This window comes from Anser brachyrhynchus, assembly GCF_964034855.1.
Source record: "Anser brachyrhynchus genome assembly, chromosome: 1".
Classification (NCBI taxonomy): domain Eukaryota; kingdom Metazoa; phylum Chordata; class Aves; order Anseriformes; family Anatidae; genus Anser; species Anser brachyrhynchus.
The window spans coordinates 119577293-119649381 of NC_137694.1; the positions used below are offsets into that span (position 1 = coordinate 119577293).

Below are 72089 nucleotides of genomic sequence, written 5' to 3' on the forward strand. Positions count from 1 at the left end.
CTCCATCCCCATAACTTCAGCTGCGTGTGAGGGATCTCTACACTTCTCCCACCTTAATTCTGTTTTCTCACACTATACCATCATAGACCCTTCGTACATCTCCTGGGGACCCTCCATATGCACACAAAGGAAGAGAAAGATCAACCTTGGCAGAAAATTGAGCTGAACATTTTTTTTTTCTGCTGATGAAGCAACAAAACGTCACGGAACAATTTGTTTTTGCCTGAAGTAATGATTGCAGTGTCGCAGGGAAACAGCTAGTGCCAGAAAGTTAATCATCAGAGCCTTTGCACACTTGCTTCCCACACTCCAAAAATTCTGTTCTGTGATGTTAGTGCAAGTTCCTCATGTTGCCATTGCAACCATGAAACCAAATACCCTGAAGTGACTGCTCTGCCCCCACTTAGATTTTACTATAATTATTCCTGTGATTCATCTTAACTGTAGTCAAGGTATCACCAGGTAAATTAAATCTGCATTGGTGGATCACCACTGAACTGCTCAAATTAAAATATTTTTCAGTATTTTATTTTGTTATCACACCAAAGTATTAATTACCAAGCCCTTCTAGAGATGCTGAAATGGAAAGCAACGCAGCCACTACTGCATAGACATAAAGAGATTGCATGTAAGGATTATATAGTTAAATGATACAGAAATCTAGGCTTCCACTTAGGAAAGGTCTATTTGGAAAGGACTTGAAACACAGGGAAAGATAAAAATCTTGTGTGTTGAAAGCTCAAATCCTAATTATTCTTACTTAGTGATATCTTATAGCATGACTCCATGTAGCTGAGGAAATAAATCCCCTACCTCCTTACAAGTCCAAGAATAGCTAGTTCTGCACACAGCAATTGATGAGAACCTTGCCCAGATTAATGTGGGTTCTTTCTAGAGCACTCTCCTTTGAGGACCTCATCTTCCCAGTATTTGCTGTTCTTATCTGAACTTTTTTTTAACTCCTTTGCTCTTCTGCATTTCTCTCTAAAATACTGATTTTGATCAGAGGCCAGAAAGAGGGTGGAGCTTTCCATGATTCAAACCATGACAGTCGACATTGCCAGGATAAAAGACATCAAGCTAGAGGGCTGCCACTTCTCTAAATCCAGCCTTTTGCCACCACTGCCTGGAGATTTCATAAATGCTCCCAGCCATCAGCTAATTACAGATGCTTAAACTGGCTCCCATTTCGCTCCTCTTTCAGAAGGCCTTTCTCTGTATGCTTGCTTTGCCACAGTTTGGTTTTCCTGTTAGAAGACATCAATAACCAGAAAGTGAAGGAAGAAGTTAGCAGCCCCATAGACACATATCACCGTGTCCTGGAGCTAGCCACATGCTGCTTCTCTACGTGGCAATGTGGGGAGCACAGGGCATGCTTGCTGGGCTGCCAGTCAGAGCCCAAGCAGCTGGGAAGCACACTCATGGGATTAGTGCTCAAGCACACCCTCCACCCTCCCATTCCCCTCAGGTTTCAGGTTTATTTCAGAGCCAGTCTACCCCAAATAATACAAATTTGGAAAAAGCCTCCAGCTACATTCCTGCTATGCAGCTTCAGAAGACATCCGCAGCAAGGCAAATACACAAATTAATAATAAAGGCGTATCTTATATCCCTTAAGATGAGAGGTTTGGCTTTCTTTAGCAAAACTTCAGTGTTTTTCTTTTTTTTTCTTTTTTTTTTTTCTTTTTTAAGTTAACATGCCAAGAAGAAGAGCTGGGTTGAGCTGCAACACCTATTTTGCAGTGGGATGCAGCAACTGATCCAGAGTCAGTCCTGAGCGCTGGTCCCACAGCCCCACACTCCCACCTCCTGCAGGACTTCTCATCAGCAGGGTGGTGATGCAGCAGGGGTCAGCAGCTCTCCCTTATGTGACTTGGATGACATCCATGTGCTTGTCGCATCTTCTTCCCAGAGAAAGGCACATGCTTGTTGTATCTGTTGGGAGAGGTCGTCTCTGCTGTGAATCTCAGCCAGGCGTGCAAACACCACAGGGAAGGGGAGTGTGATGTTTCCAGCCCAGGTCTGAGCCCTGTTGGAGGCAGATCTTCATTCTGAGGAGGTCTGAAAGAAGGAGAGCTCCCATCTCTGAGATGGTCTCAGGACATTTGAATAAGAACAGCACGTACCTCTTTCAGTAGGTAAAAGTAGGTCAGATGCTATAGTCAGAAAAATAAACATTTGGGTGTAGCAATCTTCCTCAGGTGTACACTATCACTTTCAGTGACATGATGAGACAAAATCTGGAGATTTAGCAGTCCTTCCAGTCCAGGAAACCTGTAGCTTCAGTCATGGATAATCATATTCACTGCTGTACAAACTTCTCACTTGCTTGAGGCTAAGATAGATTTGGAAATCAAGAAATATAATTCTGTTTCTGATAAGATTTGCCGTTCTATTGTGGTTTCCTCATCTGTGATATACAAAGCAGTTATTAAACATGAAATAGCTGATCTTGACAAGGTCATTTTGAGATAGATGAATATCACTCATACTTTTATGCTGGGAGCTGGTGCACGGGGAAGCTATGTGGACTGACTGCTGTCATATATTAGTTCTCTAACAGAATGAAGAGATCTGTCTTCTTCATTACAGTTATCTATCAGTAAGCTGTTCTTTAATATTCCGTCTATAGGTTTGTCTGGTTTCAGTGCACAGCTTCGGTGTGGCTCTCACTGAGCTAGCTTTAAATTAAATAGCTTAGAAGAGAGGTAGTTGTACTGGCTTTGAAGTTAGGTTTCTCCTCTTTCCCAAATACCCAGCACTGGGATCATGGGTTTTCCAGCATTTGCTGATTTTTCAGTTTCCCAAGTATATTATTTAGATTTTCATTGTGAGCTGCAGACTATATAACTCAGAGCTTCCCTTTTACCCTAAGCATCTTCAAGGGAGAAATAAATGGTTCTTTCTCAGAAATAAACAATATTTTATATGCATCCCAATATACTCAAAAGGGGAATCAAAGCAACTAGGAACTGTCCCACTGCACCAGAGTTTCAGTTTGGAAGTGAGGTCCTACTGCACGATAGATGCCTTCACAGCATCTAAATTTCGCTTCTGTAATTCACCATTTCCAACAGCATCAGTGAAGACATAGGTGAGACTGGTACACCTCTAGCACTTCATCCTCCCAAGTTACGCTTTTACTTAGCATTTCATGACCTGGATCTCAAAAACTATGGGAATGAAAAATGTCAAGGCTGTGTAAGCTCACTATGCCACTTCCTTTTATTCAGAACTTCCATCAAATTAATTTCCCCCCTGCAGACCTCTTACCAGCTTTCCTGGGCCTCCCACAGACCTTTTACTGCCTCCTTCCCCTCTGTGAGCCAGGTCACCAAGCCTGGTGAAGCAACAGTGATCAGCAGCAAGCGGTGCATGTTGTCAGCAGGACAGTGCTGGGGATGAGCCACCAGGCTAATACCCTGTCATTAATTCCTGTTGAATTCTTGCACATTTGGTTTCTCTGAGTCCTTAAATTTTCAGCACAGGGTTTGGAGCAGGGAGGAGAGGGGCGGCATGGTCCATGGGACTTGTGCACAGTGTAGAGGTCCCAAAGGCTGCAAAGGTTGGGGTTGTGACAGTGCATGGATGCATAGGAGGAAAGCAGGGTGTTTGTTTTCAACTTGCATAGACGCCTACAAATGGAGTCCACAGTGGCACCTGCACCTTTTCAGTGCCAGCCAGGTAGGACTCTCCCCTGGGCTGTTCCTTTTTCTGAGCAAGTGAAGATGCTGCAGCAGGGATGGAGGTGAAGCTGCACCCACAAGTGACCCAGTCTCTTGCTGCCAGCATCTCACTCCTCCTGGTCTCACAGACACAGCATGGGGTCCAGCAGGCAATCAGGGCTCTGTGGGGAGAGCTTAGCAGAAGGCTGAGTCTGTCTGTGCAGGACCTTCTATACAGCCAGTTCCTGAGGCCCTAAGGGAAGGATCCTAGCTGGAGAATGAGTTTGCTCCAGTGGGCAACAAGCCAGGGCTTTAGGGTTTTGACAGAGCAAAAGTGCCTCGCTGACCTGAGACAAATTGGTCTGACTGTGCTGCAAAAGCCAGGCTCAGGATGTGCATAGGTAACCCGCACCTTGCCAGAGCACTTGGGACTTAGGGCAGGGAAGCATCCATCCCTGAGACCTGGCAGTGGCACGGAGCGTAGTGGCCTGCCAGCTCTCCCTGTCAGCATGCCTGGCTGTGGGGGCATAATGTATCAGGATATGTATGTCACCGCCAGCATCCATGGGGAATCCCAAGCCTAAAAACCCCGCAAAACTATTTTGCATCCCCACCTACGGCAATATTGTAGGCTATAAATTTTGCATGTGGTCACTGTACTCTTCCAGAGTGTGTAGGCGGCTGTCAGCTTCCTAATCCTGGATTTATTGGCAGCAATGAGAGGAGAGAGAAGGCTCTTGTCAGGAACCAAGAGGACAAGAATCTTCTTGGCACTTTGGAGGACTCTCCCGTTGGTAGTTACATGCAGCGGGGTCCCCACAGGCTCCCAGGAATGTCACCCTTCCCAAACCACCACAAGCAACCCCCTAAGTTTCCAATAAAACCCACTGCCCTCAGTTTTCCTTCCTTTGCCATATGCACATATTGAGTGGCAATCCAGCAGCAACACCCTCACCGCCGCTGCTGAGGAGCTCAGGCGGAGCCACCAGCCCAAGCTGTACCTCCTTGCCCCCAGTTTCAGGTACCCGGGGATTTCACTGGAGCAAGACGGGAGCCCTGGGATGAGCCTGCGCCTCTGCTGACTTCAGAGACAAACCTCCACACCCCGAGCTCCTCCTGAGGCATGGGAAGAGGTTTTGGCATCCACCTCCTTCTGCTGTGACAGGAGTCTAAAGCACCGTGGGAAGCCAGCAGGTAACGGTGGTGCTCACACATTTGTTCCACCCCCTGGCTCTTCAGATCACACAGTGTATGGCTTATGATTAAATAAATGAGGATTTCCTCCCCGTCTTCCATGCATTTTAGCATTTCTTTGAGAAACAAGAGCATTGTTCATCTGTAACTATGAAATGAAGCAGTGCACTGATCTGCAGGGTTCTTCTACGAAAGCTGGTGAAGAAAACATTTCAGAAAAAAAAGAAAAAAGAAAAAAGAAAGGAAAGACAGAATTGCTTCCTTACATTATTTACATGCACTCTGCTACCTAAAGGCAGTTGAGCTCAACTCAAGTGTCTCACTTTGTGCAAATGTGTGAGCATCTGGCAGAAGCTTATAACTTACACGGCATGGGTGCAAGTGAGCAGAACTCTTGCATCCAGCAAAGACCAACAAGTATTATGCCATATAAATAAGTGACAGCTTTGGAAATGAATTCGTTTTAAGAGAGCCTGTCAGCTTGAAACCTAGCCACTTTGCAAAAAAAAAAAAAAAAAAAAGGCATTTCAAAACATTTTCAGGTTGATGTCTTCCCTGAATTTTCCCCCATCACTTTTAGCATCTCATTTCTGTACCATTTATTTAAACTTGCTCTCTGTGAAGAACCCACCAAAAAGGAAAAAAAAAAATGCAGAGGAAAACCAATCATCTGTGCAAATGTACACGATAAGACAAAGCAAGGAATGTGTCATGACTGAGGAAAGATACTAACAAAAGAAATCAACACGATTATAGCTGGTCAAATAATTATTTCAAGAACTGGAGAGGGAAGGCAGGAGAGGGTGTTAGATAATGTTGTCCTTATAAAGCATCACAACTACAATAAAATAGAGCCTCATTTGTTTACCAGGACTAGCAACTCAGATCTTGCAAGTTGCGCACAGACCCCTGAACTGATGCAGTTGTTGTTGCCCTAATTTTTATTTTATGCTATTTTAATTTTTTTATTACTGACTAACAGCACAGTTTAGAGCAACCTTCGGCATGCTATGCCTTGGTGCAGGGAATTGAGCTACCACAGCACTGTCTACAGCAGTGCTGATTCCAGGCAAAGGGGTCTCAACAGGCTCTTTTGCATTCCCACTCTGGCTTCATCCATTGCTAACGAATGAGTCTGTTTAAGCATACATAACTCACAGTTATCTCTTTCAGATCATCTGCAAAATGTTAATGTAAAGTGTTCCCATTTAAAGATCCCTTTGCGTTGCAAGAGCCATGTGAAGCAGTCTCTACAGACAGGAGCAGCACCCAAATTAAGCTAGTGTGGAAGAAAGAGGAACAAGAAACCTTTGTAAAAGGCCCCGTGAAATCCTCCCCGTGCAAGAGAGCCCATCCGCCGTGTAGGCAGGCGGCATGATTAGCGATGGGCGACACCGTCCACCCTGGTGCCAGGGAGCTTCTCGGATCCACTCTACCATCCAGGCAAGACGTGACTCACGCCGCTCGCTTGCAACGAAGGAGGACCATCTGCTAGTCATGAGCAGATGACAAATTCACTGCATTGCGTCTTGTCGCTACTTCCAAATTTGTAAGTAAACACATTTTGTAACCTCTCTCGGAATACTTCAGAGCTTCGATAATGGAAAAGTTTAAATTTATGTAACGGGATGGCGGCGAGAGGGGGGGGGGAGAAGAAGTGTTTTTATTCTGAATGGAGACCGAAAGCACCCGCTCCAGCCCGAGCTGCTCGGCTCCGAGCTCCCCCGGGCTGCCGCCGCTCCGCGGTGCAGCCCCGACCTCTGCCGGCCCGGGCAGCGGCGGAGGTGCGGGTCGGTTTTCAGCGGCTGGGTTTCGCCGCCTCCCAGCTTGAAGGCTGAGAGGAGTACCGCAAAGAGTGAGTGAGCAGGGAACGTGCTGTGTGTTCACACTTCCGTTTGGTTCAGCGAGGGCATCGTCCGCACAAAGCATCCCCGTTTTGAAGGACAAGAGCCTATGGTGGATGAAAAATTGCACGAATGTCACCTATGGAAGCTGTACACTAAACCCAGACATAAGAAGGCGCCAAATCACAGGACCATCCTCGCCTTACTGCTCCTACACTTCACACTCCCCATGGAAGGTAACTCTGTTGCTTGCAGAGAGGCACTGTCCTTTTCCAGTCCACCTCAGGGCGAATAACTGCTTTGCTCTAAGTCTCTGCCATCTGGATCAGCCCTACATGATGATGAAGGGCTAACTATGCTGCCTCTGAAAATTGAAATCAGGGGGAATTGGGTGATGATGAGCCTTGTATCTGTGCTATCCACATGTTAGCCAGCCCAAGGAAACCCTCTGTTGCTATTCTGCTTCTTCTACCCCAGCTTTTGTACTCCACAGAGTCTCTGCCTGAATGATTTGTTGACATGGGCAGCTTTCAGCACCTCTGCTTCTTTTGGAATGCTGGACATCCCAACCTGTCCTTAGCCCCCTTGGTGTTCACTCACACCTGAGAGACAGAAGAAAGTCAGAGACCAGCAATAAACCTCTGTAGACCGGCTTGTGAAATCACACAAAGCAGTGCACAGCCCTGAGGAAAGCACTGGACTCTTGCTGGCCAGGCATACACAAAGCCATCATCATCACTTGGTGGTCTATTGGCTTCTGTGCCCCTCACTCCCCCAAATACCATCTTTATAACATGGCCTTTCATCTCCCTTCAGATAAAATTTCTGTACAAATTTCCGGCATTTCAAATTGCAGCTACTCCCACCTCCTTTCCTTTCTGGCCTCAACAAACACTGTCTCATCCAAGTAGTACTCAGCCCGAGCACTGCCACGAGCATCCTTTGCTCTCAGGTGGCCATGGCTCTGCTGTCACCACCTCTGTCCCCTTCCCCAGTGCTGCCTTCTCAGCCACCTGCAGCAGAAGTCCCTTCCCCTCCTCTGTTCTCAAAGCCCCCCGTACACCCTATTCACTAACCAGATATAATTTCCTGCCTTCAGCTAGCCCTAGCCCTTAACATAATCCTTGAATGCCTACTTGATAGATTTTCCAACAAGGACCTTTGCTCATTCCCTCCCACAGCTCCTCAGGCGTGAGATGGGCACACCGCTAACACCTGCATGACTGCTCCCTTGTCTTCTGTCAAAATCATCATTACAAGCCTCTGGGATGCTCTTGGAAAATCTTTACTGCGGACTGCCCATGTGCTGAGCTCATTTCTGATCTGCCAGACACTGCTGTTCCATCATTTCCTCGTACTTTCCCTTCTCTTTGCCTACTCTGTCATCTTCCTTGGCCTCTGCTTCAGTGCTGAGCTCTGTAGGACAGGGCCCATCCTTTTTACTTAGCCATTCAATACTCAGTCTGGAGGTGTCCTGGTTCTTGATTAAGATTCCTATGAACTATGGTGATATGAATAGTAAATCATTAGGATCGACTCCCTGGTGTTGTACTATCACTCCAGGCATTCGCTACAGCTCCCGGTAGTAATTTGTCTTTAACTATGCTTCAGCACCTCGGCAATGAAGGTAGAAAATGTGTGATGCTAGTTAGCTGTAATCATGGCTGCCACTGAATACACTGGTAGATAACCAACAGAAATAAGTCCCATAGTTCCTTATCTCAGAATGAAGATGTTGGTTTCTCTAGCGTTACATTTTTAACCCATTTTACTCAAATTTAATGCAGTCATTTAACTTTCATTTTCTTCCAGCTGCTAACCCCTCACCTAGTTCAAATGATTCATCCCTACTGCATTCACTGCCCAGGAATGTTGGCTTTCAACAAACTACAGCAAATAATGTAAAATAAACACAAGTGTGCTTTCATCTCACAACAATCTGGGTTAAGTACATATTTCACACACTGCACCACAGGATATGTTAAATTAAAATCAGAACCACCAGATTTAAAAATCCAATGCCAATTCAAACCATTGCTGAGTTATTTCTGTATTCACTTACATGTAATATTGGGCATGAGTAACAGCCATTGCTTTTTTAACCCTAAAATGTGCCATTTGACAACTTTTTTTCTCCATTAGTTGAGGAAAACCAAGATTTTTTGTTTGAAACTACTCCTAGTAAATATCCTTGTTATTTTTGTCAAGTATCCTGATCTCCTTGAACAAAACTGAGAGCCTACAGATAGTCTTGTCTCCATATTTCTCTTATTTTAGTGTTCTACATTTTCAAATTTACTTCCAATCATACACTGAAAAAGTAGCCTGGAATGGCTTACTTGAAATGATAAATAGGTTTTTAAATGTCTGCTGCTTCATTCTGCCAAACAGTCTGTATCTTGGACATATTCATTTTCTAGTCAAAAGATGTAGAGGAACTACACTTGAACAAAATACTGTAAAAAGAGGTTGTAGAGACTGGGAACTGACAGAAAAATATCCATGTACTGGGCACAACTCTGATTTGATGCACTCTTACTCTAGATTTCCATAGTGTAATATTTTATGAATCTAGCGTCTCATTCCAACAACACTAGGATAGGAATCATGCTTTGGTTGTTGATTTATTTTGAAGATATGCAGAATAGACATTATATTTCCTTGAGACTTTATTAAATACAAGGCTTGAGATTGTCCCAGATTTAGAAAGTCTCTCTTTCTGTGCCATGTTGCTGTGTTTAGACATACAGAGGAGTCTAAAAGCCAGAAATGAAATGCTGGGGTTAGGAAGAGGAGAATCATTGTACTTCACCTCTTTTCTTTCCCTTGTCTTAATGAGGCTATTGCTTTGCCTCTGCAATATTTGTTTGAAGAGATGAACAGGAAGTTTTGGGGAGTTTTGCTAACTCTTTGACAACAAGACTCAGCTTCCTCCGCACTGCTTGGAAGGATCTGCACTTATGGGAATGACTGAAGTGTCCTGAGGACAGAAAAAGAAACAATCTCGTTTTAAGAGGTTAATGGTTCCTGGATCCTGAAGGACCTACCCCTTGCCAAAACTTCTGCTTGCTTTTCTCCTCTCAGCTTTCATGCTGCTGTAAAGCTAGACAACATCTTTCCCTCAGCAAGGAAAAATATTGACCTTTACTGGTGTTGACAAATACAGCAGAAGACAAATCCAGATACAAATATTTTCATCCATTGCCACAGAAACTCTCTGAGAGCTATATAGCCTTGTCAGGTCAGCTGAAATGTGAACACAGTCCGTTGGCTGGAAATGGATGGAAAGCCATCCATTTCTCCCTAATAAAGCAGCCCCATGTGCTCTTTTGCCCCTCTCAGGAGAAGAAACATCTCCATTCCCTCAAGCCTGCTTAGTTTCTCTTTTAGGTCAGCTTTTGTGTAAGAACGAAAGCAATGAAGCTTAGTAGCCATTGGAGGAGGTGGTGAAAAGCAGAGCAGAGGAGTTGGTTTTAAAAGATGTGCAGGTCAGGAATGTTATCCTTGCTGAGGCTTTGAGAGACAGCTGAATATCTGTATTACCAGAATTAGAACTGCTTTCTTTTAGCTCCACTTACAGCTCTACAACTTAAATTGTACTGCAATTTAAGTTTAGAGCTCAGTTCAAAAGCCAGTAGCTCCACAACTGGCATTGGTAAGGAAAAGAGGATAAATAAGCTAGCATTTTTTCCTCCTTTGAAATTAAAAACAATAAATGCCAGGATTTTCAAAATTCCAGGAAAATTCAGCCCGAGGGATTTTCTCTGTTGGCTTCAATAATCTTTGGATTCCATCCTTGGAGAGAACACTTTTAGAGCAAAATATAATAACAAGCAAGAAGAGCACTGAATCTCATAGCCGCTGTACAGCAGAATTAGATCTTGCTGCACTCCTGTGGAGGTCTATACACTCAATTAGGATAATATTTCAGCTTCTTTTAACTACTGAAATCCTTATTCTCTAATATCCAGTTGTGCCTATATTAGGGGAGTGCTATGACATGCTTGGGCTCAGAGATGGGGCCCAGAAGTAGGGACATCCTGGTGACAGGAGAAGGCCAAGGAGACCCTCGTTTCAATTTTTGGTCCAAACACTTCTCTTTACCACCACTGAAAGGTAAATCATAGAATCATAGAATAGTTTAGGCTGGAAGAGACCTTAAAGATCATCTGGTTCCTCCTCTCCTGCCATGGGCAGGGACACCTCCCACTAGATCTGGCTGCCCAAAGCCCCAGACGTGGTCTTTTCATGGGCCTGCCTGCTACAGAGCTGCATGGAAATCTTCCATGGTAACTTATTTCCCACCAGAAATAAATAAATAAATAGATAAAAATAAAAATGTTAGTTTGTAAAAAACAAAGGGTTTTATCAAAGATAGATAATTTTGAAAAGCAAATTTTTAGAGGAATTCTTCCAAGAAAGTCTCATCTGAATTTTCTGGAAGCAAATGTTTCAGTTTTCCATTTTGAAAGACTTTTTACTATGGTGGACTCCTACTTCAATAATGCATTAAAAAATCATGATTTCAAGGTGGAGTAAGAAAGAGGTATTGCGTTTTTATCAAAATGAAACACTGAGAGCAGTTCAGTGAATGCTGTTTTTTTACAGGTGGTTTGGGGGAATTTATTTTGGGCTCAGAAAATTTGGAAGAAAAATGGAGTGTCTTTGTTCCATTCTGAGAAAGAACAATTTTTCAAACCCATTGCTTTCCCTCTAGACCAAAAACTCTCACCCATCCCTAATTCTCAGAAGCCTGCATCTTTTCCTATGGTCAGCTGTAGCTGAGCTTTGGGTGTTTGAGGGGAGAATAACCAAAGGAAAGCACTGTGCTGTCAGGGCAATAGAAACTTTGGCTAGTGGCTAGGAGTGGGTGAGCCTGAGAATTACTCGTGCTTGCCTGCAAGTTGGCAGCATGTCTGGAGAGCATCCAGGATCTCCAAGTGCCCAGAGTTACAGGCCAGCCCAGGAAACAGCCTGCTTTAACAGCTCTGGGACACCCGGGAGGCCTTTTTTGGTTAAGTGCAAACCTTTACTCACACGCACACGCCCCACCTTAAGCAGCAATCCAGTCATTCTCAAAGAATGTCTTAAAAATAATTAAACGGCTTTACATCATGTTCCAGGAGATTAAAATTTTCTGCCTTGCATTTCTTAAAGCTACCAGCTTATAAGATAGCATGTCAAAGGAACAAAAGGTCATACGTGGCACTACTTGCTGCCTCCATCTGGGGGGAGTAGCCAAGCATTTTATTACCTCTTTTCTTGGCTAAGGAGAGGAAAGAAAAGTGAAATAGTCTTAGCTTAGGCTATGTAGTGTCCCCTAGCCTCTCTCATGCAAGTGTGGGGTCATGCATTTGGCATCACTTTAACTCCTGTTAAGTCATGTCATCCAAACATGTGCTGAACATGAGGAGTATGTCCTCCTCAGGTGGAATTTGGAGATTCCCTTCATTTCTCCAGTATTTGTGAAAACAAACAAACAAAACCAGATTAGAAGTGAGGAGTGGCTCTAAATAATGTCAGTGTGGTACCACCTGCTGTGCTTGGAGGGCTGTTTTGTTTTTCAAACAAACTGACTAGATTGTTCACATTCATGAGAATTAAATATTGGTCTTTCAAGACTATCTATCCAGGAAAAATAAAACAATGGTTTCATCAGCAATAGGCAGAAACAGCTGCTAGAAACGGTTCTCGGAGTAATGCACTGGGAATAAATGTCTCAACATCACATTGAGAGAGAAAGGATAACAGAAGATGAAGCAGGTCAGCTGGCACCTGCAACAACCTGGCCAGCCTGCCTGGCCCCTGGGCTCACCAGGCAGAGGCTTCTCAGGGACCTCTGCACCAGCCATGGTCAGGGCACTAAGTCCTGGATCCCAGTTTGGCACCTCTGATGGTAGCACAGGACACTGATGCAGCACTTCTCAGCACTTCTCTCTCCCTCCCTGTTAAGTTCAAGTTTGATTTTTAATGCTTTTCAAATCAACTTAAATGTGATTCTTAGGGGAATCTCAAATTTCTTGTCATATTAGGATAACAAAAAATGTATGTGCCGTTGTGGGCCACTACATCACACGACTCCCTCTTGTTCCAGTCCCTGGCATCCCAAATCACAGTATGGATGCAGCTCTAATAACCTCTCCTGGGCAAGCTGCTAGCCTCCTTGGGTAGAGAAAGGACATGAAGAAGAACTAATATCCCAAGACAAAAGAAAAAGCTTTTCCAAATTTTTCTCTTTCTTCTCAAGTGTTTGATGAAAATGTATCAAAGAGCAAAAAGGGTCTAAAAGAGCAAATGACAGTGTATGGGCTTTGTGTCAGGCTCTGAATATGAAAGATGAGAAAGGAAAGAAAGAGACAAAAGAAAGGGAAGAAATAATAAGAAAATGAATAAAGGGAGGAAATGGCCAAGATATGAAAAGAAAGTGAGAAGCAAAATGGCTGAGAAAAGCGGGAGAAGAAATTTTGAAGGAAACGCGTGAGGCTGCAAAATAGTAGATGTACATGTCTCTAGTGGAAAACGGTCATTATGGGGCACGTACAAGCAAATATGACATTAAAAATTACACAATAGCAGATAAGTAAAGGCTGTGGGTAGGTCTGGATAGTTCTCCTCCAAATAAGGCAGCCGAAAATCAGCGTTCCCTTATTGCAGCTATTGTGAAGCTAAAGTTCACTTGTACTGAAATGTTTCCTTACTTTGTATCATAGCCTGATAAGTGATTTGTTCCACTGGGAGAAAACCTTTTATCACCACGGCCCATGTGTGTTTTGTTGGCACAGTATCTGAAGTCCAATTATTCAATATACTTTTTCAGCTGGTGGGTATTTGTTTGAATTTTTAACAAAGGCAGGGTAAAACTATGTTTTTGAGAAATTCTGCTTTGCACTTTCTCCCTGTCTGGCTCTTGGCTCTTCTTTTGCTACTTTCTGTCTACAGCCAAATCCACTCCCTGAAGCACCGAGACACTGCAACGCTTAAATCCAAAAATCCTCTGAGTGTTTGCAACACCCCGAGCACCCACACACCCCGCTTCTTCCAGTGCCCTTTCCCACTGCGGTGTGCAGATGTGCTCTGGGCAGGCAAAGCACAGTCACATCTGCTCTCATCAAGGTACTGCTGCCGTAGCAAAGACAAGTGCAGCAGCCCCAGCAGTGCTCTCCCAGCACTGGTTCTCCCAGCAATGTTGCAACAAGTGCTTGGGATAGCTTTGACAACACTCCCTCACCCAGTAAATTCGTTCTCTCCTTGATTTCACACGCTGAACAGTAGCCAAAGCCATAACCTGTGAACCTGTGATCTTCCTACCTTGCAAGCACCTTCCAGACGTACAGCTTAACAACCAGGTGTCCTGTTACAACTAAAACCACCTGGAAATTTCACAGAACTTCTCCAAAATGTGCTATGTAAACGTCAGGCTTTTTTCAAGGTCAAGACGGCTTCCTTTTTTTTTTTTCCTCTCAACACTATTTACACGGTAACTATTGTTTTGCTGGACTTTTTTCTCTTTGATTCTTGAACAATTTAGGCTTTACATTAAAAAAAAAAATTATCCCTTTCTTTGCTGTGCATACATATGTGCTCTGTCTAAACATGAGCATCGCAGCTGCCTAGCATGAAGCAAAGTTCTGCTGTTTTATGGTAATAGTACATTCCTCCTCGCATTTTGACCAATGGTCTTTATAACTGAAAAGTACACAGAATTTAGGCAAAGGTTAGGCAATATGTAAACATTGCACATTTTCATAAGAGATGCTGGTAACAGCGGCAATAAATCACAGACTTGGTAAAAGCTGACGGTGGACTAAGCACCCCGCATTCAACATAAATAAGGAAACAATTTTCTTTGTTTGTACCCTCCCAGCATCCCTCCCATTTAGCGATGGCTAAAACAATCAAAACCATTCCCCAAGCCACTGACCACGTCTTGAGATGCGCCCATTGGGATTCCCTTGGAGATGAGTCGCAGACCAAGACATTGGAATGCTGCTTGGCTGCAGAGCTACTGAAGATCAAAGTGAAAGTACGGAGAAAGCAGTCATAAGGCAGAAAAAGTGTGTGGCCCTGGGTAGAAACCAGGACCCCAAAATTCTTTTGGGCAGAGAGCTTATTGAAAAGTCCAACCTTCATTTCCCAACACGGAAATGAACTTGTTGTTTGTTCCCACTGGTCCAGGAAGAAAAGCAACACAGGATAAATAAACAGGACAGCCCCAAATAAATATTTGTCTCTGAATATCAGTGTCAAACCAGCATCCTCCTGGAAACAAACTGGCAAGATGTCTCTTCTTCTGGGATGTGGGAAATACTACGTGCAGCCACTAGGCAACACATGGACTTAGGAACACAGAGCTGGGTAGCTGGGACATTGCAGCACAGACCTGCCTCTCCTTCATTTGCAAAAATCCTCAGGTCTAAATAAGAAAACGCCACTGCGAGAGAGAGTAACATAAGGTCAGGCTCACTTTGCAAGGTAACATCCTTTCCCTGGGCCAGCTCTGCTGCCCAAGTGAGCTGGCTGGAAACCGAAGGGAATTTTGCCATTTGAAACTGTTTACATTTCAAACAAAAAAGACTTTCATATTTCCTACTAGGCGGAAATTTCGTAACTATGGCAGTAATGGAAAATAATTAGCGCAGTATTCTGAGACTTCATTTAAAATGTTATATCTTAATGCACAGGCTTTCATTTTTTGATCGATTACAGGCCCGGCAACAGCAGCAGTAGTCAGCTACATGACCATGGAGAGCCCACCAGCAACCCCTCTGAAACAGCTCGCTTACAGTTACATATTTCAGTGCAGGTGTGTTACAGTCATCTCTGTAGGGCGAGAACCATCAACAACACACCCGGCGGGTAGCCAGGAGGCAGGGCAGGGTGTCAGCGTTGCTCTGCGGACAGGTCTGTCCTTCCGAGCTGCTTTCGACTAGGGGGCACTGTGAAAGCGTCGTGCTGCTCCGTGTACAAGTTGTCACCGAAAGTTGCACGGACATGGAGAAAACACAGGAACACGCATTAGCTACAGCTCCTGCTTTCATTCCAGCACACCTTTGTATCTGCTGGCTGCCCCCTGGCATAGAAATCCTTCTTTTTAGCTATTTTTAAGGCGTGGAATGGGAAAAAAAAAAAAAAATCTTGAATGCCTATTGCTATCCCCCTCCTACCTATATCCTATAAAGATTTTAAAATCTCAGATTAAAAACCACCTTAAAAATAGTTTTCTAACAACATTGCTTAACACAAACATTGAAATCCAAGGTCCCGATAACATGCCGACTGTAAGCTTTGAAATAACCTTTGGAAGTAGAACAAGAGGGTTATTTTCTGCCGTCAGATGACATGTTATTCAGCAACGATATTTGCCTTCTCTCCGAGGTGGCATGCCGTGATTAAGAAGTGTGTTATCTTTTGTTCACAATCACTTGTAAAGATCTTAAATACCCGTGACATAGCTCTAGCCACCCCTCCAGTTCTCTGCCAGGTTGTCATTTAGCTTTATGCTCAGTTCAACATTCTTTATCCAAATTTGAATGGGGGGGGACAGCCTAGTACTTGTTCCAGACACATCCAGTGAGTGCCGAGGTAGGATTTTATAAGCATCTCTAAAATCCCATGCTAAGTTCTGTTATGATCCCTTCACCCAGAAGTTTTACGAAACAGTCAAGTTGCAAGGCCAGGAGTTACCACTGTGATCATCTACTCCAGCCTCCTGCAAAACATCTGCGGTATTTCATCCACTAAATCCCCTAATGCCCCTAAGGGAATTACTGTTCCCTCTTGTGTGAATGAGCTCTCCTGAGCCAAGTAGCTTCCGTTTAAAGTAAAAATATTCCTTCAGAAAAAAATAAAAATAAAAAAATCAGCCTTACTTACATCACCTTTCAATATCAAATACCTTCTCTTTACTTAAGAGCTAATAAACTATGGTCAAGCCATCTGTGGACTCCATCAGTAAGCTAAATAAATGGAGCTTCAGCTCTGTTTTTGTGAAGCTTATTTTCCCACATGTCCAAGTTTTTTTGTGCATCCTCCTTGAACTCTCCCTGGTTGGTCATGTTCACCTTGAAGACAATGCCAGAGCAGACACCGTGCTCCAGCAAAGGTCTTTGGGTCTGGCTCAGTCCGGGTATCTGAAATACAGGTGTCTATTGCTGAGGCTATCCCAAGGGCCAAACCTCTCTGGAAATGTGTAGCAGAACATTCCTGTGCTACCCATAAGGAGCTGCTTTAGGGACTGGGAGTTGTGCATCTCTTCTTTGAACCTCCATGAGGAATCCAAGCTTTAGGGATGGAAAGAAGGGGGAGAGCCTGCTTTTGAGGACATTTCTTTCTCACCAGACCTGACAAAGTTATCTGCTTAGGAGATAGGGTTTTCTACGTACATTGTCACAGCATTAAGGAGCTGCAGTTCAGGGTCAGGGCCTCTCCGTGCTTGACATTACGGATCCAAAACCTAAAGTTCTTCCCTGTCCTGTGAACAACATTTTTTTATTATTATTATTATATATTTTTTTTCCTACAGAGGCGAAGTGCTTATAGGGCTTTTGCATGCTGTTTGTTTCACTGTGATTCAAAGTAAAAATTACAGTAATGATCAACTTTGTTCTGTACTTTTTTGATCACCTTATTTCCTTTCTTCCTGCTGTCCAGGATTGTTTCCAGTGGTTCAAGGTGCTCTTAGGCCAAGACATCAAAAAGCAGTTGTCAAGTCTAGCTGACTTGTATGTAGTAAAAACTGATAGCAAACACTTCTCTTTCTTTTCCTGAATCTTTTCATTCCTGACCTATATTAAAAAGAAAAATACAAATATTGATATAAGTAAAATGGAGTGGTCCAGGAGCTTTCCACAGGTATTAAAAATAATGATTTAGCAGTTCATTAGAATTTACTTTCCTGTCTAATTCTCAGTCAGCTCCACTAGCCATGCCTGACTGGTAAAGGTATTCAGTAGAGAAACTGGGGCTAAACTCAATAGGAAGCAGTTGTTGAAAACTATCATGATAGAGCAGCTTTGTGAAAGCAGAGACTGTATTCGATGCTTTCACTGTGGAAAAACAGTGCTGGGATGTGGATGAGGAAAAATTAATTGATACATGCTGTTACTCTTCACTCTATTCTCTGAATAATAACTGAGATGAATTCAAGCCATGTCACTCAACTCTGAATTTGTTTGGAAAGGATTCAAGGAGTAAAGGAAACAGCATCCTATCTGAGGTTCAGCCTGCATCTCAAAATCTGTTCCATTAAAGGGATGAGGAAAATGTAACAGAACTTAACTGATATTGAACATGGTGGATTTTGTTTCATCTCCTCTCTAGAAAGCAAAATATGGTCTATACTTATTTTAAAAAGACTGTGATAAAAATGATGAAGCAAGAGATAGAGGCCATAGCAGGAAGACTCTGGATCCTGATGGCCTCTCTTTTCTAGCTGCTGTCATGACACACGTCTTTCCCCTGTGGAGACTCAGCTGGCCTTAGATGTGGCTGGTTTTTGTGATTTAGCAAAAGGATGGTGCTGTGTCTAAAGTACCAGCCCAGTATTCAACAGGCACCTGTTCCATTTCAGGCTCTGACACAAACTTTCTCTGTGACACTGAACAAATCACCTGCACAAAGAGAAAGCAGAAAGGTGGTAAGACAAATTGACTGTGGTCAGTGCTCAAAAAGTGTGGAATATAGCATTCTAACTTTAGCAACTGCGCTTTTAAAAACTATGTAATTTTTAAATGAAACATCAAAATTTCCCCTCTTATCTTGAAATGAAAGTTTTCCCCAGATAATGGCTTGGATTATTTTGTTCCTGGTAAATAAATAAATAAATGAATACTTTAATAGCAAAAATAGCTATTTAGAAATAAAACAATATGTGTATGCCATTACAGCACTTCAGAAATGAAGCCCATCTGCAATCTGTTCTCTGAATCTTAGTCCACTGACCTAGTGTGAGCACACAGACGCTCAGTGAAGAAGAAGAGGAGGCAGAGGAAAAATGGATGAGAGCCTCAGCAGATAAAACCCAAGAGCAGTGCTCAATAAAATGTGTGGAGAACAGTAAGTGCAAATGTCAAACATGGGTTAGGAAAAGACAACAAATTAATTTTCCTCGGTCGGGAGGGGATTGCTGGTTACCCATTCATGTGAGAGTTCAGAAAGTGTGTTCTCCCCAGAAAGTGCTCCATGCACCAGAGGTAGGAAGGCCACCTTTGCCAGCCCAAATCTTAGGACCATTTACTCACGTTGCATAGATATGTAGAAGTATTTTCCACCTTCCCAGGCATCATGTGGACCAAAGTCTGTGGCTCCTTTCACAAGATTCATAAATGTTTTTGTCATTCTTCCTCTTTTTCACTGGAGGGAAAGATGCTGTGAAATTGAAAGGACCAAGTGAGAAAGTAATGGAATGAAAGGAAAAGGAAGAGGCTTTGAGTGCTGAAGTGTGGAAGGAAAAATAACCCACCTTCTAAACCCCTAATACTTCCAGCAAGAGGAAAGATATACCCAAATGTGAAAAGCACAGGTAAAACAACAACAATTTCTAAGGTCAAAACCTCTTCCTCTGTGCTGTACGATGTATACATTTTTTGAGTATACATTGGTGTGTGTGTGTCTATGTATACATATACAGAGAGAAACAACGAGAGAGGAAGATCATTTCTGCTCAGAAAAGTTAAATTACGAGAGAGCTTTGGGACAGCAGAAAGCAAGTAATATGGTTCTTGTAATTGCATAATTGGTAGTGATTATTACAAAACATCTTTTGTAAAATTTGCTCCTATTTTTGTGATGAATTAAGTAAGTCAGAGGAGAAGTAACAGCTCCATATTTCTTCTATAAGACAACATTGGTACCTCAAAGGACAGGATGGACATAGAGAACTTCTGTTTCATTAAGTGTAAGTGTGGAATACCAGCACCATTCCTAGTGCCCTGAAGAATACAAAACATATGTAGCTCTCACTAAAAAGAAATTTCATATGAAGGTCCAACCCAGAGTTTCCATGAACCAGCAGAAGGACTTTGTAGTCAGTCAAGAATACAGTATTTCTGTTTTTCAGAAATGTCTTCCTGATGTAGAAATACCAGTTGTATTGGGTTTACATGGCAAGGGTTTGGTAATGAGTGGCTGCAGGGGTGGCTTCTGTGGGCAGAGCCCAGCAGCTGCCCCATGTCAGACCAGAGCCAGCTCCAGATGGCTCCAAAAGGGACCTGCTGCTGGCCAGAGCCAGGGAGCGACGCTGGGTGGGCCTCTGGGAGAGCAAAGTTAAGGAAGGGAAAAAAAGCCATGAAACAGCAGCTGGGGAAGAAGCGTGAGAACATGTGAGGGAACCAGCCCTGCAGCCCCCCAGGTGAGTGCAGCAGGAGGGCAGGAGGTGCTCCAGGCAGGCAGCAGCAGTTCCCCTGCGGCCTGTGCAGGGAGAGGCCCCTGGTGGAGCAGGCTGTCCCCCTGCAGCCCATGGGTCCCACACGGAGCAGATCTCCACGCTGCAGCCCGTGGAGGAGCCCACGTGGAGCAGGTGGATGTGGCCTGGAGGAGGCTGCGGCCCATGGAGAGCCCCCGCAGGAGCAGGCCCCGGGCCGGAGCTGCAGCCCGTGGAGAGGAGCCCACGCAGGAGCAGGGGGTCTGGGGGGAGCTGCCGCCCGCCCGTGGGGGACCCGTGCTGGAGCAGTTTGCTCCTGGGGGATGGACGGACCCCGTGGTACGGAGCCGTGTGGGAGCAGTGCTGGAAGAGCTGCTGCCTGTGGGCAGCCCCCGCAGGCTCAGCTCGGGAAGGACGGCATCCCGTGGGAGGGACCCCGCGTGGAGCAGGGGCAGGGAGTGACCGTGAGGGAGCGGCGGAGACGAAGTGTCAGGGACTGACCCCAGCCACCATTCCCCCATTCCCCTGTGCTGCTCAGGGGGAGAAGGTGGAAGAGGGTGAATGGGGGAAGGTGTTTTGGTTTGCTTTTAGTTTCTCAATGCTCTAGTCTGTTAGTGATAGGCAATAAATTGTATTAATCTCCCTATGGTGGGTCTGTTTTGCCAATGATGATAATTGTTATCTTCCTGTCCTTATGTCAGCCCTTGAGCTGATTTGATCATATTTCCTCCCCCTTTTCCTTTGAGGAGGGGGAGTGAGAGAGAGGTTGTGGTGGAGTTCAGCTGCCCAACTGCGTAAAACACTTCACCAGTTCATGATCAAAAATGACCCAGACTCTCAGGATTGAAAATCTCACTGAAAGTCACCTTAGAAACAGCTCTCTGGCTTTTGCTTTTGAAAATACTGTGTCCAAAGAAAAATTAAAGGCAACTCACCCTGTGGAAAGAGTACTGAAGAACCTCAGACTCCTTGAATGTCACTGGATTTAGAAAGCAGATCTTCTAGCCACACAGTGTCCCCAACTTCCTGCTTACAAACTGTTTCAGCATTGACTCAGTAGGAATAACACCATCCACTGAATCACCCACCCATCTGCAACACCTGCTTCTTCCTTGGCTATTACGCCTTCCTTGGGATGACTCAGTTGAGCTGCTCTCAGCTTGTGAGATAGGAGACCATACCTTGAGACACATGGGCTGAGAGGTATTCAAGACCCCCTACTAATTTCCATCTTTCTGCAACCTGGGACACAATAATCCTGTGTCCACTCCCTGTGACTCCACACAGTTGGGGGTTGTTTTGTAACTTTTCCAACCCTGCCTATCTGGAACACTTTCCTGCCGAGACACTGACTCACTTCCTCTTTAGGAAGCTCACCCAAAATCCTTTTCACTTTAGCTTATAAACTATTATTAACTCCATCTGTAAAGCAAAACTTTACTCATCAGTAGAGCTAGCTGGGAATTTTCCAGTGATACACATTTTTTATTGGAAGATGTTGATTTGTCAAAACATAAATCTTTTTTAGAAACACACCAATTTTGTTTAAGCTTTCATCAGAAAAATTGTTTGCATCCAGAGTGGAATTTCTTGTTGCAAAGAAAGAAAGAGAACAGCTCATCTTAGCCAAGGCACTAGCATTCAGGTCACTGACATAGGAGAAGTGGACTTTTTGGCAGAACAGGGACCCAAATTTAGTTTTCCTAACCTACACACTGCCATAACAATCATGATCTCTTAAGACAAAGCAAGTTTGTGGCCTCCCATTGACATTGTTTTATTAAGTAAACAGTCTGTGGTACAAGGACTTGATCCTAGAAACTTCTCTGCTTCACTTCAGTGCTTAACCCCTAGGCAACCAGTAATTCTGAAAATTCACCATCTTTTTCTCATTTTCATAAAATCATGGAGTCATCGGTTTGGGTTGGAAGGGACCTTCATCACCCTGCCATAGGCAGGGCTATCTTTCACTGGATCAAGTTCACTAGAACAGGTTCACTTTTTCTGAGAAACTTCAAAACACGTTAGGTTCTTCCCACTGAAGAGCAGGATGTTTTAAAACCTTAAAAGTAGTCACAGATTAGGAGAATTAACAAAGATTCCGGATCAGTTTTATTCATTATATTTACCAATGCTACTGTACAAAGCCACAGGTCACTCCCTCCACCTTACAAAGACACCGGTTTTAACAAATTTCCTGTGTTTTCCTTGGGACTGGAGGGAAATTTCTCGGTGATACACCTCCAACAAAAAATACACCACTTCAGTCAAAATGGTTCCTCTGAAATGCCTCATATTTATTAAATCTCTATGAGTGAGGCAATGGGTTTCCACAGCTGAAGGGCCCTCCCAATTTGTTAGATACAATCACACATTGAGATTTTGCTACAGATAAAACCTGTATCATTACCCATCTGTTTATGTTTGTTCTTTTTTTCATGGACTAAAGAAGACTCAATTGACAAGTGTGGATCTTTTTTCTTTATTTTCCATCCGTGGCTCAGAATTAATGTATTTCTGAAGGGGCTTGAGATACTTACTTAAGATCAAATTCTGATATTTAAATATGTATTCAGAAGTTTACTCTGCTTCTATATTTCTGTCTCTTTGAAAATGTGACTTAGTGCAGTAAGTGGAATGCCATTATCAGCCTAACTATATCTCTATTTTTTATTCCTATATTATTGGTCATTAGGAATCACGAGACTAATGGAATTATTTCTACTCATTTTGGTTTTATAATCTGTTATTCATCAAGTGTTCAGCTTCTATTCCTTACCTTTTGCTGGGCGTCTTAAGAGACTATAGGTTGCCTCCTATTTAATGTCCAAGAAGTTCTTGCACTGCTTACTACCATGGTCCTACAAGGGCAAGCAAGCTGCTGTTCAGTATGGCTACAAGCACCCATTTGACCAAAAACACCAAGCAGGATGGTTTATATCTGCCTGGAGAGCAAAGACTTCGGTTCCTATAAAGGCTGAAAATACTGTAGCATACATGGAGTAGTGTACACTTTCTTCCAATATACTACACTTTTGTAGTATACACTTTCCTCCAGTACCGTTTACTTAACGGTGAGACTCCATAGTGAGAAAGGGCTTCTTTCTTCTAAGATAACTTCATCATTGAGCAGATCTCATTTCTAGGGGAATGGCTTGTCGTCTATTTCTAGAAAATACATTCTTTCAGGGAGTCTTGGCTATGTCTGCTTTCCACATGTATTCTGTGTTCCCATGTTTACTGCTGGAACAAAAGGACAAGGAAGAGAAATGTCTGTGCAAATGAAAATTTCAACCCAAGAGTGAAGAGTCTCAAAGGGTTTTGACTGCAAAGGAACAGGAAAGAAAAAATCCAAGCCAATCTGCCTTTTCCACCCCCTCTATTTGTCAGTTGCTCCCCCTCCTTTAGACTGTCAGATTTCACTCCCATCTACTGTATGGGCACATAAATCTTGCCAGAAATGCTTCACTCACTTAACACCTACCTGCTGGAGCTTAGATTCAGAGAGAGAGGAAAAAAAAAACACAACCTCAAACCCTGGCAATTCTTATAAATCACAGTGTTGCTAATCTCTTTTCAAGAGAGTCAAATGTAAAGTCATGTTCCTTCTTGTGAAAACATTACTAGCCTGTGGGTGTCAACACAGCCTTCTTTTCCAAGAAATCTGTTGCATCCCACAGTGACTCTAGAGAAATTGCACTCTGATGACAGTGAAGAGAGGCTGCTAGAAAAACATCACACGCCAGTTCCATACAACAGCAACCTCAACAAGCACTTGTTTTTGTAAGATCAGTTCTCTCCAGTTTCATGAAAAGCAGAACCAAATTTCACAGATAGATTTTAGTGGTTTTGTTTTTACATTGTCATTGTTTTGAGCTCTCCCCTCCACCCCAAAGTCACATTTTTCAGCTTCCTTATTCATTCCATGCCAAGAGGCACTACCCCATTTCTTTACAGCTCTCACAAAGAGTAAACAGCAACTTCAGCCACCTGGTTGCTACCTTTCATGACCTTCTGCACCTTGTCTTCTCACAGTGGGACTGCCTCCTCCTCCGGGGTCTCCTCAGCATCAAGTAGAAGATCTGTCTGTGGCAGCTGTCCTGTTTTGATAAAGGTCTTGTCCACCGATGAAGAGACCATCCAGGGTCCTTCAAGCCATTGCAGAAGCACAGCTACTCATGAGATCCTGGGGAAATCCCATGCAGAACAACTTCCCAGATTAGTGTCTGGAAGGTGTCCATAGACCTCTTGGATGGAAAGAGCCTTTGCTGGGAAGCATTTTTACAGCGAAGTGGAGGAAATAAGAGATGCTTAATGAAGAAAGGGTAGAATCTCAGGCAGTCAAAATCCAGTGTATTACCAAAGGACAGCACCCATGAAGTACCGTAGCAGCACTTAAAGTCACATGGAATATGAGACTCTTCTATGTTAAAAGTAAGTTCCTCATTATTGGAAGAAGATCCTTTGAACTCATGTGCATGATGAGAAGAACCATAAACTGGTCTGAGATCCTTCCAGTTCCTGCACTAATTGATCTCAATTGTTGGGTTTTATAATTTGAGTGTTTTGTCTTTTTGCATTCATTTAACTGGGTAGAGAATTAAGTTCATATATCCATTTGCATGTGTTTGAGTAGTGTCTAGAGCTTAGACCACAACTTTGCCTTTGCTGTATTTCTGTCCAAAAGAATGACTCTGTGTGTGACAAGTTCATATGAAGTCATGGGGCTGTCTGAGAATGCTTCACTCTAGACGACACTTATCCTTTCTGATCCTCCTGCCCCCCTCTCAGCAGTTACCCTGCTGCCAAAGATAAATCAAGACAGCACCTTTTCAGACTGCCCTGAATAAGCAATAGCACATACCACACTCTGTGTCTATCAGCCTATAAATGCACACCTTAGGCATGAACAGGCAAAGCTTCATGCCTCACAGCCTTTAACGGGTGAGTTCGCTGGCTGACAGATGTACGTGTCACCCTGTGATACTTCATTACAGGAGGGTTTGTTAAAAAATAAACAACTTTTGAGCTACCAAAAAAAAAAAAAAGAGAGAAAAAAACCGAACTTTTCAAATGCAACTATTCACATGGAAGTAAATGCCTATTCAAGAAGATAAGAGGTAGCAATGAGCTGGTTGCACTTAACACGTTGTTCTTTACTTTCACCTCCAAAACAGCAGGAGGAAGAGGCCACCTCCTACGCCTCAAGTTCACCTTCTCACTTCATTAAGCAGTGGGGAGGTCTAGGGAACTGCTGCTTGAGTGTTGACTTTGGCAAAATCTCTACCTTTTCTCCCTCCTTGTTTTTGATTCTCTCCCTCACAGATTGCATTTTGAAATCTCAAAACTCAGGTAAAATCAGCACAAAAGCTGGCTGAGTGAAGTGGCTCCAGGCAGCGACCATGCCAGGGACTTCTTGCAGCACCAGCCTGCCCTACTCCCTCAGCTCATCTCAACCATCCTCTGTTTGTGGCATATCTGTCTTGCAGTCCTCTCCCAAATTCCTTCTGCTTTGATGCTCCAAAAGTCTGGCAACATCTGAAAATAAGGCAGGAAAAAAGGAACAGAAACAAAAGTCACTGGAAAACAAATGAACCAAAAGACAGAAAAAAAAAAAAAGGAAAGAAAAAAAAAAAGAATCATATATGTGTTTCAAATTGACTATTTGAGAATTTGGAAGAAAAAAAATATATATTTTTTTTTCCTATGAATTGCTTTCTGTTAAAAATTTGTAACAAATTCTGATCCCAATAACAGCACTGGCAAGCTGGCATCTATTTTGTTCTGGTTCATTAATCCGTTCTGAGATGTGACAAGCCATATCGTGATTTCTTGGCAAGGCAACATCCAAAAGGCAGTTCTCTGGGTAAATCATAGCTTTAATGACATCACATGGTACTGTGATAATTTACACCACACAAGGGCCTATTCCACTGTCTGAAATCTTTTGCCCATCACATTACAGTTTGTATCCAAGTCAGCTTTACTTTTATTGTTAGCATCCTCATCATTTATTATTTATACTGCAGCAGAAACTTGAAGTCACAGTCAGGATGCAGTCTGCAGAGTGTTAGATGCTGTAACAACACATGCAACACTATTCCGAAGAGCTTTCATTCTTACTCTGCTGCTGCTTGACATATTCCTACGCCAAGTCCATCCAAATAGATTTTCACCAAGTGCTTAAATGGCTGAGCTTTGGCCAAGAAGGCACCATGGAATTACTCATAGTGGCAGGCTAGATGAAATGTAAGCATCACCAATTCATCCAATTATTTTTCAATAGAAGCTGGGGCCAGAAGGGACTTTGTATGTCATTACTCTTGATATTCCAGACATTCTTGTTTTGAGTTTGGTTCTGTGGAAGGAAATAATAGTTTGTTTCATTGACAGCAGAGGACAAGTAAAAATTAGCACATTTTATGGGACATAAAATAGTCCATTAGAAAATGATGTTTAGAGAGAGACATTCTTCATACTACAACACAACTCTTCGCCATGTTTCAAAATAAAATATTGATGAAAAGCATATGACTATGCTTACCAAACCAATTATTTTTCAAGTCTTCTGTAAGTTCAGGGAGATTATAAGGGAGTAATATTGGAATGTGATGGAGAAAAGTAGGGAGGAAAGTAGTGGTAGTTTAAATTAAATCTTTTTTTTTTTCTCTGTTCAATGAAGAAGTTAATAATGGCCTATCATAAGTTGATTTTGGGAGTGCTTTGTAATTCCATGCTTTAGTTCACTTATTGCTCCCGTACAACTGTACTTCAGCCCAAATCCAAACCATAAATATGGGCACCTCAGGAATTCTGGATTGCTTGAAATCTGAATCCCGATCTCTGTTCTGTGTGTGAGCCAGAACAAAAATCTAGATCTGCGTGCCCTCAAATACTAGTGCTTGACTTGTGGGTCCACATATCCTAGGCTGGGGCCTCTCTGCATCGAAAATGCAATTATTATCCAGGGAGCAAGGGAAGGACAATCTCTTTTCATGTACTTAAAAAATGACAGTGGAACAACTTAAACTGTTTCCTAAATGCATGTGCAATCAGTCTGGAAGAGATTCTATAAACAGAACTATCCATGAATCCAAAATCTCTTTAAATTTTTGTTGTAACTTGAGTTAAAGTTCTGGGTTATTCAAATTTCTGTGAAATTGAGATAAACTTCCAAGATTCAGTCACTTTTAATAGCATGGGATACAGACTTCTCAAACCTGCTGTGAAAGCTGAAACCTGGGCCAGCTTTTCATCCACAAGCTGAGCTTAACATCAGTAAAAAAGAGTTTGTTCTCTTCTCTCACTTCCTATACTCTTTAAGGGGAAAAAATGGGAATATACAGGACAGCTTAAAAAATTGTTTCTGACAAACATAGTCCTTTCACATGCTGGCACTTCCACCTCGATCAGATGCTTTGTTTTATACATTTATAACCTGTATGCGTACTCCAGACCTGCACAGTCCTGGACAGACCTGACAATCAGGGCTGCCTTCAGAGGTGACCCAGGGATCTGCTCAGCAAAGCATTTGCCTGCCACCCGGCAGGGGCTGAGCCTGGCTGAATTGGCACCTTAACCCGTACAAAGCCACTGCTGCCAGCTCCACACAGAATTTTTCTAACTCCCTGATCCAAAAAAAATATCTCCAGCCAAAAACCCCTCCTGGCCTGCAAATATGTTCAGGCATACACCTCTGTGCTGTAAATGAAGTATCTGGCGTATTGCAAAACTGTACGGAAGGAGCCAACTGGAACAGAGCAGAGCTAGTGCTGGGAGAAGGTGTCTGAGCTGTTGAATTTAGTGACTACACATATGTCATATCCAAAGGAGCATTACACATTCCGCTTTAACTGTCATGTTGGTGGGCATGAATTTATCACCTGGCCTTTTGATACCTGATAATGGGTATTTTGAGGAGGACTGCTCTAATTGCCTCACGTGGAAGACAGCCATCTGTAATCCTAATTGCAAAGAAAAACAAAGACCTTGTGCCATCCACTGACTTCAACAATGAGATGTAAAGGACTCGAGATGTCCTGTTTAGTTACAGTAACATAGTTAATGCCAGAAATTTGTGCCCAGACCACGTCTTTTCAAGTCCAGGCCAAAAGAAGTGGGGCCAGTCTTTGAAATTAATAATGAGAACTAGCCAGAAGACTGCAAATTATGGGTGCCTTTGGGTACACAAAATATTTCTAATGGTATTGGTATGGACATTTAAAAAATTTAATATTATGCTGTTTCTGTTTGTTAGATTTCAGCTCTTTTTCAGGGTTGAAGTAAGGGGAGAGGAAAGGGAGAAAAAGAAAATTAATTAGAGGGAATTTTGCATGTTTCTTAATGAACTAGGAGAGAGACCAGACTCCATGTCATTTGAGGCAATGAAAAGACCAAAGCATCAAATCTGGGCTTTCATCACAGGAGTCATTTGACACTGAGAACTGAATGAATGAATGAATGAATGACAACAGCCTGATTTCTGCTCTTTGGTATACATGCATTCAGTTTTATTTCAACAGAATATATGACGTATTACATAAAAGAAGCCTGAAATAATGAGGTAGCCCTAAATTTCCTCAGATAGCAGTAGTAGAGTAGCTAGCAGTCCTGAAATGTTGTGCAATGTGTATAAAGCACTGTATCAAACATCGTTGTGCAGAATTAAATACTACCACCATTTCTATATTTTGCTGTCTGAAGAGGCTGGCAAAGAAAGGCAGAAAAGAAGGCAGGATGGTTTCTCAGAAATCATGGGTCTATTGTTTTCCTGGGGACATAATTCTCTCTCTATGTCTAAAAGACATCTATCTGATCTGGTATCAAAAATACCCAGCAATAAAGTATCTATTTAAGGTCTTGTTAAACTCAGCACACTGTAATGCAAAATAAGTTCATAAATGTGAAGACCATCTGTAAGGTCCCACATGCCTAGGAGGATATGAAGGCACAGAAAATCGTGAGAGGCAGCACCTGGCCATGTAAGATATGGGGGTCCCTTCTAAAAACAACACTTGCAGTTGAACCTTGCAGGCAGAAGATACTCCTCCTACTGTGTCCTGAAGAGGCACCACTTTTCCTCTCATACGTCTGAGCATGAAACAAGGAATAAAGCTTTAAGAGGGGGAGAAAAGGGAACATAGCATCATCTCAAGTGTAGCCGCTGTCTGTATAGCAGTCTGTTAACTTAATTTCACACTTCCCATGTGTGGGTGCCCATCCTCCACACATCGTTCGTGCGCACCTTCATACCTTCCACACGTCAGTGCTCGGCAGGCCCTTCACTGCTCGCGTCCACCTTCCCGGTGGTCATTTGTCCCCGTGCCCTGGTGCCAGCCAGCAGCACAAGCCCCAGGTACCTTTGGGAAGTGCTGCTGAGTCTCCGGTCTGCAGCCTTTAGCTCAGCAGTAGCTGGAGGGTCCCTTTTGCTGCTGCTGCTCCTCAGCTTCAGGAGTCGTGTGCTCTCCGTGTCACCCAGGGACAGGCCCCAGAGCATGTTGCACGGACTCCCTGTTGCTTAGAAATAAACTCTTCCATTCTGGCAGGTATTTTGGACCCCACTGCCATCCATCAGGGTCTCACTTCTAGCTGTTGAGGATTTTCCAGTCAGCCTGAAGTTTGCTGCCATATGCCTGTGTGAAGTCTGTGTTGGGGCTTTCCCTTCATTCACCAGTTCAGGGAGGAAAGGACACCTTTCTCCCTGGAGCTTTTGGCTGCAGGACTTACAAACTGTCTGGGATCTGTCTGGGATTTCTTCCTCCTTTGGCATCCAGATCCTTTGACACCTAAGGTACTGTGCTATCCTCTGAGCCCCCAGGGCCAAGCCTGCTCTGAGGCATTTTATCAGATACCCTACATGGAGGACCCTTGGTGGAGCTGCTGAGTTTTCCTTGTCTCCTCCACCCCTTTTTGAAAGCCTTCTTAGGAGAAAGCATCTTTTTGCTGACAGTTAGATGAAAAGGGGTTCTACAATTGTTTTTTTTTTTTTTTAACTTTTTTCCTAGGGATGGGAGTGAAAAGAGAAAAAGAGAAATTCTTTACTCAGAGGGCGGTGAGGCACTGGCACAGGCTGCCCAGAGAAGCTGTGGATGCCCCATCCCTGGAGGTGCTCAAGGCCAGGCTGGATGGGGCTTTGGGCAGCCTGGTCTGGTGGGAGGTGTCCCTGACCATGGCAGGGGGTTGGGATTAGATGGTCCTTAAGGTCCCTTCTGACCCAAACCGCCCCATGATTCTATGATTCTGTGATAAAGAGCTCTCTGCCTCTCAGTCTCTGAGTCACTGAGTTTACGATAATAAAATAGAAGACATAAGAAGTGTTCAAAACAGTCAAGAGGGATAGATTATCACATCAAACAGTCTTGGCAATACTTAGAATTTTCCAAGAATTTAAACATTTCGTGTGTGCAACCAACTTACTATACAACCCAGAAAAAACAAGTTGGCCTAGCTTGGAAAAATCTCATATGCTTCAAGGTATTTGTCTAGGCTCACCATGCTCATTTTTGGTTTTGCTTTAAAATTCTACAAGGATACAGAACTAACCACACGCTAGCTATTTCAGATGAGGCAACGTGGTATTTAAAAGTTTAATATTGTAATCTTAAACCTGTAACCTGGGCCTGCTCACCCTAATACTATTTTCTTGGAGCCATCTTTTATAATAATCTTTGAGAACTGCTTTTTTGCTGTGCACAAATCTTGTCCTTAACCTTGTGTTTTCTATACAATTTTTAAAAAGCTAAAAGTAAGTGATATTTCTGCTTGTTTATGCATAATATATAACCCAAATATGTATTAAAAAAATGAAGCGAAATATCCAAGCAGATGAAAAATGCCAACCTATATAGAAATGAAATAATACTTTCATTTGAGGATTTTTTATTATTATCAATTTATTTATCTGATGACACTGTATTGGTATGAGAGTACAGTTACAATTTTAATGCTCTTCCAGATAAGTTTTATGCTTTTTGATACATGACCGACAGAATATTCCTTTCCAGAGAATGAAATAAAAACTATTTTATTTTTCTTCCCAGCACAGCCTCTTTGTTCCAGAACGTTATGATGATGACCAAATGCCTCTGTCTGATAACTTGGGCAAGTCGCAGAGAACCACGCTGCCTGTCCATGCCAGGTAAGTTTCTGGATCTGCTAGGGTCAAACCACCAGCAGATGCAGTTGGAGATTAATTATGTTCTAAGCAGTCTCTGCCCCGTGCCTTTTTTTCAAAACAGCAGTTAAGTAACTACAGAGCTATGGGACACACACAGTCCTGTTTTCATCCCCAGATGATTTTCTTTGCAGTTTGCCTAAGGAGCTATCTGTCTCCTGCCCTGCCTAGTCTTCCCTCTCCTCATCTTCTTCTTTCTCTCCCAAGCCCTGCTGAAGCACAATGTTTCTGTGCAAAACATATTCCCCTTGTTTCCCCCCATGGCATGCTGGGTGCAACGTAATTCGTTTCCATGATTCAGTTCAGGAAGAGCATCAAGTGAGAGACTTGAAGAGCTCCATATGTTTAGCCTGTCAAAGAGAAGATTCAATAGCATTTTATTATAAGTACCTTATGTACTTTAATCTAGCAGAAGCCAAACATGAATCAGTATCTGGAAGTTATATCTGGACAAATTCAAATGAGAAATAAGGAACAATGTTTCATGATAATTATTAATTATTTGTGCAAACTACCACATGAAGATGTGAATCCTTTAACTCAAGCCCAGGTGCCTTTCTGGGAGACATGCTTTAGGCAAATACAAGATGTTGAACCCAGGATAAGGGTAGCTGGGTGAAATTTTCTGGAAGTCAGACTACCAGTTTGTTTGGCCTTGAAGTGCAGATATCTACTAATCACCTGGTTTTAAGTGTGTTTCTCTTGAATACAAAGGGTTCAAAGTGGAAAACTATGCCAAAAGATTAAAAAGTAAATCTGTAGTGTACACCATTCAAAGCTGGTAAGCCACAAGAAAAGATTATAATATTCTCTTCACCATGGAAACACAAATATACTGAAAAAAAACAAAATGTTGGTTGTTTTGTGATAGAAGACAAAAAGGGACATGAATGCTCTGAAGTGAGTTGTTAAAAATAAATAATAATAATAATAAAAAAAAAAAAACAGCTGAGGAAATCTGGGTGACTGTTGCAGGCAAAGCATATAAATACCAGGGAACTCTGTAAAATGCACCCTGTAATTGCAATGGAAGAGAAGCAGCAAACTCAAACACCAGAAAATACATCTCTTGGGAAAGATCCTGGTAAACCCTGAAGACCGCACTCAGAAAGCCAGGCATATAGCTACAAGTTGAGAAGAAAGGCTTTAAAAAAGCATGGAAAGAAGGAAAACGATTTAAAAAAAAAAAAAAAGAGTTAAAAAAAAATCAAGTTGGGTCAACAGTTACTAGACTTATGGCATTTCAAAAAAAAAAAAAAATTAGGTGACTGTTTTTCAGGTTAGCAATATTTTCTGTTGCTAAGACACAGATGTGATTTTCCTGATTGCCTGAGACTGGTTTATCAGTAAGCATTCTATTAGAAATAAATTCATAAGCTGACTGGCACACTGTGGTTATGTAAATCAATGTCACAAACGTGAGGAGATACATACTGGGAAGGACAGCCACAAATCCAAGGCCACTGTTTGGGTTTCTGGGGGAACAGAAACCTCCTGCTCTAACACTTATTCTCAAGTGTCCGTAATCAGATGTTCTGGTGGGAGAAACCCGTGTGAATACAGCACTTGACAATATGATCCTTGTCACCAATAGTCCTTCATTCCTGGTGTATTTTCACTCTCCCTTTGGTGAACGTTCTTCCTCTTTGCACACTTTATTCCCATCCTCTTGCATACTGTTTCTTCTTTCCCTGGTGTAAATCAGGAGTAAGTTGAAGTAAGGGCCAAGGCTGCTTTTGCTCTCATCAGCTTCTGGGAGGACTTCTCAAAGTCCAGGACACTGCAGTCTGTCATTGGGTGGTAATGGGGAACAGGTAAAACCCTGCTGCTTTGCCTTTGTTTTCTTCTGAGAGAAAGCAGCACTTTTTATTATTTTTTTTTTTTTATGAAAGCAACTGCAGCAGTTAGACAATATTGAATGCCTTGAGGGTTGTTTGCATTGGGAAAAGAAACTGGTGCTGGAGCTGGGTGCTTTGTGCAAGGCTGATTATTGAATGAGGACGTCAGGAGCCCTGTTTCCCTGAACTCAGCATGGACAGTAAATAGGACTCAGTTTCTATTTCAAGGCTTTTTTCAGCCAATACAATCCGTAATACAAGTTCTTTTTTCCTTGGTCTCTCTCTCTCTCCACAGCTTTATCTTAGTAGCAAATGACAAGTAACTTTTTTTGGTGTGTCCTCATTTTCCATCTCTCTATTCCTTTTGCTGCAGATAGGACATGCTCACTCAGATGGTATTAATTCAATCCCTAGATCATTTTGTTCTCTGTATTTTCATTCAGGCCACCATCTAGATGGTAGCAGAAACAAAGACACCATTAATCTGTCCACTGTTTCACTGACTAGAAGGCGTTATGTTCACCAAATCCAAAGCAGAGATGTGACTGTGCGTGGCTTAAAGACAAGGTATGCTGAGGGCCATTCACTTGTCAAGATAAGCACAATTCAGCTGTAACTTCCTTGGTCTCTTTACTTGAGTTGCTAGTATGTATAATGGCAAACCACTGAGGAGAAGTTTGTTTCCTAATACAGATAAGTTTCAACCCCAAAACTTCATTTTCTGAAAGCCATGCCATACCAGTTTATGTCCTCTTGAGATGCAACTCTCTAAGGGTGCAAAGTCAAAAAAGGAAAAAAGTCTTCAGAAATATGAAAGGGTGCTTATATGAAAATGTTGAAGAGCTCACAGTTTTCTTTCTATACCAAGCAGACGAGTTTGTTTTGTTTTTAAATTGCTTGATACTGTGTGGCCTAAACCACATCCAATGTTCTGGAAGGCTATGCCTAATGGATGGGCAGAGAGTGAGCAGAACCTCAATAACTTCGACGATAATGTGAGACACAGAACAGAAGAAAGCATATGCAAAGGCTCCACTTCAGTTCCTATCTGAGCAGAAATCACTGTTTTGTTTGTTACTTATTTTCCAGGTTGGTTTGCAAGGGGGTTGTTTCCTGTCAAACACAGCCTCTGCATTTTGAAGAGACCTCTTAAATCAGACCTGTGATAAAGTAGCTTATAATGCTGAACTGTCCAAATGCAGTTTTTTAAAAATCAGGTCAGAGAAATCCTGTCTATGAAGAGGGTCAAACAGCAGAAAGGAGAGGGAAAAAATAAAAAAAAAAAAAAAGAGAGAGAGAGAGAATGAATGTCTTTCCTGTTCCCATTTAGCCTGAATAAGAAGGGGAAAAGGGAAGACAGAACTAGAACAAAACTATTTCAGGCTCCTTTACAACTGACAATCTTTGTTATTTACATATAAAACCAGACTGGACAAAGCACTAAAAATACATTGAATCTCATTGGGAACAATCCTGTATCAGCAGGGAAATATAGCAGTTGACATAAGTGGCCTTTTTCTATCATTAGCCTCTATGATTCCATACCCATTTCATCCACAGCATGTATGTTTCTTGCAAGTCTCTCTGTAATAATAGAACCAGAAATACAATCCACTGCAGCGCTCGTTCTCTGCACTACTGAGGAATGGTCTCTTTTTAATGCTTGTCATATTGGTATGGACGTTGATGACAGACACCCTGATGCTCCTCTCTATTCCAACAGTTTTAAACCAGCATAATTCAATTGGAAAAAAAATGTACAAGCAGAAAATCTCATGCAGGTTTCGGGGTGATTTCTACAGACAAGAATAGATGACACGTCATGCTACAGAACTCCTGAAGAAGACAAGCACTGTTATCTGCCATTGATATACGCACAACTTACTTATCAGACATTAAACAACTGCCGTGACTTTTCCACTTTCTCCTAGTTCTCCAGGTCTGGAATTATCTGTCCTGATTATACTAAAGGTGTCCTGTCAGTGTTGCAGCAAAAAGTATTTTTACAGGACAAATTCCCCCTGCCCTGATGATAATGGGGATCTTCATTACCAAAAGTGTAAGTCCTAAAAAGAGTCTCAGTTAACACCAGATTATTCCCTAATGTTCTCTTGGAAGGCAGAATGCCATACAGGGTGTCCACGCATGTTTTACACCCTTCCAGCACTTAAATAGCATATGCTGTGTTTTCTGTTTGAGGTTACCACTTAGGTGAAGACTCCAGCTTGTTTAAGTATGTGAATACTCTAACTGAAGCCAAAGTACTCAGGAAATTTGTTCAATAAGTTTTTTGTTGTTTCAAGTGCTTCCCACTGAGGTTATATGAAGATCACCTGTGATGAGGCTTTCTGGTTTCTCTGTATTATTAAAGAACTGACCTGGCATGGCATGCAGGTCTATGCCAGGCAAGTATTATCTAGGTAGACATTCCTCTCCACACTTTCAGCTTCTCTTGGCAGGCCAGTGGATTTGTTTCTTTCTCTCTGAGTTTGGTGTGGCCAGTGCTCAGGGAAAGGGGAACCTTTGGCTGGCAGACATTTCTTATTGCAGATTCTCTGAAGCATATTGTGCCATCTGAAGGCGAATCCAAATAAAAATGACTGTCTTAGAAACATTTTTAATTCCTAGCCAGCATAACTACAACTCAAAGCAGAGAGGTGTTCTATGCACAGATTGACCAAGAGTTCACTTAGCCCCTTCCCTCAGCTGGAAAAAGATGACAGAGTTACAGTCGATTGCCTTTAACACATTAATCATGAACTCACTTTGGTTGTTTCTGACCCAGTTGTATCGGTTTAATGACAGAATAAAGACTACTCCTCGTGAAAGCGTACACTTCCTACTCAAGCTGTCTAGTCTGTGAAGTTGAGCATTCAATTTGACAGATGATTATTGCAGTGCTACGTGCACGGACGGGTGTATCAAATGCCTGCCACTTCCTCCTCTTAGGTTTCAGATTCTGGGCACCCGTCATGCCACAGCTCCACAGCAGGAGTAGCGGCCAAGGCAGCTAGTGAAAAAATCCTGAAATGCCTTGTTTTACAAGCTGAAATACAGAGTGATAACTTCAGGAAGTTTGTTCATACTTTGGAGAGGTGATTGAGGGAGGAAGCAAGTGCATGTGTACAGAGCAAGTGGATTGTTTAAGCCAACAGTCCAGAAATGCAAAGCAGGGATACAAGGTCTCTTGGAAGAAGCTGAAGTAGACTGTACTCCTTCATAATCAACATGAACAATGTGGGTGTTCAGAATATCGCCAAGTCCTAGATTTTGACACAAGATTTTAGGCCAGCACAAAAAAACATCTGTTCAAATTCATCTTCACCAGCACTTCTGTAGTGTAGCAACTTGCCAGTTGCATAATAAAATGAAACTGGGCATGTTGCCTTATGTTTGGCACTTTGGTTTATTTACATTTTGCGTAGGTGCCCAAACATAATCGGGCAATGATTGATGAGAAATTCACACTATTATTGCACGTTCTTAATTTATTAGGGGTTCTTGGACAACTGAGACATTGTCACACAAAAACTGAGAAAGACAGAAGGCTTTTTTAAGCCTGCTTCTCTAAGCTAATGAGATTTGTGCATTCCCACTGTATGCGCATTTTTAATTATGTACAAATATGAGTACCTGGCAATACTTTTTGATCCTGTTCACCAATTTGAAAGGAGAAAAAAAAAAGCAGGAAGAAGGGAAGAGATGTCAAATATACACAAATATACAACTTTCAGCCAAATTTATAAAAACAGACAGAGCGCAAGCTAATTAAAATCTGCATTAGAGAAAAGAAAGGTCAAGAGGGAGAGAAAGAATGAAAAATTAAATGTCTAGCTATGGAAAAGACTTCAACTACAGTTCGTATCTTTGTAAAATCAAGTTGATCAAACTCAAAAACTACAATAAATTAGGTTTCCTTTATTCCAAGTGCTTGGGGAGTTACTTGGGATTTTGGTTTCTTTATGCAATGACATTTTCCTGAAAAATACTCCTTACACATACTACTCAGCTATGTATAAAGGGGCATTAAAAATGGGAGTCTGAAATATTTAAAGGGAAAATTAATGAGTGAGAAAGGGATTCTGCTGAACCAATTGAACTTCACCATCTCCCTTTCTTTGGCATCTAGAGAAAGCCCCATTATAAAAACAAGAAAGCATGACACCGTAAACCACTTTTTTTTTTCTCCTATTGAGAGCTTCAGACATACAAATGAGTTCTTGCCAGATAGCAAGTGAGATTGTATCAGTTCCAAACAACTGACTCAAAAAAAATAATGAAAAAACAAACAAACAAAAAAATGCAGGCACCCTGAGAGTCCTCTCAGCTTCAAAACTGTGGAGATCATTTTGCAGAAGCAAGCTTTGCTCTTGGGTTACAAATGTTTATGCCAAATTTCAGCTCAAAATGCTTTTGTCTTTGTGTGAGTGAGTATGTGTAAAATTATTAATCTTTGAAAGCTGGGATTTGTAATAATGGAATTATTGACATTTTCTTGGCTCTAACTTTGCAGATGTGATGCTAAGGACAAGAAACATTCCCACTGTTTGATGAAAGGGGTTTCCAGGAAACACTAACAGTAATCATTCTTTAAGCAGAAAATGTTTTCCATCATCTGGCTGTAGATGACTATAAATAAAGGACTCAATCTCATTTTTATACAGTATTTCTACACTGTAAGAGATGTAATGATATATTGCACAGCTTGCAATGGAATGCATATACACAGTGAGGAGATTATAAACAAAGTTCATACGCACCACAATTGTGTGTGTTTTAAGCAGTGGTGTGAAGGAGAGGTCCACAACTGCACTTGTTGCCTTGGTTAATGCAGAAGGCTCCGATTCTTGTGCTGTAGCTAAATTGTTTTAGAGACAAACATCAATATGCAGGCAAAGGATGGGATCAGTATTTGTTTGCTAGCATTAAAGAATGTTTACTAATAGCAGCCAAAATAAATGCTACCATTTCTTTTTTTTCCCCAACAATGTCAGTAAGTGTCATTCTCACCACACCACCACCACCACCACCCCCCTTCCTCTCATCTCCAAGTCTGGAATATATCAAACAAAACATTGACCTTCCCTTGTAGAACAGGGGTGGTAAGGAGCCCTGACAGGGTACTGCCCTGCTTGTACTCACAGCCAGACTCTGCTCTCCTGTTCCTCTGAGACAGCAATGAGCTGTAAGCCCACCAGGAAAGGTTCAGAAGAGGTAACCAGTAAAACCTTAATTGTTAGGGGAAACAAAAACCTTAGAAATGTCTTTACTCTGCAGGAGAGTGTGATTCAACAGACACTGAGCTAGCACTGGTGTAGGTCAGACAGCCCAGCACCCTCTTCAGTGGGGATAACAGCTCAGGCCCACACAGGCAAGGCACCAGACTCAAGCTATTAAATCTCACCAACAGGATTGTGCTGTAGCAGCTATGCAGCTTCCCACACGGAGGCAGCAGGACTGCCAGCACCTCTGCAATGAGCTCCAAGAAGTGCGTGGCTCTGGCATGCTCGTGGTCTCTGGGCAGCAAGGATATTCTGCGCACTCCAGGAACATGGGTCAACAACATCCTCCAATATGAGGATCACAGAGCTGAGACAAGCCAAGTTAAGCATTCCCTTCCCTTCCCTTCCCTTCCCTTCCCTTCCCTTCCCTTCCCTTCCCTTCCCTTCCCTTCCCTTCCCTTCCCTTCCCTTCCCTTCCCTTCCCTTCCCTTCCCTTCCCTTCCCTTCCCTTCCCTTCCCTTCCCTTCCCTTCCCTTCCCTTCCCTTCCCTTCCCTTCCCTTCCCTTCCCTTCCCTTCCCTTCCCTTCCCTTCCCTTCCCTTCCCTTCCCTTCCCTTCCCTTCCCTTCCCTTCCCTTCCCTTCCCTTCCCTTCCCTTCCCTTCCCTTCCCTTCCCTTCCCTTCCCTTCCCTTCCCTTCCCTTCCCTTCCCTTCCCTTCCCTTCCCTTCCCTTCCCTTCCCTTCCCTTCCCTTCCCTTCCCTTCCCTTCCCTTCCCTTCCCTTCCCTTCCCTTCCCTTCCCTTCCCTTCCCTTCCCTTCCCTTCCCTTCCCTTCCCTTCCCTTCCCTTCCCTTCCCTTCCCTTCCCTTCCCTTCCCCTTCCCTTCCCTTCCCTTCCCTCCCTCCCCTCCCCTCCCCTCCCCTCCCCTCCCCTCCCCTCCCCTCCCCTCCCCTCCCCTCCCCTCCCCTCCCCTCCCCTCCCCTCCCCTCCCCTCCCCTCCCCTCCCCTCCCCTTCCCTTCCCTTCCCTTCCCTTCCCTCCCCTTCCCTCCCCTTCCCCTTCCCCTTCCCCTTCCCCTTCCCCTTCCCCTTCCCCTTCCCCTTCCCCTTCCCCTTCCCCTTCCCATCTCAGAATAGCCCAAGTTGGAAGGGACCCACAAAGATCATGGAGTCCAACTCCTCGCTCCACACAGGACCACCCAAAAACCAGACCCTATGGCTGAGAGCCTTGTTCAAGCACTTCCTGAACTCCAGCAGCTTGGTGCCGTGACCACTGCCCTGGGGAGCCTGTCCCAGTGCCCGACCACCCTCTGGGTGCACAACCTTTCCCTAACCCCCAGCCTGACCCTCCCCTGTCCCAGCCCCACGCCGTTCCCTCGGGTCCTGTCGCTGTCCCCAGAGAGCAGAGCTCAGCGCCTGCCCCTCCGCTCCCCTCGTGAGGGAGCTGCAGGCCGCCATGAGGCCTCCCCTCAGCCTGCTCTGCTCTGGGCTGAGCAAACCAAGGGGCCTCAGCCGCTCCTCATATGTCTTGCCCTCCAGACCCTTCACCGTATTTGTAGCCCTCCTTTGGACACTCATAGTTTTATGTCCTTCCTTGTATTATGGTGCCCAAAACTGCACACAGTACTCGAGGTGAGGCTGCACCAGCACAGAGCAGAGCAGGGCAATCACTTCCCTCGACTGTCTGGCAGTGCCATGCCTGATGCACACCAGGACACAGCTGGCCTTTTTGGCTGCCCATGCACACTGTTGACACATATTCAACTTGCCATCTACCAGAGTCCTTGGATCCTTTTCCATGAGGTTGCTCTCCAGCCTCTCATCCCCCAGTCTGTACATATAGCCAGATGCGTTTTCCCTTCCCATTTAGGTCTGGCCATTTCATAACAACTTGGGAAGAAAGTGGTCAGAATAAGTCAGATAAACCCCTGAGTTGCTGGACAAACAAGGAAGGTACCAATTAAACAGACTCAATTTGAAAGTTTATTTTCCTGCTTTCTTTGTATTCAAGAAATAGCTCTGGCCTGAATCAGAATGCACTTGCCCATTACCATCTCTGAGTATCCAGGAAAGTGCTTTCCTCCATCCTTGTCCCATCCTGCGGCAGGATTACAGTCGTTCAGCCATGTGGAAGCTATTGCCTGCCTGGGTGCAGCATGAGACAAAGCAACATCAGGCAAAGAGTGAAAAATAAAAACTGAGAAAGTTAATAACTACCTATATTTGTATTACCAAATCTGTAATGAGGGTAAACCTTAATAACCATAGCCCTGCACTGGAAAACTATGCACCTTTGAAAAACAGATTTCACCCTCTGGCTATTCCCCACTGATGATCTGCATTGCAGATTTGCAGCAATTTTTACATAAACAGAGACTTTCACAGCATCATAGCAGTGTCTGTCTGCAAGCAAATGACCACACTGGGAAGCAGGAGCTGTGAGGCTATCTAACGATTATATCAGCATAGATGTGTCATTGCTGTTTTCACAAGGCATCATAGAGCCTTGCACAAAGTCATGTGAGAGTGAGTGAGAAATCAGCTGAATCTAATAAGAAAATGGGATAATTAATATGAACTCTATGAGGAACTGTTTGTAAAGCAGTATGCAGGGTTCTCTGTTCAGCAGCTCATTATTCAACCGAGCCCTAGTAAAGCTTCCCTGTCTCCATGGAGCACAACGCAAATAAAAAACAGCTTCATTTTCCCCATCCTGTCCCTGGAGTACACTATTTAAGGTGATCGTACTTTTCCTTTTTTTCACAGAACTTTTGCTCAATGTGCTTATGGGCACCTAAGCTGTTATTAAACGTGCTAGCTGAGGAAGTAGAGGCAAGCTAGCCAGAGCCACTTGGAGAGGGCAGCCCCACTGCCCTCTGGCTTCTCCTGAGTCTGCTCAAAGAATGAGGAAGCACACAGGTAACAGATTTCTTGTGAGGCATGGAAAGTGTAGGTGAAGCAAGTTCTACAAAGAATTTCAAGCTCACATCGGGAGGTTTTCTTGGAAAGAAGTTTTCTCTTTGAGTGATAATCAGATAATCCCAGCATTGGCAGGAGATGTAGAATCTCACCCACCCCCTGACGCTGCATTGTTTGCAAAGGGAAATTTCAGTGAGCAGAGAGGAGAGAGGAGGGAGGAAGAAGAAGCATCAAGCTGGCTGCTGCTGAAGGGATAGGTCCAACATGACGTGATGTACTGCTGCTGCCACAAGTCAGCCAGCATTGCTTCTGCCCCACTGCCTACCTTAGAGCATGGTAAATGCTCTTCCTTTCCCTACTGCCAAGGACTTGTTTGCTAATGGACTGCTGACAGATGGATGAGAACATTTGTTTTATTTTTCTCCTTTTCTTCTCTGCATTTTTAAAAAACTCCCCTTGTGAAGAAACAAATGGCATCCGTTCATCCATTCCTCTGCGATCTAATGAAATGTGGGCATCTCCCTGTTGATTCAAATAGCCCTTTTCAAAGTGAAAAAAATAATAATAATGATAATAATAGTAATAATAAAAGCAGCTGTGATCTGTTTTGTGAAATGCAACAACATGCCATTAGGCTTTCTTGTATTTGGTGCAAGAAATCCAGTCGTAATGCTCTTGGGCACATCAGAGCTGTGCTCCATGTCTGCTGATAAACCAACAGCAAACAAGAGACCACTGCATCAGTAAGGCAAGGACATGTAATCATTGTGTCCAAGGTTTTAGCATAATGTCTAGGTAGGAAACCAAGGCAAATACATGAGCAAAGACATAATTTAGCTGCAGAGTTACACAGTGATCTTCCATCTTTATTTCTCTCCTTTTTTTTTTAGTGTTCATGATCACATTGACTTTTCTTCTTCCACAGGTCATTCAGAGATGTCCTGGGCAGAAATGCATGTGCCCATGCAGGGTGCTGAATGTTCAGAGGCTTGTACCCATCTTCAGTGTGGTGGAACTGCTATGCACAGGCAGAACATCTGCCTAGGATCCAGACTTTCCAGCCATGTCTTCTTTCTTTGCCCAGAAACTCTGTCCAGACATGATCTGAAAAATACATGTCCATTTGGCCTGGATTTGTAGATGTTCAGCAGTCCAGAAGGAGTGATATTTCCAGTCAGAAAATGAGACAAGATCAACAAAACCCAGACACATGACAGCTGTATCTCTTCCAACACAGATGGACTGGATGCATACTCCCTTGGAAGACACTTTCATCTTTATACCTAGGTTCCAAGAACTTTTATTATAAACTGGAGCCCATTGTGTCAATTTACCCTTGTTTCAGCAAATTTCAGCTCAGCCTTGCTTCTAGGCTCCCGTTTGTGAGCCCTGACAGTCAGCCAAGGAAATTAATCTGTGTTGCCTGACTGCAGGGTCTAAAAAACCAAAAGAAACCCCAAAAGCTAAGTAGCAGTTCACATGCAAATGTGATGCCTAAAAAACGTGTAAGGGATGTCTCAGTGGAAAGAGAATTAAAGACCAACCTTAAATCCATTGCTGATGATGACTCAAAAATGAAGGAACAGGAACATAGATCAAGTAGATGGGGGTTCCTAAAACGTTCTCTGGAACAGCAAACCACACTGAGGAATCCAAGCACTGCAAATGAGGCACTAAGCTGCAGTTTGACTAAGCTGTCCTGAAAATGGCTGGTACGTTTGCAGCAGAAGAGATGCTTTCTGGGAGCATGTAGCTATCACTACTCAATCAGACAGGCAGTCATAATGAGAAGGCAGCAACCCCTCTCCCCACACACCCCAAATAATAGTTCAAAAAAAAAAAAAATAGAGTAGCTGGATGTATTTTTTCCCATTTTCTTCTTCTTTTTTTTTTTTTCTCTCTCACTAGCCACATAAGATATATTGGTAGGATTTTGTTTGTTTGTTTGTTTGTTTGTTCGTTTTTCATTTGTGTCTCAGTGACATGCAAAATGTGTGATATAGGATATAATATAAGGATATAATTCCAGTCAGGCAAATGGCAGCTGCCAGTGCCAGGAGGGGAAAAGTTCTTACAAGCTAGTGATCTCTTAGATCCTTACAGTTGTGTTTTGTTTATGGGCTTATTGTTGTATGGTACATAGAAGATACTGGTAATAATCCCCCAAATTATGTTTTTATGATTTGGAGTACTCCGTGTGTTATTTATGTCAGAATCAATAGAACAGTTTATATGACCAAAAAAAAAAAAAAGTGTTGCAGCAGTTAATTCAAATACAGAAATTTGTATGCAAGTGGAACTGATCAATCCAATAAAAATGATTGCCAAGATTCCTGAGTCTTACAGAAATACTTTCAATAAAGACATTTTTAATAATAATAATAAAAAATGAAATTAAATATATAAGAGCATAGGATTCAAATGGAAAGCAAACCTTCTCTGAACAAGTGAGGAAAAAAATCTACACTTCGATTAAAGCCTGTTTTTATAAATTTATTGAAACAGTATGGATATTTTAGTAAAGGATATAATTTATTTTTTAATTCCAGGTTGTTCACTCAGATCTCTTTTGTCTATGCAGTTTTTTGAGGGAGAAGTATCTAACTTGGTGGTAGTTTCTCTTCCCAGATTTAGGCAAATAAGGCACATCTTCAAGCTTGTACTGATGGATCTCCACAACAAGATCTTACTGCTTTCACTTGCAAATTGATAAACCCCAGGCCCTAGCTAAGATAGTATTTGTAGAAACTACAAGTCTCTCCAGCTAGAAACCCTTGCCCACCTTTTCTGACATTTTAGAAATACCTGGTCAGAGGAGGGAGATGTGGTAATAGTGTTTCCTTCCCCTCAGCACTCCTTTAACTCATTAATGTGCAGTCAAATTCAGTCTAATGCAGGTGAGACTGTAAGAAATTATATGTCTTTTGTGTCAGAACGGGTCTGAAATGCCAGTCTAAGAAGAAGACTATCAGGAAAAAAAAAACAGAAAGAATAGAGGCTATAGTGACAACTGTCTGCTCTCAAGAGAGAGTCAGCCGTGACTGGAAAGCAAAGCACATAGTTAGCTGGTGCTCACTTGTGTTAGTATTAGTATAAAAGAAACTGAGCTTCCACAGAAGGGCAGGACAAATTCCACAGGAGAGGACAACTCTTCAGATTTGGGTGATAAAACTCTTTCTTTCTCCTGACCATGGCAGGGACAATTTGATACCAGGACTGCTCTGTTCTAGTCATTTTTTAATCACAGTTGGTTTCATTCTAACTTCAGAGGTTGGGTTATGGCATGGCTGGGTACATGGTGGAACAGTAGTTGTTACCTGCAATGTGCCATGGCCTTTCTGTGAAGCATAGAGGCATTTGCCTTACTGCAACTATATCTGTAGCTGATCAGAGGCAATAACACTGATGTTCATTATGCACGTGATATCTGTTGTGCTGTACTCGAACTTGTGTTGTGATGGCCTGCTTACACATCGTCTCTGGGTAGATGGGGAACACTTGCCAGAGGGTGCTCACATCATGAGATAAAATGGTCATTCTAATGCTCAGGCACAGTTTTTTTCCTTATGCTATAGATAGATTCAAATGAGTGTCTGCTGGCTTGCCAGATAGAAATAAATCTCATACATTAATAATTGCTCATAGAGAAAGAAGTCCTCGCTTAAGTTTCTTAGACAAAGATATTGGCTTTGTAAATAGTTCCCAAGCTATGATCTGGCTGGAGGTATTCAGTATATATGGGATCTGGTTTTGAAATTATAATTTCAGAATATGGGCTCATCTTTTGCCTTAAATGTATAAACCTGTCTGTGAACCCAGATAAAGCATCCTCCAGTTCACTCACCTAAACTCCATTGCTTGTTGGTGAGAAAGGCAGAGTAGCCTGGTTACAGATCTGATTGTTGTAGAAGCCATTTCATATAATCACAGAATCATTAAGGTTGGAAAAGATGTCCAAGGTCATCTAGTCCAGCAGTCCACCTACCACCAATATTACCTCCTAAACCATGTCACTAAGTACCACATCTACCCTTCCCTTAAACACCTCCAGGGACAGTGACTCCACCGCTTCCCTGGCCAACCTGTTCCAATGCCTAACCATTCTTTCTGAGAAGAAGTTTTTCCTAATATCCAACCTGATTTCTCCCATCTACAGCAATTCCCACATCTCTGGAGAATTATGACTATTAACTGTGCAATAATTACATTGACAGGAACAAAATCATGGATCTGAGGTCTCCCCACCACAATCACAAACCCAGATGATGGAGACAAAACAAGAAATGTTGCTACTAGTCACCATCAGGCAGACCTAGGCTTGCGTATTTGTGGTGTATATGAAATGAATGACCTTTGGTGTGACACATGCTTAGTCATTAATGCACAAAACCCAGTCATCTACTTCTCCTACGTTACCAAACTGTTTTCATGTTCCAGAAAATAAGTATTCCTACGAAGTCATTCCTCCCAGGCTGCTCTCTCTTCCTAGATTTTATCACTTTCAACCTGGTACCAAAACTTTGAACAGCAACACAAGAAAAGCAATCATTAGAGACATATTTAATTAACCCCTAACATTTAGACTCACAGGTACAAAAGTAATCATTCCTGACGTCAAGGTTGCCAGTTACATATGGCAGCATAATGTAGGTCTGTGTGGAACAGAAAGAAATGAATGTCTGAAATGAGTAATCAAGCCAACAGTGAGAAATAGGTGCAGTAGTTTGGAAAATGAGATTAACCAGTTATCTTTTGACATAACAGTATCATTTCTGTGGGCTATTTCTCTGTCTGTGAGAGACAAAACAAATTCAACAGCCTGACGGTGACCATAACCAGAGAGGAATATGCCCTTGCTAAAAGTATTTATTTCCTCCTCTGAAGCTTATTGATGTGCTCCATGAGATTCAGATCCAATAGAGGATCAAGGGGGTTGTATCTGACGTCAGTTTCACAAAAACAGCTTGGAGAAACACTTTGATTTTATCTTCCAAAAGAAAAAAATGTTATTACAAGACCTCAAACTCCACTTTCACTCATGTGTGCAGTAACTCATATCAAAGTGTTACCAATACACATTTGATTTTTTTTTAAATTCTAACAATGTTTAAATTCCCCAGATTTCCTGATAGTAGATGTTAGTTACATATTTTTCCATGGAATTTTTCCATCGGAAAATTGTGCCTCTAGAAAGTTCAAGGTTCTATCTCTGTTCAATTTTAAAGAGGAAAAAAGCCCTAAAATCTTCATTTCAAGAAGGTTAGTTTCCTCATTTTGACCTGCAGGTATATTGCAGATTACTGTTTTCATGCTGCTAATAAATTTAAACATAAAAAAAAAAAAAAAGCTGTAACTTTATTGAAACTGATACCTGGTATTTCTGACATAACCTAAAAAGGTTTTGTGCCAATGATTTAAAATTGTGAAGTTTTATTGTGCTTTGGAACAAGAAGACTCATTGGCACAGTACCATAGCATTCCCTAAGGGAATCATCCACATTAACCACAGACACAGATAAAAATTTCTCAAGAGCAATCTCTATATGTTTTGCTGACCACAGAACACATGGAGGTAAAATGTCATGCATTAGCCCATTTAATAAATGGTTTCAAGTTATTGAAAATACCAAAATTAAAACTCTAGATTCAAAATCCTGGAGCTTGGGGAGCTGCAGATGGAGAGCTGAGACCCAGCAGCTACTCGGTGTTCCACAGACAGCGCTGACGTTACAATGCAATCATCTGATGTGACAGGGATCATATGCATTCCCAAAAGCAGCTCCTCGGGCTTGCAGTCCTTGAGCAGTCATAAAAATAAAATGTCTCTTGAGACATTTCAAAGATAAGGCTGGAGAGAAAAGGGCCATGTGGTTTGCAACGCTCTTAGATAAATCCAAAGTAACCCTCTCCTCCCATGACGCACCAAGATCATCCATAAGGTATCCAGTTCTCTTCATGGCAATGGACAGCCATGCTGCTCTGCCGGAGAAAAATAGAAGGAAAGTATTTGAGGCCTTGCCACTTTTCCACAAAAATGGATGTTTTCATGAAATACGCACCTTCACCCCTACCTCAGCAGCTTCTACCCCACAGGAGGATGGCCTCCCTTCAACATCCTGTCTCTGTCAGAAGGATCACAGACACTTTATGGAAGATTTACACAGCCTCGTCAGTTTGTGCCTTGAGGGCATCTGGTGTTTAGTCACACAATCCTGTGAAGGAGGCCTATTAGGCTCCCATTCTGCCAAGTTTGCTGCAATTAGTAGCGATGCTCCCGGGATCACGCTCTGATACGGTGTTTTCTGTTCCTCTGCCTTCCCTTTCCCACTTGGACATCCTCCTCCTGCCCTCAGCAGTGCCGAGCACCATGGCAGGGGCCATCAGGAGTGGGCAGCCCCGTGGTGCCCCACCAGAGCTGGTGGTGCTGGTGGGGCCGTGCCATGCGGGTGCCCCCGGCATCGCCCTGGCGGCGCGGCTGGTTGCAGGAGCAGGGTGCGGCAGGCAGGGCTGAGGCGTTTGATCTGAGATCAGAGGTGGGGAAGGAAGCAAGGCCTCGCTTCAGTTCCCTTGCCAGCTGGGGTGGTTCATCCCTGCTCGCACCCGCAGCGATGAAAATCGGCATTTACATAACACTGGTGGTTCACCTTGGAAGCACTCTGATGGCATGAGCGAGGCCTGTTCTGAATGAAGTCGAGGGACACCTTGTCTGCCACAGGTGAGTTCCTCTCTTTTTTAGGATAGCAGCTCAACCCACAGTGAGGGGCTGAGGATAACACAGCACTGGGGGGCAGCACCCACTTGCCTTGGTCCTCTCTACAAGCAAAGAATCCCCTAGCCACTTAGGACTGGAAAAGTTGATTTAAAGTGGTCCCAAAGCAAATCTCTGTCATTTGCCACCTCCCACATCGCATATAAAAGAAAACCTTCAAATGTTGTTCCTTCTTTTTTTTTTTTTTTAATTCATTAATTTATTTTTTTATTATTATTTTTCCAAAATCCAAATATTAAGTCCTGGCTTCCTTACTTCTGCTATAGGGATCCTCAGAGGGCTGGGAAATGTGGGGAGCTGTGGCACTGCAAGCATCAAGTAGCAGAATCCTCAGCAATGGGAATATATTTCATGTGAAATGCTGCTTGTGTTAATATCTCTTCAGCACAAATGCCTGTAAAAACACTCAAGGGACGAACTCTCTTTGTGAAAATTTCAATATCACTGCCTCTTTCTCAGAAGGCAAGAAAGGATTCCTTTCCATAATGGGAAGGAAAAGAGTGCGACATTCTGGATATTTCTAAAGGAGAAAAATAAACTTACACTGATTCAAAAGAAGTCTTTAAAATATCAACATTGTTTGGAATGTGGTCTATATGATAAATTTGTATATACACATAGAATTATCTACATATATAGAGAGATCTGCCTCTATGCTGTGTGTAGATGTGTCTATATAGACAGATGGAGATATCCAGAGTATAAAAAGGAAGCACACAGTACAAGTGTTAGGAGACAGCATGGTATATCATAGGAGACCGGACTAAAAATCACAAACCCTGGGGTTAAAGCTTGGCTATTCCACTGAGTTTTGGTATCATCTTGCAGAAAGCACTTTATTTTCCTGTGTCTCTTTTTCACCGCTCTTCTTTATCTGCTTAAACTGTATCTCTAAGGACTCTCAGTTGCCTTGTGTTTGTACAGAGCTTTTCACCATGGAGATCTCTAGGTGCTGCTACCATAATCCTCAGAGGTTCAATCCAGTTCTCTTTTAGAGGTCTGTCTGTAAATCTGGGAATGCAAAAGAGGTAAGTACATTCCCCATAGACCTAACAGCTTCCAGATTGCAAGTCTAACAGTTTCAGTTCCCTCTAATTTACAAATGACTGTGCTTTGAAATGTCAAATTTCAGAAACATTCAAGCAAAAAAATATATGCCTAGGTAAGATTTAGAAACAAGCAGCAAGCGCTTGTGCCCTTATTGATCGCAGACTTTCCCATTCTGCACCTCCGAACTAAATCAGTAAAAACTTTTTTTTAACAAGACCAAAATGAGAAGGTTCCCACGTCAAAACAGAACTATCAAGACAAGTGGGTTTTGCAGCACAGTCCCAGCCAGCAGGCTGATTTAATTGAGGCTGGTTTAAAGAACTGATAGTGGGAAGGATTTTTCATCATGACACAAGTCTTTTTGCTGGTGTATCTTAGGAAAATGATTCATTAGGATTCAGCACCAGCTATTAGCTAGTTAGTATGCTTATTTAATTATCATTAAAAAGGAGAGAGAGAGTAGGAGCGTAATTGTGCAGCAAGCTCTTGCTAAGGGAGCATCAGGAACCCACTAGTCACCCACCCTCCCTACTTGTTCTGGGCAGGCAGGTAAGCTCCATCCTAGCTTTTTGGTGGAAGTGGTAATTTCCACCAGCCTTGACTGGGTGTGGATGGAGACAGCGCTCTCCCAGTTCTTCCAATGCCCATCCTCAGAAGAAAGAGCATCAGAGAAGTAGTCCTCCACCAACCGAGCCAGTTACCTAAGCAAGAGCAAGGAAGCGGTAAGGGAAAGAGATAAGAGAACGGTTCACTTATATGAGTATTTTATCTCCAGTAATGATGTGCACATTGAAAGAATTTGCACATATGCTTTATAGGTAGGATATAGAAATAAAGGGGAATTTATTTTTTCTTTAATGGATTCTTCCTCAATGCAAGGAAAGCAAAGATAATGGAGCATTTACCCAACTGCATTCTGCCCAACTGCATTCTGCCCACTACTTTATAAATCCCTTCAGGTATTTAAAATGTATGCTGTCAAAGACAGTGAAGGTAGACTGAAACTTGTTTGTTTGTAAGTGTATGTGTTTTCGATAGGGGTATCAAATGTTCATTGCGATTTAGGCATGATGCTTATTAGAGCACACTAGAGTATGAAAATGTACTATCTGCAGATAAGCAGTTCAGATCTAACAACAGACAATTCATTCTGTGTATTGATTGCTCCTCTGAACATTTTCTGTGAGGAATGCATTTTCTCCATAAAATAAAGAATAAAAACCTAACAATATGTATCTTCAAAATAGTGATTGTACATCACTGGGTGGAGAACAGCATAGATCAGTGTTTCCAAGATACACAGAGGGAGAAAAATCATTTCTCCACTGGAGAGCTCTGCTCAAAGAGTCATCTGCATTTGCTTTGTGGTTTGATTGAAACATCTTAATTTCTCTTGGAGTATCTCCTAAATTATTTTTATTCAGAGTAACTGTAATATCACCAAATGATATAGGCAAAAAAGGAGATAGCATATGCCCATATCTTTGTGTGCATATAGATGAATATGCATGTTCTGAATAGTGATATATAGTGCCTTAATGTAAGAGGGGATTAGAGGTTAAGATAACACACACCGGGGGAAGAATACTACCTAATTTTCTGATACAAATGTATTCATTCTCTAAGGCCAGATATGGTGATGAAAAAAAAATGCAAGAAAAAAAAAAAGCATACACACCCTGTAGCTTACCCTACCTTATGGTAGCTTCTACTATGAAGACCAAAAAGAAATCATCCAAAACTCCACTCAAGTCTCAGGCTAATTCAGAACAGTCTGCACCTGCTTATCAGGTTAAATACGTGTAAAGTGTTGGTAGCAGTCCTCTGCAGAGCTTGAACTGGCTCCCTCATCTGTCTAGCTCCTACCTCCAAGCCCACTTTCAGCCATGCTGCTGGAGCCCACCTCTTGCCAAGCTTCTCTGGAGCTCCCGGGCAGCCCCTGCACCTGCTCTGCAAGGCACTGCTGGGAGCAGCTGATCAGACAGCAGCCCTGACCAGCGCAGTATTCAGTAGCTCGCTGCTTGAAATGGTTTTAAATACCCAAGGAGTGCACTCAGGGAAGTGTCCATACCCCTGTCTTGCAAGCCAGACAGGGAGCAGAGGAGCATGGCAGCAGGGTGTCACCCTGGACACCTGAGCAGCTTTCCTTCCAGCTCGGGCGGGTGCCCAGCCTGAGGCCAGGACATCCTCTCCTTTGCTGTAGGCAGGCGGAGCTTCTTGGCAGCTGAGGAAAGAGGGAAAGAGCCAAATACCAGCATGGGAGAAAGAAAGCAAACCTGTGGTAGCTTCCAAAAGAGTTTTGGAAGGTGTCGACAAACTTTGGTGAAGAATTCAAACTTTTTGCCAGAAGCAGAACCTCCCCTGTTCACGGCTGGGTGCTCCTTCCAGGCTAGCTCCCTGGTCTGCAGGCCAGCACACGTACAGTCATCCTTTCCTCTGCTGGAGCTCTTCTCAAAGGCAGCCATGAGAGCGAGACCTTTGCAGACACTTTGAGCGTGCCAGCTTGTTGTGATGGGTCTGTGTTGCACAGAAGGTTGGGCAGTAGGGGTTGGTCGCTTGGTCACTAAAGCGAGATAAGACATTTTCACTGTAATCATCCAAATCAAACACCGGACTCTGTTTGTTCAGATAATCTCCCTGCTACTGTCTCTCTTGATTAACAGCACAGCAGAGCTTGAACTGAAAGAAAACAAGACAGCGTGAGAGAGAGAAGAAAGTCCTCCCCTTGCTTTTAATCTGCCTTTTCAACAACTTTGTATCTCCACCATCATCAGCACCATTCTCCAGGCAGACACAGATCCCCTGGTCTGTCCCCCACTGCCTAACTGCCGAAGTGCACTACAGCCTGGGGCAGGGGGAAAGAGCTCCCACAGTCCTCTGAAAGAGAAGGGACTGGCCAGTGCCAGAAGCCAGCACTTGTCTTGAGACATGGGCGATCGGACCCAAAAAGAAAGTTAAGCAGCATGTTGAGGAAAGAACCTACCTATGAAGAGTGGAGTATAAAATAAATAAATAATAAATAAATAAATAATAAAATGACAAACTGTCTTTCAGATTAACTTTTCTGGCTTGTGACAGGGTTCCTAACAATCACATCTCACATGGAACGACTCCAGGAGACCTGGGGAATGCATCTGTGATAAACGCTCTGTCTGAAGGTCAGAAAAGACCAATCTGCCACCAGGATGGGTTCTATCAGAGAAATAAATGTGAGAAGAAACGGCAAAATAGCTGGGAAAATTGGTTTTGAGGGGAAAATTGTTGCTAGAGCAAGGTTTCTCTTCCACTTTTACATCTGAATGCAAAAGTTTTTAAGCATTTTTTGAGAGGATCCTCATCGCTTAGGGTTGTTATCAGTCGATCTCAGTTTAATAGGATTTGGTGAGAACAAGGTCAGGGGTGTCCCAACAGTGGTATTCAATCCTTCAAATTGATGCTGACATACACAGCAGCTGAACATCCCCTGGTCAGATTTGTGATGGTATGTGGAGCATGGAGGACCTTCTGACATCAAATCTTTACTAGTGCTTTGTCCTAGGGAAGTTTCACTTCCAGTATTTCCTATGTTCACAATAAGGAAATTTTAAAAAATCCTCCTTGTTACTCTTAACCTTCTCCCATTTTTTGACTTTGGGCAAATGGATGACTAGACAAGAGATGCAGGGCACAGTGGAGTACCTGCCAAGAGTGCTAGCAAGCACAGTTAGAGGGCAAGTCTCCCACAGCTGAACAGCTGGTTTTAAGCCAACTCTTTCAGCATTAGTACCACACAGAGCAAAAAAATACAGTATTAAAGTCCTTTCTCAGTGACATAACAGATGTTGTTTTCAGTGTTTTCAGCTCTGTCCCTGAGCTCCCCCTGCAACTTTTCCACTGACCCTCTAGCATGACCTTTGTAAACCACTGCAACATTCTGTTCCTGTGCTTCTCTCCCCACGCTCTGTGTTTGGACTGCAAGCCCTGCCTGGTAGTGAGGGTGCACCTGGTAGCACCCTTATATGCTGGGGAGATGCTAGAGACTCCATGGGACTGGTTTGGTGGACATGATTTGGTCTAATTTCTGTTCTGAGTGAACACAATCATATAATAATTAAGTTTGGAAAAGACCTCCAAGATCATCTCGTCCAACCATCCCCCTACCACCAATGTCACCCACTAAACCATGTCCCTAAGCACCACGTCCAACCTTTCGTTGAACACCCCCAGGGACGGTGACTCCACCACTTCCCTGGGCAACCCGTTCCAATGCCTGACTACTCTATCTGAGAAGAAATTTCTTCTAATTTCCAACCTGAAATTAAAAGCACTCATATATTTTAGGCTTTTATAAGCTTAAAATTGCCGAAGTTGAGTTTCTAAAAATCTGAGCAACTACTTGCATGTGCAAGAAGGAGGACCCAGGGAACTACAGGCCTCACATCCATCCCCAAGAAGGTGATGGAGCAGCTAATCCTGGAAGCCATTTCCAGACACATGAAGGACAAGAAAATCAATAGGAGTAGTCAGCATGTATTCACCAAGGGTAAATAATGCCTGACAAACTTGAAAGACCTCTACAATTAAATGACTGGTTTTGTGGGCACCATGTCCCACAAGATCATCATAGAGAGGCTGATAAATTATGAACTACATGAGTAGACACTGAGGGGGACTGAGAACTGTCTGAAAGGTTGGGCCCATGGGGTGGTGATCGGTGGTGCAAAGTCTAGTTGGAGGTCAGTAACTGTCAGTGTTCCCAAGGTGTCAATAATGAGTATGATCCTGTTCAACACCTTTATTAATGATGTGACTGATGGAGGAGACTGTACTCTCGCCAAGCTGGCTGGTGACACAAAACTGGGAGGTGTGACTGACCTCCACCACAGAGAAGTGCTGCCATCCACAGAGACCTCAACAGGCTGGAGGAATGTGCTGACAGAAACCTCCTGAAATTCAGCAAGGGGAACTGTAAAGTCCTGCACCTGGAGAGGAACAAGCCCAGGCACCAACACATGCTGGGGGTCACCCAGCTGGAAAGCAACTAGGCAGAAGAGGACCTAGTGGACACCAAATTGAACATAAGCCATCAACCTGCCCTGTGGCAAAGAAAGTTAATGGTATTCTGAGCTGCATCAAAAGAAGTGTTGCCAGCAGGTCAAGGGAGGTGATTTAAGCTGCCGGCCAGGAGCTTCTGAAGTCTCCATCTCTGTATTTTGAAGGCTACGGTATTTGGTGTGTTCAAACATCGCACAACGTTTTTACCACCAGCTTCCAGCTGGGGGTGCCAACGTGACACGTCGTTTGCTGTAAACAGTGCAACTGACAAAAATACTGCCATGTTATGTCATGTCTTGAGTTGCTCAGCTCTTTCCTTTGTGCTTTGATATTATAGCTAAGCTGATCTATTGACTAACTGGTGCTGAGAGGATAAGTTCTGCTTAGAAAACTGGAGACAGGTTGTATGATTCAGCCGTGTTTAACCATAAGATCCTTGTGAATGACCCAGCTCTAATACATCTGCTTTTCTGGAATACCAAGGCACACCTCAGTCTTCAGTGTTCTGTGGCTAAGTCTCTTCCTGACCTTGGAAGAGGTAGAGAAGGAGGAATAAATCATGGAGGGGAGGAAGGCAATACATCATGGCTCCTCCTACATGCTACTGACTTGTGATACCAAAAAACAGATGTGCCTGGTATTGAAATGGGGAGATTTGGCATTATCCTATTCCTCTCTTACAGAAGCACCACTATGATTAACATAAACTTTTCATGATCAGGCACAGGAACATCCTGAATCTATACCTCAATGACGTGAATGGGTCACTTCACATGCCTTGGAGTTATGGTCCCAGGCTCTCTGCAGATCCATTGGCCTTGCTTACTTTCATTTCCTGTTCATGAGGTTTTCTTTCCCAGTCACAGCACTGGAACCCTGTCTGTGTTGTTAAAAGACCACAGAGATTCCAGAGATAAGCTAGTAGCTGAGGAGAATGACACAGCTACAGTAAATTGGCATGTATAAGCTATTACCAAAGTTGCTTCCAGTAATTTGCAGCCATTATCACAGCACCTTAGTTCAGTCTGGGAAGTACCATTACTAATGCTAGTCCTTGGAGAAAGATAACAAAAGAGATGAGCAATTCGCCAGCTCATATCTCCTTCATCCCAAATCCACCTGTTTAAATTCATCAGAGCACTGGCAAGCAGCTTTGTGCATTCAAGCCTTTCTACTAAAGTTCAGAAGAAATTGATATAAGGCTTAAAATATAGGACTGATATTTTAACTCTGCAGTCATTATTTTGACTGATGTTTTCTGTACGTGTCCCCTGTTGAGGAAGACTCCTCTTAAGCTTCTGCATCATCTGTAGAGAAGAGATTATGCTGTTATTTACTGGAAGAGGTTATAAAGATGCATATAGGAAGAATTTATACTGAGCCTCTGAATATCCTCCATTTAGGGCCACTGGTGCTGGAAGAGATCATTGTTCCTCACCCACAAACCAGCTACTTATCACCACTTCCAGCCAAAGGCTCCAACCTCCCTTGGTATGCTAGCATGTGAGCCCTCTCCAGCCTTCCTTGGTCATAACAACCTGGTGTGGTGGTGTCACACTGGAAGACAGGTCAGCTCCACCACGCCACTCTCTCACTCCCCCTCTGCAAGAGAATAGAGGGAGACAATATGATGAAAAAAAGACTCATGGTTTGAGATAAAGAGAGGGAGATAATTCACTAATTACTGTCATGGGCAAAACAGACTCAACATAGGGAAATTAAAATAATTTAAAGCCTATCAATAGCAGATTAGAGCCATGAGAAACTAAAAGCAAACCAAAACACCTTCCCCCCACCCACTCATTTCCAACTCCTCCCTCCGAGAGGCACAGAGGAACGGGGAGTGGGGTCTGTGGTCAGTCTATAGCATTTTGTCTCCGCCGCTCCCTCACGGTCCCTCTGCCCCTGCTCCACGCGGGGTCCCTCCCACGGGATGCCGTCCTTCCCGAACTGAGCCTGCGGGGGCTGCCCACAGGCAGCAGCTCTTCCAGCACTGCTCCCACACGGCTCCGTACCACGGGGTCCATCCATCCCCAGGAGCAAACTGCTCCAGCACGGGTCCCCCACGGGCGGGCGGCAGCTCCCCCCAGACCCCCTGCTCCTGCGTGGGCTCCTCTCCACGGGCTGCAGCTCCGGCCCGGGGCCTGCTCCTGCGGGGGCTCTCCATGGGCCGCAGCCTCCTCCAGGCCACATCCACCTGCTCCACGTGGGCTCCTCCACGGGCTGCAGCGTGGAGATCTGCTCCGTGTGGGACCCATGGGCTGCAGGGGGACAGCCTGCTCCACCGGGGGCCTCTCCCTGCACAGGCCGCAGGGGAACTGCTGCTGCCTGCCTGGAGCACCTCCTGCCCTCCTGCTGCACTCACCTGGGGGGCTGCAGGGCTTGTTCCCCCACATGTTCTCACGCTTCTTCCCCAGCTGCTGTTGCATGGCGTTGTTTCCCTTCCTTAACTTTGCTCTCCCAGAGTCCCACCCAGCGTCGTTCCCTGGCTCTGGCCAGCAGCAGGTCCCTTTTGGAGCCGGCTGGAGCTGGCTCTGGTCTGACATGGGGCAGCTGCTGGGCTCTGCCCACAGAGGCCACCCCTGCAGCCACTCATTACCAAACCCTTGCCATGTAAACCCAATATACATGAGTGTTCTGAAACCATTTTGTTTTATAACTTCAGGTTGTTTTGACCGAAGCAGGCAAAAGAAACATCTCTCCTGGCAGAGCAGATAGTGAAAAGCAGCTGGAGGAGACCCATGATGAGTCACTTCTGGATGCAAACAGAGCTGTTGGCTTATCCTGTATCAGGTTTGAATCTGTCACCATTCAGGGGAGGCATCAGTTTCAAGAGGCATCTAAACTGTGGTGAACAAGATTGAAAAAATGCTTTATCACAACCCCAGCAGCAACTAGTGGGCTAGGGCTCACATCTGAGCTTCACTTCTGGAGTATTATGGGCCTTATACCCAGAAAACTGTAACCATGATCTTAAACCAAATAACTACTGATATCTAGTAAATTCTTTCCAACTGCTGTCTTCCAGACCCACTTCTACTATCAACAATAAACAATATAGAACTACAACCTAGCAATAAATGAACAAAGCAAAACACCATTCTGCTCTCCTGTCACAGAACCACAAGACTCCCAAGGCAAGATGGCACCTCTGGAGTCACCAAGTCCAAGCCCCTGCTCAAAGCAGGATCAACTACAGGAGGTTGTTCAGGTATGTGTCCAGTCAAGTTTCAAATATCTGCAAGGATGGAATCTCCACAGCCTGCTTGCATAAGTTGTTCCAGGGCTCAATCACCCTCTTCCAGTAAGAAAGTATTTTTTCTTATATTTAATTTCCTGTATTTCAATTTGTGCCCACTGCCCTTTGTCATTTCACTAGGCACCACTGAAAATAGCCTGGCACCTTTCTCTTTGCACTCTCCTTTCAGGTATTTATAGACCTTGATGCTATCCCCCTGGGCTTTGTCTTCTCCAGTCTGAGAAGTCCAGCTCTCTTGGTCTTTCCTCATAGGAGAAATGTTCCAGTCCCTTCATCACTCTAGTGGCCCTTTGCTGGAGTCTCTCCAGTATGTCCATGTCTTTCTGGTACTGGTGACCCCAATACAGGATCTAGTACTCCAAATGTGTCTCACCAGTGCTGAGTAGAGGAGAAGGATCACCTCCCTTTACCTTCTGGTGATGAAGGATCACCTCCGTTTACCTTCTGGTGATGCTCTCTGACTAATGTAGCCCAGGAGGTTGTTGGCTTTCTTTATCACAATGACACGTTGTTGACTTATGTCCAACTTGGTATTCATCGAGACTTCCAAGTGCTTTTCTGCAAATCTGTATTCTAGCCAGTTGACCCCAGCATATACTGGTGCATGAGGTTATTTCTTCCCAGGAACAAGGTTTGGCTTTTCCCTTTGTTGAACTCCATGAGGTTTCTGTCATCACATATCTCCCTCCTTGGAGATCTTCAAAAGCCACCTGTACATGGTCCTGGGCAACCTGCTGTGGGCACCCTTGCATGAGTGGGTAGGGGGTTGGACCAGATAACCTCCAGAGGTCCCTTCCAAAATCAACCATTCTGTGATTCTGTGATTCTCCAACCTATTGACACCCCACTGAATGACAGCACACAAATATCTGGTGTGTCAACCACTCCCTCCAGCTTTGTGTCATTGGCAAATAATCTGAAGATACCCTCTGTTCCCAGCATTCAGGTCATTAATGACAATGTTAAACAGTACCGGTGCCAGTATCAACTCCTGGGGTACCCCATTAGTGACTTCCATCCAGTTGGACTTTGTGATGTTGATCATATTCCCTCAAGCTGTTCAACTGAGTCAGTTTTCAGTCTACCACACCGATCATTTATCTACTCTGTACTTCATCAGTTTGTCAAGAGGTTATTATGGGGAACGGTGTGGAAAGCATTACCAAAGCCAAGACAAACAACATCCACAGCTCTAATCTCATCCATCGTGCCAGACATCTCATTACAGGTGGCTATCTGGTTAGTTAACCGTGATTTCTTTGTAAATCTGTGATGGGTACTCCTAGTCATCTGCTTGTTCTTCACATGTCTGGAAATTTTTTCCAAGAGTATTTGTTCCATCACTTTCCCAGGGAAAGTTGTGGTGATGCTGACCAGCCTATAGTTCCATGGATCCTCCTTCTTACCCTTCCTGTAGATAAGAGTGACGTTTGCTTTCTTCCTGGTCTCAAGAACCTGATCCTATAGCCATGATCTTTCAATAAAATTGGGAGAGGCCTCACAATAACATGGGACAGATCCTTCAGCATTCTTTGTCCTGTTGGTGATGGAATACTGGGTACACAGACATGTACAGTCTTTTGTAGGCTCAGATAAAGGTGAGTTTAATGTTGATGTAGAGTGTGCCATTGCCCCTTCTGCTTTCTCAATCTTTCTCCCAGTCTTCTCCCTGTTAATCTGCCTGATGGAGAGCAAATCTGTACTCCTCGAGCACCTACTGATATCTATGTCAGAATCTGAAAATAGGATTGCAGCAGTTCTTCATATGCTTTAACCAGGGCACCCTAGATAGCTTTGGTACAGATGATGTTGCAGCCATCACAGTGGAAAGCTTGGTGAGGTCTGCCAAACCTACCTAAGTAATTCTCCAACTGTTTTATCAGGTGCAGAGCTGCATAATTGTTTACTAATTGTGATGGATCTTGCAGAATGAAGAGGCTAGTGATAGATGATGTAGAAAGAGATAGACTTCAATTGGGCGTTTACAGTGTGTTAATGATGGAGAACAAAAAGGAGGTACTACCTTTGCTTTCTGTCACATTGATAAGTGAATCCCAGATAGATGGCCTGATTTGTTTAAGGCCCTACCGTAGGACTGTGGCAGAGCTAGAACTGTGTTCAAATTTCCTAAATCCCATTCAAGTGGTATAGTCAAAGCTCAGTGACAAACTGTTGTCAGTTTTCAAAAATATTAATGATTTCCAACACCAGATTCCTGTGAGTCCAGCATAAGGCATGTTGAAGATACCTGGTTTTCAGAACATGGGTTGCCAAGAGTTCTCAGCTGGGACATAGGAAAACTTAGCCATACAAAATTAATAGTTGCATTTAAAATTCTTGGACAAATTGCTCTTTTTTCTATAACTGCAGAACCTTTAGTTCCACTGTATTAATATTGTTCTGTTTTTTTGTTTGTTTATGGTCTGGGGCTGCCTTAAGAAAGATAAATGAGAAAAGCACTTTGCTTCACTTGCCTAGAGTGCTCTTGCCATTAGTCTGTTAATGCATACTTGAATACTAAAACAATTGACCACGTTTATCACTAAGTAGAACCTGAAGGCCACGATAAAAACAAGGAACTACAGTATTCCTGGCTGTAATGTTTAGTTGCCATGGTGATATATTTGGACAGTGAATACATTTGTTGGTCTCTCTTCCCTGCAATGTGGCACACAGAGAGAACCACGCAGTCTCTATTTGGGGGATCATTCAGCACATTTGGTGACTGCTTTGCTTGAGAAGGAACAGAGGGTTGGACCACACGTGATGCTTCAGAAAGTATTAATAAGATGGCTTCCTTGTGTTGTAGTCAAGGATCTGGGACTGATTCAGTTCCACAGCCTTCCCGTGCCCAGTTCATGTGCCTCATCAGCTGGACAAGCTGCATCTCTCCACGTCCCTGTCTGCAGGATGGTGATAATGATGCTGCTCTCCCTTACCAGTGTTGCCTGTTTATTGGAGAGTGCGTTGTCTCCTACTTTCTATTTACATGTGAACATTCATTCTTTTTTGGGTTCTAGCATCTATGTTGTAAGGGTGTATTAATATAAGGGCATAATCATTATAGAGCTATACTAAAATATCAATAAATGACATTTCTGCACAAGAATCTAAAAAGAATTGGAGAAAAGTGAGCAGAGGGCACAAGAAATCCTTCATTTGTTTTGACCTATGGTAGCTGAGAGTGGAAACATACTTTGGTATCTTCTTATATATGCACTCAGAGGAAGCACAACCAAAATGACAGTGTAGCTGGTATGGCTATGGGCTTAAGATAGGCCAGTAGGGATTCAGCTATTTATTTTCTAATGGTTGTTCTGTAGCTTGTGTTTGAGCTAAGACTCTCACAGGAGTCTTCAGTCTGTTGCCAGTGGGGCAGGTTTCCAATTCTTTGCAGCCATCACACAAGAAAAGAAAAAGAAAAAAATGAAGGTAGAAAAGCAGAATCAGAAACCGGTTCTGGCTCCTCAGGATGCATCGATGGCAGCTGATCTGAGAGGTACAGCTAGGACTCTCTGCATGGGCTTATTCTACAAAGGCTCACAGATGGCCTTACCCTGAGCCCACCCTTCAGCTGTGGACAAGCATCCACCCCAGACAGCTGTGCTGGCTGAGAGAGCTCCAGCTCATCAGGTCTTGACGAAGGCCGCCTTCTCTCTTCAGCAGGCAGGGTCACGCATGCTCCCTCCTTCACTCTGGGTGCAGCATGGGGACAAGCTTTGGCCACGGGCAGATGTCCCCACAGGGGAAGTGGTGGCAGCGGTCGCTCCTCTGCCAGTTGTGCCTCTCCTTCAGAGCAGCCAGCTGCAACCCCCCTTCAGTCACACTGAGTTTGTGTAAACGGTATTCCAGAGGTTCACTGTGTGCAGCAAAAGCAGGGTGCTGGCTGTAACTTCAACATATGTCCCAGCTGGCTGCTGAGCATGCAACTGCAGTCGAAAACACCCAGGGAAAGTGTTTTGCCCAGCAATGTATTCCACCAGCATAGCCATTTTTTCAGTGAAGGCCCCTGCATGCTGCCTTGTGCTCCCCCAAAATGTCCCAATTAAAACCCATGGCCCTGCATGCCATCTAACACGACTCACCTTGAGTAAAATCAGGGAGTGATTTAGTGATAGGTGGTGCAGGCTGGGGCAGATCCTCCTGTCCTTATTCACTGTGAATTGCGCCGTAGGCAGTTATAGTACCAGGGAAATCAATGGGATAATGAATACTAATTAGCGGCAAGTCACAGTGGGAGAATCTGGGAGAACATCTGTCCTTGCCCCAGGAGTAGGAGTTCCTCGGGTCCCTGCCATTGTCACGCAGTTTGGGGACCCTCATGGTCCTGGGGAAAGCAAGATTTTGAATATTTACAAGCAGCATAGGAATTGGCCCCCAAAATCACTTTCTCATCAGTTTCACTAAGCTCTAATTATAATGTAAATTGAAAAATTGGAAGGAATTCAGAGACGAGCAACAAATACGATTAAGGGGATTGGAGGATTGATTTATGAGGGAAGATTAAAAGACCTAAGAATTATGCAGTTTGACTAAATGATGACCGTGGGCCTGATCTTGCAAACTTTTCCCAGACATGGCTTTCCACATTAAAGAGGAAGCGTGATTTAAAAATATCTACCCTGTTCTCCAGTGAGAAATTTTGCAGATCAGTATTCCAAGCTAGGGTAGAGGGAAGCGTTAGTTTTCATCTTGCAGCAGCGAAAGCTAAAATTTCCAGTGTCAAAGATCAAGGAGTGCTTGCAATTTTTTGTTCGGGTTTATACAGGAAAAGGAAGCAGAATTTATTCACATCAGATAGAAACAGGGGGGAACATGGAGATGTGAGATCTGTCGGTGATCAGCATAAGAGAAGTGATAGAAAAATGATGCTTTTCACTTGGAAGACTATTAAATGCCGTTTTAAATTTGTAGATGTAAAACATAAATCATTACACACACACAAGAAGTCAGAAGTCTGAAACTCATGGATCGCACTTTTGCGTGGATGATACACAGCATTTGAATGTTTTGAGGATGCATTTAAACTCAGGAAAACATTACTGAGATACATAGATATCACAGGACCAAGTACACAGCGTGACAGAAGAAGGCAACAGGAAAATGGGAGATGCAGCACCACAACGGGAAAATGAAAGATGCAACACCAAGCGTGTGACTGTCCTCTCGCTCCATGGCTTGGCTGCCTCCAAGCTATGGGGCTCTGCTGCAGCAAAGCCAGCCTCCAGGCATCATGCTTCTTGGAGGGATCGTCCTGCTCATGGTCCTTTTCCCTGGCTGGCATTGGTGCCTGGCTGGGCTTCCAGGTAAAGCAGATTTAAGAGGGTAAACTGGCAGAAAACTCTTTCATTCTGGTGGAACTGTACGTATGCTAGTCTCCCTCCAGCTCATCGCTGGCTTGGCCAAGCATTGGTGCTGGCACAGGAGGAACGATGGTGGGACTGGAGAGTCAGCCTGGGGAAGGCACGGGCTGGCAGCACGCGTCTTCTGGAAGCAGCCAGCTAATAAGATTTCAGAGCAGGCAATGTGCTGTGCTACCGTATGTGCTTCTTCGTTGCTTGCTCAGAGGTGATGTGGACTAAACAGCGCTGGGAGGGTTCTTTTCAGCTTGGTGTTCAGGGAAGTGAGGGGCAACACAGCACATTTGGGTGATACAAAGAATTCTCTTTCATAGTCCCACTAGCACTGATGGAAGCAAATGAATGAAACCTGACCTCCCACGTACAGGCTTCAGTGAACAGCCGTAGCACGTGTGCGGAGGGATTCAGGGTGGACATGGATTCAGTACAGGAGCAGGAAAACTGAAAAAATAACAGAGGCTTTAATGGCCTCTATCCACCAAACTAGGGCTAAATCAGCATCACTTAGTCTCTGATGCTTCCCATTCATGTTGTGCATCTAAAGTTCATGATAAAGCCTATTGTCCCAGACCTGTTTCTTACAATTCTGGGGTCATTCTGCCTCAGATCTTGAATAGCTGAAGAAAAAAATAAGTGTTGAGCGAACAGTTAACATGCTGAAGTATCAAATGAAATCCAGGATGAGGGGAAACAGATCCGTTAGATCATGACTAACACAAGAATATTCATGCAGAAAATAAAAACTCCCTTGCTTTCAGCCCACCAGCCCAGGGTAAATAGAGCTGAGTAACACTAGCAATGAAATAAATAATTTCATGAAAAAAAAATAAAAATAATTATTTAAACTCCTTGAGAATTTGTCATAATTGGCCATTAGTTTTTCCTAGAGAAAAAAAATAGTAATATTTTCTTTAATGTCAGATTGAAATGTTTTACTTGCTGAAAACTATCCAACCTTCTTTTTGTTATACTCTAGAAACAGCAGAACTTTCTTTTTTTTTTTTCCCAAAACAAAATCAAACCAGTATTGTTTAAAGTAAAAAGTCTTAAAAGTGTCAGATGAATCAGAATCAAAAGCAATACTGAATCAAAGAGGAATCAAATCAGAACCAACAACAGTATTTGGATTGATCGAAATGTAGTATAATGGCTTATTCAGTAATCAAAAAAAAAAAAAAAAGCACTAACTTTTTTTTTTTCCCCTATCCATCCATCTCTAAAATCCATCACTCATCAAGCTCCTGCCTTGGGGCACTAACCTCCCTGCTGTGCCAGAGCCTGGCCTGGACACAGGCTCAATGCATGACATGGATGTCATGGCAGCTCTGCAAAATAGGATTCAAGTAAGTCAGGTCTCTGATCTAGGTCCAGTAACTGAAAAAACTCACAGTACAAGTACTGAAACCAAACCTGGCCTGGAAATATTTGTCTATGTGAGCCCAAGTTGCAGTGGGAGGTGATGATGGAACAGGATGCTGACATGAATGCAACATCCTCAGAGGCATCAGTGTGCTGCCCTAAACAGCCACACCACTGTGCCCACACAACACAGCGGAGAGAGACTGCATATGAGAGACGCAGACACCAGCAATATAACAGAGCTGACCACCTTGATTACCTCCTGTACCAGCGCCAGGGGAGGCAGTTCCCAGCATTTCCAGGAATGACCTTGCTGGTTCAGCAGGTTCAGGTTTAGACCAGCATGCAGCACAGAAACAAATGCCCTGCCTTTGTCAATGGGCCTGGAGCAAAAAAAGAAAAAAAAAACCAACTCACTATCTTTCCAAAAAACTCGTAGCTGCTTATCTGAAACAGTTCACGACAGCGAAAGAGCTGGATGACTATGTCATGCAATGCTGCATTGTGATTTTTTTGGAAGGCAGGCATGATTTCACCGAGGCAAGCAAGGGAAGGGTGAGTCAGCAGAAGATTTCATAAGAGCCCTCGGCAGCTGGCTCCAACGTGGTGGCTACAAGGGAGGCACGCGAGGTGGGCTGGCTGGGGGCAGCCATGGCCCCAACCTCATGTAAGACACAGACAAGTCTGCAATGGCAACATGGAGAGAAAAAACAGCTGGGGAAAACTGCTGAGGGAGAGAAGGCTCTTGGAAATGAGTCAACATTTCAGGACAAAGACCCTAAAAGCCTCTGCAAGCCAGGATAGGTCCCTGGTGGTCTCCCTGCTCCATCCCACGGCTGCCCCCTCTTGCATCTCTCTGACTTCCACAAAACCTCCTCTTGAGGAAGAGGAGGAGGAAGAGAGGCAGGAAGGCTCTGGCAGGCCTGGGGGTTGCTGTCTTCCTTCTCAGCCCCACTTTCACAGAAGCCTGGGTGGAGGGGCCCACCTATAACCCACAAAACAGGGGAGGCTGCCTGCCCATGCCAGTATTTCTCCACTCGCCACAGTGCCTGGGCTGGGGCCAGCTGCTCCATAGCTGCATGAGAGCAACTCCACAGCAGCCACGTCCAAGCCCCAGAGTTGCTGAGACAGTCTCTCTGCAGCCACGTGCAGGATTTCCAACCAGGAACCTGGTGGAGCTGCAGGGAGTGGTGCTGCAGCACGTGAAAAATCAGAAATAAAATGCAAAGAGCTCACGTGCTGGGGCCAGCAAGGAGTGGGCTAGCTCTACAGCACCCAAACAAGGAGCGGGTTGGTGTCCTTCCTCCCCACCAGGGTCGTAAGGACTTCCTCCCTTCCTCTGCACCCACACTGCACGTGGCCTGTAAGGAGCAAGGAAAAAAGTCAGGGAGAAACCGGCAGGGACTTTTGTTGTGGGCACTGGAACAGCACCCGCAGTTGCATGTAAGGAGCTGATGAGTCAGCTGTGGAAGGAGGAACAGAGAGGCACAGCCTTTACACACTATTACCATCGGCATAAATATTGGACCAAGATGTCTTCTATCCCACACCTGAACCAAACCTGAGCAATGCTTAAGCACAACTCAAAATACTCAGGAAATGGGGGAATGTGAAAACAACCTCTGGGTCAGTGAAGGAAGTGTTGAATAAGAGATGGGGACAATGAGCAAGAAAAAAAAAGAGGATTCAAGAAAACCCTAATTTTTTGCAACTTTTTAAATCAACTATTATTTTTATTGCAATCGATGCTTTCAAGTATATTTTGCCATGTGAACTCCTGTAGGCTCTGATGTCCTAATGTCCTAGTCTGATATTGCTGTTGCGGTTGATATTTGCTTTCGTTATTCCTGCACAGGTTCACACACACCACTGAAGTGTACCCCCCCCTTTTTTTTTTTCAAATTCCTTGCAAGAAATTCACAATCGGCTTCCCTGAAAAACTCTGTAGTTCAAGAGTGCCATCTTGAGGTTTACTATATTTAAGGACTAGCATGTTGATTGAACTTCTAGTATTTGGGGAATTATTAGTGAGCTCAAACACCTAATATTTAATGTATAGTTTTTAAGAGACATGAACAGACGTACAGAGATGCAGCTCATATCTGGTCTGTACTGCCTGGAGTTAAGGGATCTAGCTTACAGAAATCCCAGTCAAGATTTTCAGAAGCAAGTAAAAATAGTGAGTGCTCTGTTTTGGGATACCCTACTCAAAATGGAGATACCTGGTGTTCAAACTCTATCCAATTCCAGCCATCCGAATATTAGATATGAACTAACTTTCAAAATATTTTAAGCCAGGCATCCAAAATGACTATTTTTGATTTTTTTTTTCTTGACTGTAAGAAGGCTTACTTGAATTCTTAATTTGACTTAAAAGTAAAGTTGAAGACAGAATAAAACTCTGGTTTTCAAAAATACTTAATTTTTATTTTAGACACTCTCATGTTTTAAAATAATGAAGACACTTTAATATTTTGGAGTGCAAGTTTAGGAGGTGTTGTAAAATCATCTTCCTTCTACAGCATTGTCCAGGCACAAGTTATTTATCACTGCAGGAAAGTAAATGAGTAGATCATTTAGACAAATCACGCTTAGGTTTTGAAGTTACACTGAATGGGGGGTGTTGCTTTTCATTCTTCCTGCTGCAACTGCCAGGTGGCTTTTGGTTTGGGAAAAGGATGTGTGCCAACATGTTCACAATAAGGTGCATTAAAGGATGAGGCGCCGCAGGAAACCAGAGACCCTCAAAAATATGCATTGTTAGCACCACAATTAACCTGTGTTTCCTTGCGATAGTTGTCACTTTAAAGCCCAGACAAAAAAAAAAAAAGAAAAAAAAAACTTTCTCAAACCATTGCCTAATGATATCTAACCCCCAGTTATCTTCACTTCCCAAACTGCACAAGTATGTTTCATTTTTTTATGACTATTTTGACTTCTATTAGATAGAAAGCCCTAAAATTATAGATTTGAATGAAGTTTAAATGAAGAGCAATCTACCTCCAAATACATAACGCGGTCTAAAGGAAGAAGCTCAGTTTGTTTCCCAGTGCAGAGGCAGACTGCAGCAGAAGGTATTTTTATCCTAAGCATATTAGTACAGCAATGACAGAGCTCCCCCCAGAAAAACAATATGAACCCTTACTGTCTTTAAAGTATAACATGCTTAGCCATATCCCAGTCTGGAAGGAGGAGTGGGTAGGAAACAAATTTCCCTTTCACAGCAAAGTTTCACAACCATGAATTTGATTTCTCTCTCTCTCTCTCTTTTTTTTTTTTTTTTTTTTTTTTTTTTTTGTCTCTGAGGTCCAAAATAACACCTTGCCAATAAATTGTGTCTGTATGGCAGATCTTCTGAAGGGGGTGGAAGCAGCCCACCACAGCCTATGGACTGGGCTTCATGCACAGACCTTCATCCTGCCTGCAGACCATGGCAGCACCAGGGTGGCTCAGCCCCGGAGAAGGATATCACACGGTCAGGGGGCTTGGAGTAAATGAGGACTTTCTCCTCAAGGAAAGGCCCTCTCAAAGATCTGCAGCATGCTAAGCCTATTCACAGAGAATAACACTTTTTATTCTGGAAGCAGCCTGTGTTATTTCTTGAGAAGTAAGGTGCTACCACGCATAAACAAGGTAGCAGGGTGTTTTTTTTTTTTTCCTGTGTAAGCGGTTGCTGAGGCTGAGCTGTGAGCTGGTTCACCTGGAAACTATTGCCTGGGTGCGAGCCAGGTGTCTATTTTGGGTCCCTCCGCAGGCAGGAGTGGCATGGAGTCAAGCCATCCACTTGTCTCGGGCAGCCAAATCCTTGCCCTGTCCTCTGGAAGGGCAAAGAGCAGGAGCAGCACAACAACTGAAAGGAAAAATTAAATGAAAACTTATTTTCCCCCCCATACAATTTCAAGCTTGCTACTTCAGTTTTTGTTATCAATTCCCAGTGATGACTGGGAAGGCAATCAAAAGATTGGAGAAGATGTATGCAAAAAAATCACCCCGCAGTCTGACCAACTGCTGAAAGGTTCCAAATGTGGAGGTTTCAAAGGAGCTTTAGCCAACTGTTACATTTACAGTCACCGAAGAAAAAGTTACCTTCTATGCTTTGACATGTGTTAATATCTTTTTGAATGCTAAGCCTTGTATTACTAAGTTGTATTTGAAGCTTTTTGCGTTAGAACAACAGTGGTGTATGATAACATGCCTTCCATGGATGGTGAAAGAATGACATTGTATCCTATTGTGTCTTTACATTGTATTCTAAACAAAGGTATTTTCCTGTGTTAGCGTAAAATCTAAATATTTTGGAAAACTATACATTTTTAGCCTTAAAATTGCTATAGATATTTCTCCTACCGGGTCTCTTGTTCCTTTTGTCTTCTTTTGTGCTTTTATAAGATATCTCCAGTACTTGACATTTATACTTATGCCTTTTTGCAAACTCGATTTATTATTGTAACTGAAAGATAATTGGTGCTACCTTATAAAATAGATCCTACATTTATATTTTAAGACCTTTTTTTTCTGCCAATGATAATAAAATATATTTAGTGAAGATACAAATGAATAACACTGAAAAAAATATATTTATATTACAACTCTCTCCAAAACAACAAAAACTGAGGAATAAGGTCTTTCACAAAATACAAAATAACTGGTGAGGACTAAATAAATAAATAAATAAAAATAAAAGGTACCGGGAGGAATTCAGCAGTGACCTTTGAGAGTTGCGTATTCAAGGGAAATCCAAAACCATGTGGCAAAGCTGCTGATCCAAAGTTGAAAAAATTAGGGTTTTAAGGCATCTGTGGGGGACAGCAGCCCTGTGACACCACAGGGACGAGTCCTTCTGCTGATGAGCCCATGGGCCTTGCAGGATGTCCCCTTCCTCACAGAAGGGTCTTCCCCGGCTTGGTGGTCCCCAGCTGGGGTGGGCGCTCTCTCATCAGTTGTGGGGTCGAGGCAGCATCTCAGCACCTGGGTCCTTGGTGGCATCTGCTGAGACCCAAAGCAGCAAACGCATGGACCAGCCACTGGCCAAGGACTAACTTAAGGCAGTGAGCAGAGTGGTTTTCACAGCTTGCATTCAAAAATGAGACTGAAGCAAATATGTCAGGAGAAAATCATTTCACTGGGAGGAGGAAATGAGCTCATGCATCTTCAGTTAAGCCATCACTGTAGTGATGGGATGTTCCCTGGATCCAGTTCTGAGGTAAGAAAAGCATTGGCATTTCCATGGGATATTTCTTCAAGGGACACACAAATAATTTTGTAACTCCTAAGAAATAATTCTAGGAGAATTTATATAGCAACACTTGCTTAAGAGCTAAGTGTTGGAGCTCATGCATTGAAAACAGAATTCAGAAGTTCGCAAGTAACAGGAAAGGAAGCTGCTGTTCAAAAACAAGCTATCTGTGCGTTGAGAAGTACACACTCAATGTACCAATGCCATGGGTGAGCGCTAACTGCATATTCTGAATTTCTGTGTGTAACTCTGTGAGAAGTCATGCATAGAGTTTTTTTGCATTAAGCAAGGAAACGTTAGAGTAGCACCTAAAACAAGCCACTAAATATAAAAGAATAATTGTTTTTGAATAGACTGTGAAAAAAATTAAGCCATGTGGAACCTGTGTGTAATCTTCTTACTTTTATGCACATTTTGTTCCAACTGCAAAGCAAGATGCCAAGGTCACCTGCCAACAAGAGGAAGGTCTAGAGCTAGAGAAAGCTAGAGCTGAATGAGAGGAGTCCTAGCCAACCTCATGAGCAAACGAGTGTACAAGTCATTACAAAAAGATCACGTGTGTGCATGTGTGCAAAATTTTTCTGAGTGAATGGTGTTATATATATATACGTACGCTGCACGCAGCTGGCACGTTGGTTGTTCTACAGTCAGTCCCCAAAGTATGTACACAAATGCGAACTTGCAAGTTTGTGCGGGACATGAATTCTTCACGGTATGAGAAGACAGGATGAGAGTTGTGTTCACCTGCACCAGTCATCCACCAAGCCAGCACTACCCACAAAATCAAGTCAGCAATATCAGTTCAACCCAGATTAAACTAAAAGGCCTAATTGTAAAGCTGCCAATGTAAACAAAAAAACCCAAACAATTGAATATGGAATGCCTGGTTCTGTGTGCAAAATCATCTGCCTTGAGGGGATCCAGGATTTCTGTGTAAAAACAATAGTGCTAAAACTATCTAACCACATCTCTCGCAGCAAGGCTGATGCCTTCACAAGCGGGGCGCTTTGCATCAAAAAATATTGCAGCTGCTAACAGGGTTGATTTGCCCTGGACTTTGGGGCAGAAGGGGAAAACTATATAGAGAGCTGTGCAAACCATTTTCCTGTGCTTATTCTTGATCTCAAAGCACAGCAAATTGTTACCTGTTACAAAGTTGAAGATCCAGATGGGAGCAATGCTATAAACACGATGTCTGTGGCTGATGGTATTGCTCAAGAAGAGCTATTTAGACTTGTTCAGAAATGCTTCTGACAGTGTTAAAATGATGAGAGAGAGAAAAAGTTCACTAAACTCCTCTCCCATCATTGTTGCCATCAGTGGGGCTGATAGTAATTGTAGGAAATTAGTTCCAAAAAGCAGCTGCAAACATGAGCACAGCCTCAAGCTATCAGAGTTAATTCTGAGCGTTATTTTTCTCTGGAGAGGAATGCCCAGTCTCCCAGGAAACCAAGTTTGGATACATCCTCCTCTTGCCTTTCATATATTGTGTCAATACGTATTTATAATTGTACTTTCTTCATGTGGGGTCGGAATACACATTAACTCCTGTCTGCAGCTTTTTTTTTTTTACAGTCACTGGAAACACAAGTTTCAATTTTCCCTGGTTTTGATTTATGATTAAGATATTTCTCCTCAGCAGTGGTTCATGTACTGTCACTTTCTAACAGGAGAGCACTAGGGAACTTCCAACTTTGAAATTAATTACAGGAATAAAGCCTTCTTTGCATATTTTCTAATTATCCCTTTCTTTGTTAATGCCAAATAATGCCTTTAGCATCTTCCTGGAAAAAGTCTCATTGACCCTGCTTTGTGATTATGGTGCTTTAATCTCCCATCTGTGCTGTGAAAGCTACGGGTTTCCCATTTAAAATGCAAAAACCTCCAGAATTAAAACCATTAGCAGAAATAATAAAAAGATTAAAAAGCTGCACAGGTACCTGATGTGGGCCATATGCAAGGCAGCTTTATCTAGTCGCGGGTGAAGGAGCAAAGACCAGAGGTGACGTGACTTTTATTCTGATATGATCACAGCTGACAACTTTAAATTTTGCAGATACTGAGAAAATTTGCAAGCAGCACTCAGGGTCCATCTGTGAGAGGGCTTGACAGGAGACTGGCAACAACCTCGGACCAGAACCATCAGGACTGCAGGGTCAGCCGGAGGCACCCTTGGGTGCCAGCCCCGATGGGGAGCCGGGGACGAATGCAGCTCAGCTCTTGCACCCACCTCATCGACAGAGCATCCCCAACTCCTGCCCAGAGTGTGATCCTGCATTTACACGTAATTCAGTCACCGTCCAGCCATCCGGTGCCTCGTGGGAGAGGCCAGCCGGAGCAGGGCCACTCTGCCAACATCATGAAACTCACAGAAAAGTGCGGGCATGTGGTTTTTGCCGCAAGGACCGCATGTCAGACCTTGCTCTTTTTTTTTTCTTTTTTTTTTTTTTTTCCAGTTCAGTTTTGGCTCCAAAGCATGCTGTTCTTGTAGTTTGTTCTCATGATCCCTTGAGTCATGCTATGGTGCTATGAGCTGTTTGCAGAGGAGTTGGCAAATAGCTCCCACTTGCACTCCCTGTGTGATTTAACCGTTACGAGTCATTGAGGGGCATGACATTCACGTGGGTTAGTAACTGGGAGGCCCTGAAACACTGGCACAAGCCTGGAGGGTGATGAACTGTAATGTAAAGAGAGTCAAAAAGGTACACTGGATGTTGAACTAAATACACTTGAGCATGCAGTGGCTTTCTCAGCCCTCCCTTAAAATGGACAAATTGGCTTTCCATTGATTCCTTGATAATTTTTCCTCTTG

General features: G+C 43.3%; 3 long non-coding RNA genes across 5 annotated transcripts; 2 read left to right on the forward strand and 1 right to left on the reverse strand.

Moving 5' to 3' along the window:
* Positions 1-15140: 15140 nt before the first annotated feature.
* Positions 15141-22469, reverse strand: LOC308188098. 3 transcript variants are annotated; one of them, XR_013945151.1, is made up of 4 exons: positions 20999-22469; positions 18943-19069; positions 17086-17487; positions 15141-16983 (listed from the first exon to the last, which is right to left on the reverse strand). It is a non-coding gene; the product is annotated as an uncharacterized lncRNA (long non-coding RNA). The 3 variants fall into 3 exon arrangements; XR_013945152.1 differs by having other exon boundaries at positions 15141-17487; positions 20999-22453; XR_013945153.1 differs by lacking the exons at positions 15141-16983; positions 17086-17487 and adding an exon at positions 17897-18312 and having other exon boundaries at positions 20999-21479.
* A 609-nt stretch (positions 22470-23078) lies between these two features.
* On the forward strand, positions 23079-45672 carry LOC308188099. The gene is made up of 3 exons (XR_013945154.1): positions 23079-24497; positions 31103-31200; positions 42136-45672. It is a non-coding gene; the product is annotated as an uncharacterized lncRNA (long non-coding RNA).
* A 1525-nt stretch (positions 45673-47197) lies between these two features.
* Positions 47198-53425, forward strand: LOC308187880. The gene is made up of 3 exons (XR_013944972.1): positions 47198-47925; positions 48904-49007; positions 51693-53425. It is a non-coding gene; the product is annotated as an uncharacterized lncRNA (long non-coding RNA).
* Positions 53426-72089: the final 18664 nt, after the last annotated feature.